Source organism: Aotus nancymaae, unplaced genomic scaffold, assembly GCF_030222135.1.
Source record: "Aotus nancymaae isolate 86718 unplaced genomic scaffold, 86718_ANA_hifiasm-v0.15.2.pri h1tg000059l, whole genome shotgun sequence".
Taxonomy (NCBI): Eukaryota; Metazoa; Chordata; class Mammalia; order Primates; family Aotidae; genus Aotus; species Aotus nancymaae.
This window is the reverse complement of record NW_026988473.1, coordinates 972985-1042517: the sequence shown is the minus strand read 5'-3', so window position 1 is coordinate 1042517 and position 69533 is coordinate 972985. Positions and strand designations below refer to the sequence as shown.

The window sequence follows — 69533 nt, the reverse complement described above, 5'->3', positions numbered from 1 at the left end:
CTAAGGGATGAATTTGTGTGTTTTCCTTTGTTCATTGTGCTCTTGTGGCAAGATGGCTTGCGAGGGTACCCTTCCTGCGGTCCGGGAAGTGAAAATTGCATGGCTAAAAGATCCTCTGTCTCAGTGCTGATTTTTCTTTGCGGCACTGAATGTCTATTTCCAACACTGACAGAACCACCATCTGAGAAAAAAAAAAAAAAAGAGGAAGGGTATGGAGGGTATGGTCATGTTCTTTTGAGGTTTGGGTGAGCGTTCACTGAATCCACAGGTTGCACGTGAAAAGGCGGAGGTAGGGGAAGGATCCAGTATCTGTTCTTCTGGAGCTGAGTAAAACTGCACTTTACATAAGAATAAATGTGGAGAGAAGGAAGTCGAATCTGCATTGAGCTGGGTGGTGATGGGAGGCTGCTCTGGTGTCCTCTTGGGCCTTGCCGGTGAAGATAAGCTGTTAGTTGACATTGCCAGGGTGGCCTCTCTCCTTGCATGGCCTCTTATCTTATTGCTCTGTGTTAGGAACACAAGGAAAGGCAGGTTTGTGTCACTTGGCTTCCCGGCTTAGCCCTTCCCTTTGGCATCGTAGCTTTGGGGTCTCCAAATTTCATTTTCCTTTCACAATTCTGACACCAATTTGGGGAAAATGCACTGTGTTTCTCTACTTCTGACACCAGATGTGGGTGTTTCTTTCCACACCAAGCGCTTCTCCAAATACCAGCCGGGTAGTCCTACAATTTCATCCAGTGCTGACCCTGTCGACCCGGGGTCAGCACAGACCCCACTGGTGAAGCTCAGTCCCACAGACCACGCCTGATTCAAATGCCAATCCCAAGTCCAAGCTCAGGCCTCCAGTACTGCCTGTCAATTGGGGGTTCTCATTACACTCCCCTAATGGTCCATTATTTGCTAGAGCAGCTCACAGAACTCGGAAACACTTCAAGGATTTATGTGGGTAACCCCCCAACGTGAGCACCGAGGAAGGAGAGCTGTGCAAACCCCAGGCACAATGAGTGCCTGAAGAATATCTCAGTTTATAGTGTTATTACTCAGCTATTTCCTTTACATAATCCTTCATATATAATCATATATTAGTTTATAGAGTTAGTGCCTGAAGTATAACTTACTGCTTACATATATCTAGCTTATATAATCATACTTAGTACTTATATCTAGCATACTTAGTTCCATATAATCTTTCTATATAATCATATAGGTATTGTAGTCAGAGCTGTACCGACACATTTAGTGCTGATTTATAGAATCCTTCCACATAACCATATAGTAGTTTGTAGTAGGAGGAATGCCTAGAGCAGTCACAGAACAGAAGCAGTACATGGGAAAACAGCCAGACCAGGACGAGAACCAAAGACCCAGGCGGTGGCGTCCCTGCCTGAAAGGGCGTACGCTGTGTGGCAGGCTTGGAGCAAGTGTCTCTCCTCCCGATAAAGGAGTTGTAGCACTTTGCATCCAGCTCCTGTGGAAAGTCGGCCTCAGGCCTGAGATCCTGGAAGTAACCAAGGGAGAAGAACCCCTCTGGTGCGACCAGTCATGGGGGCTGTACACCCTGTCAGTCTCTTCTCACTTCTGTGCTGGTTCAAATCGTCCTCCCATAAATATCTTAGAAAAGAGCACAAGTCTGTCAGCTCCCACTGCACTGGCTTACAGTATCCTGTTAGAAAACCTTTGAAGTCTCCAGCCCCCAGATAAGAAGCATTGCACGTGACACCTGCTGCACACAGCCCACCTCCTTGCCTCGGTGACCTAGTGGGGGTGGACCCCTTTTCTCTACATGACCCTCCACTACTGCGCACGGCACGGCCCCCTACTGTGCACGGCCCACCTCTCTGCCCAGGGGACATAATGGGGTGGCCCCCTCGCTTGTGACTCACGTGATTACGTATGCCCTATCACTAAGCCTATAGATGATGACCTCACTCACGACCCCGTCCCCTGCTTGTACCTAATAAATACAGACGTTTCTAGACATTCGGGGCCTCAGCTGTCTTTGCTCATAGGTGGCGTGTCCCCTGAGTCCAGCTGCTCTTCTCCAGTTCTTCAGTGTCCTGTCTCTTTACTTCTCGGATCCGGCACCTCAGCACAGCATAAGGGACACCCCATGACCCTGTGGGGCCCATAGCCCTACAGATTTATTATAAAAGATACAAACTCAGGAACAGCAAATAGAATGGATGCACAGGGCAGGGTGTGCTGGGGCAGGGCTAGGATGGCGCTTCCACGCCCTCTCTGGGCATGCCACCTTCCCACCATCTCCACCTGTTTGGCATCCTGGGAGCTCATCTGATCTAGTTGTTCAAGAGTTTTTGTAGTGCTGAGGGCAGTGGCTCATGCCTGTAATCCCAGCACTTTGGAAGCTCAAAGCAGGAAGATCCCTTGAATTCAGGAGTTCCGAACCAGCCTGGGCAACGTATGGAGACTTCTTCTCTATAAAAAAAAAATAAAAAGCCAGGCGAGATTGTGGGCCTCGGTGACAGAAACTAAAAAATAAAAATAAAAAATGAGACAAGTCTCTCTCTGTGGCCCAGGCCAGAGTGCAGTGGCACGGTCTTTGCTCACTGCAACTTCTGCCTCCTGGGTTCAAGCGATTCTCCTGCCTCAGCCTCCCAAGTAGCTGGGATTACAGGCGCCCACTACCACTCCCAGCTAATTTTTTTCTATTATTAGTAGAGAGGAGGTTTCACCATGTTGGTCGGGCTGGTCTCGAACTCCTGACCTCAGATGACCCCCCTCCTTGGCCTCTCAAAGTGCTGGGATTATAGGCATGAGCCACCATGCCCAGCCAGAAAAGTTTTATAGAGTTTAACCTCTTGTTGCCACCTGGGGTCCCTTGGTCTTTCAGGTGACTGCAAACCCTCCCCTATCCATGGCTATTTGGGGGCCCTACCCGAATTTAATCTCATTAGCGTAAACTCAGCGGTGATCGGAAGGGCACAGTATGAATTACAAGAGACAGTTCTATCACTCTGGAAGTTCCAAGGGTTTTAGGTGCTCTATGCCAAGGGCAGGGTCAAAGGCCCAGTACATTTCACATTCCTCCATGGTCGTCGAATGTGCACCAGCTCGTGTGTGTGTGTGAGCAAATGATCAAGTGTTACAGAGTAAAGCCTACAGGTCAGGGCTTATTTGCTACGGTTGCAGAATGTACCCTGTCCTGACAAACACACCAGGGGATTCTAAAGCGCAGTCAGGGACCTGGTGCGGTGGCCAATACCTGTCATCCCAGTACTTTACATGGCCCAGGAGGGAGGACTGCTTGAGGCTAGGAGTTTGAGACAAGGCTGGACAACATAGTGAGACCCCACCTCTATAAAAAAAATACAAAAATTAGCCAGGCCTGCGCAGGAAGTGGGTCAAAGGGCACCCAGATTTCAGGGTGTGCTTCTCTTATCTTTGTGAGCCACGGCAAGCTTGTGGCCTGTCTTGGAAGTGACTGAGGCCCCAGGAGTCTGAGGCCCCCAGGGTGTCGAGATGCTGGGTGACAATCACAAGCAGCTGTTGCACCTGCTGGGCCCCCGATACAGCCCCTTTCTGGATCTTTTAGACAACACTGAGCCCCGCCCGCATTGCAGGACTTAGCTGTGGTCCCAGCTACTAGGGAGGCTGAGGTGAGAGGATCGCTTGAGCCCAGGAGTTGGAGGTTAACGGTGAGCTGTGATTGTGCCACTGTGCTCCAGCCCTGTCACAGGGCGCTTCCTAGGAAGGGGGTGAGGTGAACTGCATAGGTTGTGGCTGGCCCAGTGCTCTGCACACAGAAGTGCTCAGCAATCACTGTGAGCTCCTTCAGCGCTCAGGGGCCTTCCTACTCCCCTGGACCTGGAAGCACTGGACACCATACTCTGTTCCTTTTTTCTTTTCTTTTCCTTTCTTTCTTTTTTTTTTTTTTTTGAGACAGAGTTTTGCTCTTGTTACCCAGGCTGGAGTGCAATGGCGCGATCTCGGCTCACTGCAACCTCTGCCTCCTGGGTTCAGGCAATTCTCCTGCCTCAGTCTCCTGAGTAGCTGGGATTACAGGCACATGCCACTATGCCCAGCTAATTTTTGTATTTTTAGTAGAGACGGGGTTTCTCCATGTTGGCCAGTCTGGTGTGGAACTCCTAACCTCAGGTGATTGGCCCACCTTGGTCTCCCAAAGTGCTGGGATTACAGGCATGAGCCACCACATCCGGCTATTTTTAAAATTTTATTGCACTGTGGTTTGTATTAATTTTTATTTTTGAGACAGAGTTTCATTCTTGTTGCCCAGGCTGGAGTGCAATGGCTTGATCTCGGCTCATCGCAACTTCTACCTCCCGAGTTCAAGCCATTCTCCTGCCTCAGCCTCCCGAGTGGCTGGGATTACAGGCATGCACCACCATGCTCCGCTAATTTTGTATTTTTAGTAGAGATAGGGTTTCTCCATGTTGATCAGGCTGGTCTCTAACTCCTGACCTCAAGTGATCCGCCTGCCTCAGCCTCCCAAAGTGCTGGGATTAAGGGCATGAGCCACCACGCCTGGCTTCCTCTTTTTTGTTTTGAAACAAACAAGGTCTTACTTTGTCACCCAAGCCGGAGTGCAGTGGTGTGAACGCAGCTCACTGCAGCCTTGCTCTCCCTGGCTCAAGCGATCCTCCCTCCTCAGCCTCCCAAGTAGGTGAGACTATAGTCGTGTACCACCATGCCAGGCTAACTTTTATATCTTTTATAGTTAATGAGGTTTCTCCATGTTGCCCAGGCTGGTCTTGAACCCCTGAGCTCAAGCGATCCACCCATCTTGGCCTCCTGCAGTGCTGGGATTGTAGGTGTGAGCTCCTGTGCCCAGCTTTCTGTGTTCCTTTGTCTACTCAGGGCAAGGACTGCATCCTTTCACCCTTTGACTATTTCTTCTTTGTCCTGCTGATTCCATAGCAGGCCTCGAGTCATGTGATTTTATTTTACACAGCTGTGTTCCATCCATCCATCAGCTCCTCCAAGCTTTGGCCTGGATCCCGAGGGAGGACCTCTGAGTCTCCTGGTAGCATCACCTGGAGGAAGGAAAGAAAGAAGCCAGGTGGTGCTTTTCAGGGACACAAGTCAGCCAGGGCTTGTGCACCAACTCTCTCTGCCCCGGGAGCCAGGGCCTCGGCTCTGCAGAGCCGGTCACCGGAAGAGGCATCCACTCAGGAAGTGGGTCGAAGGGCACCCAGCCTTCCGAGTGTGCTTCTCTTATCTCTGTGAGCCACTGCAAGCTTGTGGCCTACCTTGGAAGCGGCTGAGACCCCAGGAGTCTGAGATGCTAGGAGAGGATCACAAGCAGCTGCTGTCCCTGTTGGGCCCCTGATGCAGCCCCTTCCTGGATCTTTTAGACAACACTGAGCCCCGCCCACATTGCAGGACAGTGACATGTTTGATGCCTCCAGAGCTATGCCTGGCCGGTCTAGGACTTAGTCTCTTCTGCAAAGCTTCTGGGGCATCAGTCTTGCTGGACACTGACCTTCCTGAGTTGGCCCAGGATCCCACTGACATCTGCACCTCACTGAAGGGGCAATACCAGCCCGCCTTGGGAACCAACACCTGGCTCATCAGCTGCGTAGCATTAGGGAGTCGGAGAGACCATTCATTCATTCATTCATTCATAGAGTGCTAACTGCATGCCAATGGCGGTAGTTGATGCTGAGTGTACATGAATGAATAAAATAGGTAGATGCCCCCTCCCAGAGCTGACAGCCTACAGGGGCAGGGAGGAAGATGGGAAACCCATGAACATATGAATACACATTTGCTGCCCAGGAAGGGACAGACAGGGAACAGACAGTGACCCAGGGAGACACCTACTGAGATGGAATGGTCTGGGCCCCGTCCAAGCTAGAAGGGAGGAGCTGTAACAGCTACACACTTATTTCAGCAGGGCGCGGTGGCTCACGCCTAAAATCCCAGAACCTTGGGAGGCCGAGGTGGGTGGATCACTTGAGGCCAGGAGTTTGAAACCAGTCTGGGCAATATGGTGAAACCCCATTTTTACTAAAACCACAAAAATTTGCTGAGCATGGCGGCGCATGCCTGTAATCCCAGCTACTTGGGAGGCTAAGGTATGAGAATTGCTTGAACCCAGGAGGCAGATGTTTCAGTGAGCTGAGATCACGCTCCAGCGTGGGCAACAGAGTGAGACTGTGTCAAAAAACAAAACAAAACAAAACAAAAACCAAAAAAACACGTATTTCATATTCAGAAAGATATGCTAACTTAATTAATTAATTATATTTTTTGGGAGATGGAGTCCCACTCTGGAGTGCAGTGGTGCGATCTCAGCTCACTGCAAACTCCACCTCCCAGGTTCAAGCAGTTCTCTTGCCTCAGCCTCCCGAGTAGCTGGGATTACAGCTGCGCATCGCCATTCCCAGCTATTCCTAGCAGTTTTTTTTTTTTTTTTTTTTTTGTATTTTTAGTAGAGACGGGATTTCACCATGTTGGCCAGGCTGGTCTTGAACTCTTGACCTCTGGTGATCCACCCACCTCGGCCTCCCAAAGTGCTGGGATTACAGGCGTGAGCCAACGCACCTGGCCTCTAACTTAATTTAACTTTTTAAATCATTATTATTTTTAGAGACAGGGTCTTGCAGTGTTGCCCCTGCTGTACTCAAAACTCCTGGGCTCAAGGGATCCTCCCGCCTTAGCCTCCTGAGTGGCTTGGAGCACAGGCTGCATCTTATCTCATTAAGACTTGCTATGCTTTGAATGTCCCTTTGGAAGGGGGGAAAAGGCATATAAATGTGTTAATGTGGGTGAAGGAGGCTCACGCCATGATTACCACAACCCCACAATGGGGTACAGAAGCGGATACCCCCTTATTCCAAGGGGAGGGAGGAGGCGGGGAATGCAGACAATTCTTCTGAGGGGCAGCAAATGGTTTATTAGGGAAAAAGAATGGACCCGGGAGGCAGAAATTAACTGATCTTAATTAATGATTAATTAATAAGTAAGGGATTCTCTCCGGAATCTGAACGAGCCTGAGAGGCAGGCACCATCTGGTGGAAAGGCTTTTCAAGCGCGGGCGCATCTTCAGACCTCTTCTCTGTCACAGACAGTGAGGTAACAGGGAGGGGATAGGAGGGCCCTGTTGGAATGTCTAAAAGGTAGTTTGAGGTCAAAACCAGGTGGCATTTAGAATTTGAAATTTGATTTTGGGAAGTTTGTCAAATATAAAAGGTTTAAAACATTTGATATCAAAATAAGAAAGGTTTAAAACACTTGATCAAAATAGAATCACAGGTCACTGTAAAATAATAGCCATTCATTTAGCCAAAAGGACAATGAAAAGATTTCAGAAAGCAAAAGCTTTACTTTTTGATAGAGATTCAGGTTTCTAAACAATCAAAAGACCTAATACAGACAGTAAGAGGCACGTTCTGACCCAGTTTACTGAAAAGGTGAAGAAAAAATTTACTATTTCTTAATTCTAATTCAAAAGAAAACAAGTTCTACCTTTGCATTAGCATATTATTAACATTAAAACTAATTTTATTTTATTTTTTGTTAGGAAGTTTTGCTCTTGTTGCCCAGGCTGGAGTGCAAGGGCGCAATCTCAGCTCACTGCAAGGGCGCAATCTCAGCTCACTGCAAGGGCGCAATCTCAGCTCACTGCAAGGGCGCAATCTCAGCTCACTGCAAGGGCGCAATCTCAGCTCACTGCAAGGGTGCAATCTCAGCTCACTGCAACGGCGCAATCTCAGCTCACTGCAAGGGCGCAATCTCAGCTCACTGCAACGGCACAATCTCAGCTCACTGCAAGGGCGCAATCTCAGCTCACTGCAACGGTGCAATCTCAGCTCACTGCAACGGCGCAATCTCAGCTCACTGCAACCTCCGCCTCCCAGGTTCAAGTGATTCTCCTGCCTCAGCCTTCCGAGTAGCTGGGACTACAGGTGCCTGCCACCATATCTGGCTGTTTTTTGGTTTTGGTAGGTTTTTCCATGTTGGCCAGTCTGTTGTGAACTCCTGACCTTAGGCGATTGGCCCACCTTGGTCTCCCAAAGTGTTGGGATTACAGGCGTGAGCCACTGCTCCTGGCTAAAGCTCATTTTAATAACAGTTTAAAAATGGATCTTAGGCCGGGTGCGGTGGCTCATGCCAGCTCTTTGGGAGGCCGAGGTGGGCGGATCACGAGGTGAAGAGATTGAGACCATCCTGGCCAACACAGTGAAACCCCGTCTCCACTAAAAGTAGAAAAAATTAGCCGGGCATGGTGGCGCGTGCCTGTAGTCCCAGCTACTGGGGAGGCTGAGGCAGAAGCATTGCTTGAAACTGGAAAATGGAAGTTGCAGTGAGCCGGGATTGCGCCAGTGCACTCCAGCCTGGCGACAGAGCGAGACTCTGTCTCAGTAAATAAATAAATAAATAAGTATAAAAAAATAGATCTGTCCAGGCTGGACATGGTGGCTCATGCCTGTAATCCCAGCACTTTGGAAGGCCATGGCAGGTAGATCACTTGAGGTCAGGAGTTTGAGACCAGCCTGGCCAACATGGCAAAACCTTATCTCTCTTAAAAATACAAAAATTAAGCTGGGCATCGTGGCGGGTGCCTGCCTGTAATCCAAACTACTCAGGAGGCTGAGGCAGGAGAATTGCTTGAACCCGGGAGGCGGAGGTTGCAGTGAGCTGAGATTACGCCACCCAGTCCGGACAACAGAGCAAAACTCCCATCTCAAATAGAACAAAACAAAACAAAACAAAAATAGATCCATCCAATCTTAATCAGCTTTGACCACACAAGATTTCCATAAACAGTTTTTTTTTTTTTTTTAAAGAGACAGGGTCTCGCTATGTTGCCCAGGCTGGAGTGCAGTGGCTATTCACAGGCGCGATCCCTCTACTGATCAGCATGGGAGTTTTGACCTGCTCCGTTTCCGACCTAGGCCGGTTTACCCCTCCTTAGGCAACCTGGTGGTCCACCGCTCCCGGGAGGTCCCCATACTGATGCCGAACTTAGTGCAGACACCCGATCAGCATAGTGCACTACAGCCCAGAACTCCTGGGCTCAAGGGATCCTCCAGCCTCAGCCTCCTGAGTAGCTGGGACTACAGGCACGCGCCACCGCACCCAGCCCATAAACCTTTTATAGCCTCTTACAAAAACGTTTTTGATTTGCTTTCTCCAAATTTCTATATCTATTGTCTTATTTACCATTTTTTTCAATTTAAAACAATTTTTAAATAACCTGTAAACTAGACAAAATTACTTTAACGAAACTGCATTCTCGAGTTGTTTTGTAACTCTCCTTATGAAAAACACACCACACCCTACTTTCTCCGTACACTTTGCATAGAGAATTTGTTTTTGTTTTATCTGGTAGGGTTTTTTTTGCTTGTTTGTTTGTTTTGGGAGGCAGGGTTTCACTCTTCTGCCCAGGCTGGAGTGCAGTGGCATAATCACGGCTCACTGCAGCCTCAACCTCCCAAGCTCAAGCCATCCTCTTGCCTAGGCTCTTTACTAGCTAGGACTACAGGTGTGCACCACCATATCCTGCTAAGTTTTGTATTTTTTCTTGTAGAGACGGGATTTTGCCATGTTGCACAGGCTGGTCTTGAACTCCTGGGCTGAAGAAATCCTCCTGACTCAGTCTCCCAAAGTGCTGGGATCACAGGCATGAGCCACTATGCCTGGCCAATAGTGTTTTCTTTTTAATTTTTTTTTTTTTAAAGATGGGGTTTCACCATGATGGCCGGGCTGGTCTTGAACTCCTGACCTTAGGTGATCCACCCACCTCGGCCTCCCAAAGTGCTAGGATTACAGGCATGAGCCACCACGCCCGGCCTTTTATTGTTTTTTTTTTTTTTTTTTAACAGCAGGAGTTACCAATTCAAGGTGAATTTTTTTTTTTTTTTTTTTGAGATGGAGTCTCACTGTCGCCCAGGCTGGAGTGCAGTGGCAGTGGAGTGCACTTGGCTCACTGCAACCTCCGCCTCCTGGGTTCAAGCAATTCTTCTGTCTCAGCCTCCTGAGTAGCTGGGACAACAGGTGAGTGCCACCACACCCAGCTAATTTTTTTTTATTTTTTTTATTTTTTTTATTTTTAGTAGAGACCGGGTTTCACCATGTTGGCCAGGATGGTCTCTATCTATTGACCTCATGATCTGCCCATTTTGGCCTCCCAAAGTGCAGGGATTATAGGTGTGAGCCACTTCACCAGGCCATGCCCGGCCAGTAGTTTTAACTACATGTGTTAACTATAGTTTTAACTCTGAGTAACCCTAATTTCCAGTGAAAAACCTAGGGGGTGAGCAATTTTAATTGTTAGGTACCAGGTTCATAGCCCACAACAGAGGACAGAGCTGTGAGGACAGTGCTTGGAGAGTCCAACCCCTCCCAGCCCGGTCAGGAGGCAGAGCTGGGCCAGGGAGGACGGGACGATACTGGGCTTGGTTCTGCCCTGCAGCTGGTGGCCGAGGCACTGAGGACCACATATGTCCCCAGGACTCACCATGGCCACCTCTCTAAAGCCTAGAATCTAAAAGCTTAAAACCAAAAACATGAGGTCATAGACAAACAAGTATTAAAAGCGTCATAGAAGCAACAGTTTTAGATCTTAAAACATCTAGCAGAGATGGTCTACTGACCTGTAGACCCAGGCAGAAAGGTCTGAAATTCTCCAGACATTTTTATCTTACCAAAAGTTATTCAAAAATTTTTTAATTTGTTTTATTTTTTAGTCTTTTATTTTTCAACTACTTTCTGTGAAGTTGTGAGATTTTATTTTATTTTATTTTTTATTTTTTTTTTTTAAGATGGGGTTTCACCATCATGGCCAGGCTGGTCTTGAACTCCTGACCTCAGGTGATCCACCCACCTTGGACTCCCAAAGTGCTAGGATTACAGGCGTGAGCCACCGCACCTGGCCATGTTGTAAAATTTTAAATAGAGATAGGGTCTTTGTGTTGCCCAGGCTGGTCTCAAACTCCTGGCCTCAAGCAATCCTCCCACTTCAGCCTCCCAAAGTGCTGGGATTACAGGTGTTAGCTACCATGTCTGGCCACCTACAGTTTTGAAACTACTTTCTTTTTTTTATATATTTTTTATTTTTTTGAGATGGAGTCTCGCTCTGTCGCCAGGCTGGAGTGCAGTAGCGCGATCTCGGCTAACTGCAACCTCAGCCTCCCGGGTTCAAGCAATTCTCCTGCCTCAGCCTCCCGAGTAGCTGGGACTACAGGCACACGCCACCACGCCCAGCTAATTTTTGTATTTTTAGTAGAGATGGGGTTTCACTATGTTGGCCAGGATGGGCTCGATCTCTTGACCTCGTGATCCGCCCGCCTCAGCCTCCCAAAGTGCTGGGATTACAGGCGTGAGCCACCAAGCCCAGCCTTGAAACTACTTTCATTTATCAAAGATTACTAAAGTGATGTGAACCTGAAAAGCATTTAGGCTTATTAATTTTTTTTTTTTTTTTTGAGATGGAGTTTCGCTCTTGTTGCCCAGACTGAAGTGCAATGGCACAATCTTGGCTCACCACAACCTCCGCCTCCTGGGTTCAGGCGATTCTCCTGCCTCAGCCTCCTAAGTACCTGGGATGACAGGCATGCGCCATGACACCAGGCTAATTTTTTGTATTTAGTAGAGACGGGGTTTCATCATGTTGGTCAGGCTGGTCACAAACTCTGACCTCAGGTGATCCACCTGCCTCCACCTCCCAACGTGCTGGGATTACAGCCTTGGGTTGATGAATTAACGAGCACTTACTTATTTGTAAGTCAGTTTGGTACCATGTAGACAGTATCCCAACAGGCATGTGTATACACATGTATTAATACAAACACAGAGAAACACAAATCTTACAGCTTTGATTTTTAAAATTTTAACCACAAGACAGGCAAAACTCACTGGTTTAAAACGACAGTTAGACTAAATTATGCCACTCACTGTAAATGGAACAAGTTGTAGCTGAAACTCTTACAGTTATTGAGAAAACAGGATAGCAAATTTATATTTCATTCAAAGCACAAAGAGAAAACGTAAGCTTTTGAAAAGGGGCTTAATGTGTTAGAGGAAGATTAAAAATGAATACCAAAGTAACAAAAATCATAGGCTTTCACTACAGGACTTTATAAAGAGACCAATCGCATTTAGATAGTTAACTTGGGGCCAGGCACGGTGGCTCATGCCTGTAATTCTAGCACTTTCGGAAGCTAAGGTGGGAGGATCACTTAAAGCCAGGAGTTTGAGATCAGCCTGGGCAACATAACGATATCCCATCTCTATTGAAAAAAAAAAAAAAGAGCTGGGAGCAGTGGCTTATGCCTGTAATCCCAGCTACTCAGGATGCTGAGGCAGGAGAATCACTTGAACCCGGGAGGTGGAGGTTGAGGTGAGCTAGGAAGAAAAAAGAATGCTAGGTGCTGCGCCTTGTCCCTGTAATCCCAGCACTTTGGGAGGCTGAGGTGGGCAGATCACTTGAGCCAAGGAGTTTGAGACCAGCCTGGGCAACATGGCCAAACCCCATCTTTACCAAAAAATATACAAAAAATTAGCCGGGTGTGATGGTGCATGTCCGTAGTTCATATTCCTAGCTACTTGGGAGGCTGAGGCGAGAGGATTCCTTGAGCCCAGGAGGTGAAGGTTGCAGTGAGTCAGGATCGGCCACGCACAATATGTATGTGTGTATAAATGTATACATAGTTTCTAGTTTAATCTCTATTTTCCAGCTGGACCACAGGTCAGGGTGGAGTCCATTAACAACCAGGACCAACAAAGCTTTTGCAGTTTCCAGGGCTGGATACTTATGTATGTGAAAAGCAGATGTAGCTGGAGGGCAGAGCATCTAGACCCCTAGAAACGAAGGATTCCATCTTTACACTGAAACTTGGGTCCCCAGTAAGAACAAGTGCTCCAGGACCAGCCTTCACAGAGCTCCCACAAGCACCTCACTGCAAGGGCATTCCCCCAAGGCTGATGTGAGGCCCAGTGCCAATCAGCGCCTTCTGTGATCAGCCCATCACCACGGAAGCCTTATTCCTCTGTGGTGCTTCCATTGTGTCCAAGTGTTCAAACTGTGCCTGCCTTTCTTCCCTTCCTTCCTTCCCTCCCTCCCTTCCATCTTCTCTCTTTCTCTTTATTTTCCCTCCTTCCTTCCTTTTCTTTTCTCTCTCCCTCCCTTCCTCTCTTTTTCTTTCTGTTTTTCCCTCCCTCCATCTCTCCCTCCCTTCTTCCTTCCTTCTTTTCTTCCTCTTTCTTTCTCTCTTTCTCCTTCCCTCTCCCTCCTTCCTTTCTTTCAGGGAGTCTTGCTCTGTCGCTCAGGCTGGAGTGCAGTGGTGCAATCTCGGCTTCCTGCAACCTCCACCTCCCAGGTTCATGTGATTCTCCTGCCTCAGCCTTTCCAGTAGCTGGGATTACAGGCACGCACCACCACATCTGGCTTTTTGTATTTTTAGTAGAGACGGGGTTTCACCATGTTGGCCAGGCTAGTCTCGAACTCCTGACCTAAGGTGATCCGCCTGCCTCAGCGTCCCAAAGTGCTGAGATTACAGACGTGAGCCACCGCACTCGGCCTCAAACAGTGCCCTTCTTACAGAGAGGCACAAAGAAATGAGAAGACCCTGCAGGAAAAACTATTCACTGCAGCCACTGTCAGCCACCTCCAAAGCTGTAGCGCTTGCCAGTGACTTGCCAGCCGCTGCACACACAAGGTGTCGAGCGCTCTCTCACAGTACATAGTAATCCTTGGTATCTCAAAAGCCAAAGAGATCTGGCAACTCAATGCAAGACAGCAGCGCTTTAGACCTGAGGGTCTTGGGAGCTCATGACTCTTGGGGCTCCACTAGGAAAACAGAAGATCCCAAAATAGGGGCTGTGCATGGCACCTTTTTCTATGCTCTTCAAGGGGTCTCAGGGTGGCTAGAAGTCTCCTCTAGGCCAGACGCGGTGGCTCACACCTGTAATCCCAGCACTTTGGGAGGCCGAGGCTGGCAAATCACGAGGTCAGGAGTTCGAGACCAGCCTGGCCAAGATGGTGAAACCCCCATCTCCACTAAAAATACAAAAAATTAGCTGGGCGTGGTGGCGGATGCCTATAATCCCAGCTACTTAGGAGGCTGAGGCAGGAGAATCGCTTGAACCCGGGAGGCAGAGGTTGAAGTGAGCTGAGATCGCACCACTGCACTCCAGCCTGGGTGACAGAGTAAGACTCTGTCTCAGGAAAAAAAAAAGTCTCCTCTAGATTTCTTCATGTGGCATCAAAGATGGCAAAAGGAAAGAGTCTTAGAAAAGCCAATTTGGGGAAATTTTAAGTTTTTAAAAAAGCCAGTGAAGTTCTACATTTTTCTCAGCAAAAAATCACATCAACGTACAAGTGGCTTATGCCTGTAATCCCAGCACTTTGGGAGGCCAAGGCCAGCAGATCACATGAGGTCAGGAGTTCAAGACCATCCTGGCCAACACGGCAAAACCCTGTCTCTACTAAAAATACAAAAACTAGCCAAGCATTATGGCAAGCACCTGTAATTCCAGCTACTCAGGAGGCTGAGGCAGGAGAATCACTTGAACCCAGGAGGTGGACGTTGCCACTGCACTCCAGCCTGGGCGACAGAGCAAAACTCTGTCTCAAAAAAAAAGAAAGGAAGCAAATGGTTGTAGTTAGGGCTTCCCCTTTAGCGATATTTAATAACCATCTGACACTGGCTGCCGGGTGCTGGGCTCCAAGTGCCCAGCAGGCACCGTTTAGTACCTGTGTTAGCTCACGTTAGCCATTACAGCATGCCGCATGGGCACGTGCCTGGAGACATTCAGGATGCATGGCCAGTTAGTGACAAGGGAGGTGGCCTGATAGGAAGTCCTGTGCTCAGTCCTTCGGCTCTCCTGCATCCTGGGTTGTCCCCTGCCATGCTCTCCTCCCATGCCTTACCCCATCTGCCATGGCTGGGAGGTTTTGGAGGTGGGGCAAATGGCCTGGGACTCAGGCCACCCCTGACCCCACAGAGTGAGAAGCAGGCTCTGCAGTGAGAGGACACCTCTGCAGGGACAGAGGTGCAGGGCTGGGTTCGGGCTGAGGCAGCATTCATGGGAGGTGGGCGAGTCTGTGCTTGGAGCCCCCAGGGAAGCGCAGCAGGGGAGTCTGGGTGAAGCCCACCTGGCCTGATTGAGCAGCATATGCTCCTGTGAGAGAGGAAGCTGAGGAAGCTGCCTGGGGAGCCCTGAGCCAGCCGGGGGGCCGTCATGCTGTGGAAGGGCCTCCAGCCACTCGGGGCAGTGCGTCCTGGGGTCTGCATCCCCGGTCCAGCCTGGGGGACCACTCACATTCTGTAAGGCTAGTGATGTGGACCCACTTCTGCTGCTGCTTTCAGTGAAGTCATGCAATTTGTTAACCTAGTACATTTTTTTTTTTTTGAGATGGAGTTTCACTCTTGTTGCCCAGACTGGAGTGCAATGGAGCAATCTCAGCTCAGCAACCTCCGCCTCCTGGGTTCAAGCGATTCTCCTGCCTCAGCCTCCTGAGCAGCTGGGATTACAGGCATGCGCCACCATGCCTGGCTAATTTTGTATTTTTAGTAGAGACATGGTTTCTCCATGTTGGTCAGGCTGGTCTCGAACTCCCGGCCTTAGGTGATCCGCCTGCCTCAGCCTCCCAAAGTTCTGAGATTAGAGGCATGAGCCACCGTGCCGAGCCACCTAGTCCACATTTTAAATTGTGGTAAAATACACACAAAATGTACTATTTCAACCACTGTAAGTGCACAGCTCAGTGGTGTTAAATACACGCACACTGTTGTGCAACCATCACTGCCATCCAGCTCCAGAACGTTTTTCATCCTGGAAAACTGAAAACTCTGTCCCCATTAAATGCTCATTTCCTGCTCCTCCCTCCTCCAGCCCCCCGCACCCACCATCTTACTACTTTCTGTTGCTAGGAATTTGACTATTCTGGGGGCCTCGTGTAAGCGGAAGCATACGGTTCTTCTCTGTGTCTGGTTCTCTCCCTGAGCGTCATGTCTTCATAGTTCATCCATGTTGTGGCCTGTGTCTGAACTGCCTTCCTTTTGATGGTGGAATGATATCCCACTGTGTGGAGAGACCACAGCTTGTTGATCCTTCCATCTGTGGACAGACACGTGGGCTGCTTCCTCCTTTTGGCCACTGTGAACAGTGCTGCTGTGAACATGGGTTTATAAATGTCTCTTCATGACCCTGCTATCAGCAGGGCGCGGTGGCTCACGCTTGTCATCCAGCACTGTGGGAGGCCGAGGCAGGCGGATCTCTTCTCATCTGTCAAATGTTGAGGCACAGGGACTCGCTCAAGGCCACATCCAGCGGACTGGGGTGGGTCTGGGGTTCATACTCAGCTCTCCAGAACGCATACATACACACCACCCGCCACCAAGCTGAACTGCCTGACTACGGCAGGTGTCTCCAGACCCCGTTCTGTACTTCAAGCATAGTAAGAAACGGAGCTGTGTTGATGTTAAAGAATATGATATAGGCCAGTGATTCTTTTTCTTTTTTTTTTTTTTCAATTGAGAGCAGGTACTGTTTATTAACTGACCAGCTTAGAAAAATCATCATGGTAGACACCTCAGTTCATTCCTCTAATAAGCCTGTTGATCTGATCCTCCGTTGCCAGCATCTCCACTTTCTACAAAATGGGTGGTCTTTTTCTTCATTCCGCCCTGTGGAGAAGATAATTTAAAGGGCCACAGGAAGTTATTTGCTTCTTTGAAGCGTTTTCCAACAGTATAGATCTCATGAATCAGATCCTCCATGCAGATGATGCCATATTTTCCAAGAGATTGAGCAATCAGAGCATTATCTGTCAAAGCAACTCTCTTCTTTTTCATTTTGCCATGACCACGTTTGTAGATTAGTTGATTTACTGACTTCAGATTTGGGTTCCCCATGTAACATACAGCTCTACAATCCTCGGCATGGTAATTGAAGGCTTGCTGAGCTTCACAAAGATTCCACTGAAGATTTGACGAAGGCGAAGAAGCTGCAACACTTTTTGGACCTTTGGGCTCACACCATCGATAACTCTGATCCTGATGACAAACGCCAGCTTGGGTTCTGCAGGTACATAGAAGCTGCCAGCTTTCCTTGCCATCCTCGCCATTCGAATTTCAGTTCTGTACAGCTGCCTATATTCCTTGAGATAGTGCTTCAGTTTTTCAAGATAAGCTTCCTCCTTCCCTTTCGAAGCATCTTTTGGGCAAACTTCTTTCTCAGGCGCTTGATCTTCAGTACTGCGAAATTCCTTCACTTTTTCTTAAGGGTTTCTGGCACAGCAGGAACCTTCTTCTTCTTCTCTTCTACACCCTCCATGGTTCCAGCCGGAAAAAGAGGAAGTTCAGGCCAGTGATTCTCAAACACCCTATAACCTGCCCATGGAACGAACAGTGGCCACAGAAGATGCTGCTGGGCTGGCCGGGAGAGAACCCAGAGAGGAGGTGGGTGAGGGGAAGAACACTAGGCCCACGCTTCTGGAGACGGAACTTTCAGATGGAGACAGCACAGCACCAGCTACCACATTTAGAAACTGATTACTCCCAGCTGCGGCTGCATCAAAGCTGCGAGCACACCACAGCCCCACGTCCCTCCCACACTCCCAGCTTCACTGCAAGCAACAGCGGAGCCCTGGGAGGCCTGCCAATGGGTTGTCTCCAAATTCAGGCTGCCGGGGACAGGCAGGGCTGGGAGTGAGTGCTCAGTCCGCTGGGCTGGCAGGCCTGGCGCCCCCTGCTGCACGCAAACGAGATGACAGGGGAGCTGGGCCGGCATCCACCAGGGCGCTGGGCACCTGAGGGTTTTTCTCATCTCCAGATCTCAGGGTGACTCCCGTGGGACTCCTGGGGAAAATACTTAGCACGGTTGGATTACAGGTTTGTTTCTGTCACTTGAAGCCCTAGCTTCTTTTAGAGGATGGCCCCATCTCTGTGAATGAACCAAACCAGGGCCTGGAGTCATCTGAGAGCTCATCCCCATGCCCAGGCCCTTCCCTTTGCTGGTTCCTTCACCACTCTGGCTCGGGGACCTTGTCCCTTCTCACCTGGGTAGCTCCCAGCAGGCCCTGCGGCCCGCCTCACCCACCCCTATAGAACCTGGCAGCCCAAGCCCTCTGGGACTGCCTGCTACTTCCAAGACTGAGTTCAGCACACACTGGGCCTCTGCTCTGTCCCTGCTGTTGTCACGAGTTCCCAGAACATGCTGTGCCCACTCCCTAGCCTTCCCTCCTCCTGTCCTGTCCAGCCCTCTTGGGTCCCTGCTGCGCTCATGAGGCAGAAGGGCCAAGAGCAGGGACCCGAGGCCACCTGCTCTGAACCCCAGACTTACAAAAGCACCGCAGGAGGGAGACAGGTCCACTTGGAGACAGAATTCGCTGTTCTTGTCCATCCTGTGGAACCCAGGTTGCGTCTCCTGATAGCAGCTCCAAGTCCCAGCTGCATCCCTGCCCTGTTCCCTCAGGCCCTCCCAGCCGCCGCGTGGGGTGGAGGGCTGCCAGGAATACTATTTGTCCAGCCCTGGGAGGGTCATGCTTGTCATTCTCCCCGAGTTCCTGTTTTCCCTGGCTTGGGGGTGGGGGGGCTTACAGACATTCTGCTTCAGTTAAACTATCCACAGCAGGCACGCATGCTGTAAATCATAACACAGAAACTCGGTCTCCTTGGCAAGCAAGAGTTTATTTCTATACTTTCGTAAATATTAACTCAGTGATCAGGACAAACACGGAGCAATCTCAATGCTGTTTATCCGGAGGACGGTCTGCGGGGTCACGACAACTGAAAGAAAAGATGTCACAGGCTTGACCACAGACTCTGTTGCCATCAGTTACAGCAGGGGCTGTGCACACAGCTCTCCCCTGCCGCACACGGCCATGTTTATCTCCAGGTGTGTGTGCGCTGACTGCCTCGCTAGCCTGTTCTCTCACTCTGTTGGCAGGTGCAGCGGCCGGGACACCAGACGCCTTGTGGCTCGGAGTGCTCTGTGCTGGCACCTCACCTCTCTTCCCACACTATGTTGCGACCTCTGGAGTTCGTGGGAGGATGGCCCCACCTGGCTTACCCTGAGGCTACCTGAAAGCGTCAGTAGGTACACGAGAGGCTGCCCTACCCAGCTGACTGTAAGGTGACAGCCAATACCAGTATTCTGGGTATATTTAACTATGCCCACTGTTGGTGGTTTAGGCCGGCAACTGCAGCTGTTAACAGGAGCTATGAAGGGCGGAATTCTGCAGCCGCTCAGCTGTGTGGCCCCGTGCCCCATGGCGTTCTGTCTCTCAGGATGCTCACTGTGGGGACTGTCCTCGGTGTGGCCCCGCAAGGACAGCCCCAGGCCTGCTGGTGGATTAACTGCTGCTGTGGGGGCAATGCTAGGCATCATGGGTTGGAACAAAGTGGGGTCACGCGTGGAGGGTCAAGGAGACGGGGAGTGAGGCTGGGCCCTCTGGGTGCCCCCTCCGAGATGAGGGTGGAAAGTGGGCAGTGGCAGCCAGAATGAGACCTGCCTGGGCTTCCCGTCCCAAGACTCACATGCCCACACCCTCCACCCGCACACGCCCGGCAACCTGCACCGTGCAGCAGGGCCCCTCGGTGCTTTCTCGAACTTACTTCTCTTCTTCCTGAAGTTCTTCCTTTTCCTAAATCTCATAATGATTCTTGGCCACGATTCTGTCTTTTCAATGACTGTGGCTTCTACTCGAACAAGATCCTTTCTAGAAGGAAGAAAAATAAACAATGATGTACCTTTTGGATTAGTTTTCAAATGCTTTAGGTAAGAATTTCTAAAATGAAGTTTTACTTTCTCTGTTGTTGATTACCAAATATGCCTGCAATGTAAACATTTTGAAAACCATAAAAAAGAACCACAAAGAACAGCTCTGGAGAGTCTGTGAACAAATGTTTTTTTATTTTTTTTGAGACAGTTTTGCTCTTGTTGCCTAGCCTGGAGTGCAGTGGCGTGATCTCGGCTCACTATAACCTCCACTGCTTGGGTTCAAGCCATTGTCCTGCCTCAGCCTCCCGAGTAGCTGGGATTACAGGCATGCACCACCACGTCCAGCTAATTTTGTATTTTTAGTAGAGACGGGGTTTCTCCATGTTGGTCAGGCTGCTCTCGAACTCCTAACCTAAGGTGATCTGCCCGCCTAGGCCTCCCAAAGTGCTGGCATTATAGGTGTGAGCCATTGTGCCAGGTCCAGCCACCACGCCCAGCCCTGTGAACAAATCTTAAGAGGACCACATTGTAATAAAATAGCAAGGGACCAATAATTTGGCCTGGATGTTCTCACGGGCCCTAAATGTCCACTATTATTAAGTATAAATGTTGTGTTTGGTGTCAACAGAGAATACGATTGCCACTCCCGACCTGGTCTAATTGCACTGTGACCACGTTTGCATGTCCAGCCCTAGAGCCCCACACAAAGCCCCGCACTTCATAGCCATTACCCGAGGAGTGGCTTGCCAAGAAGCGTGAAGTTGTCGGCCCCGACCAGTAGGACCTGAAAAAATTCAACAGGTGCGTTTAATCAGTAGCTCATTACAATGAGTGACATAGTCGCTAATAACAGATAGTGACGTGAGCACAATGCAAAATGAGAAAGACTGACCACGCTGTGGCATCAATTTCATCTGCCAGCTCGTGATCTCTTTAACATTTAACACCTGGGGCTGAGCCAACCGGCACACAGCTGTGGGGCGGCCTGAGGGAAACGCTCGAACCCTCAGAGGCAGGAGGCACACAACTTGATTACTAGATACCATGGATATGCATCTGGATAGCTGCTGTAACCCTCATAGCAACCGTGGCTTCAAAACCCCTATCTATCCAAGCATAACATACAGAAAGAAAATGCACAAATCATACGACTGTGTCTATTGGCACAGCTGGCAATTCTGCTAATATTGCAATGATTTAGGCTCAACTGTATTCTTTTAACGACTGGCAAATTCTGAAGAGCCAGGCAGCCATTCTCAATGCAGGGAAGTCATGACACCAAGCGTGGCTGCAGACGAAGACATCTTCGCCTTCCAAACGCAACGGTGCTTTTTCTTTCCTTTTTTTTTGAGCTGGAGTCTTGCTCTGTCGCCCAGGCTGGAGTGCAGTGGTGTGATCTCAGCTCACTGCAACCTCCACCTCCCAGGTTCATGCGATTCTCCTGCCTCAGCCTTCAGAGTAGCTGGGACTATAGGCTCCCGCCACCACACCTGGCTAATTTTTTTTTTGGTATTTTTATTAGAGACGGGGTTTCATCATGTTGGCCAGGCTGGTCTTGAACTGACCTCAGGTGATCTACCCACCTGGGCCCCCAAAGTGCTGAAATTACAGGCATGAAGCACTGTGCCCAGCCTACAGTGTTTCTATTAGATGTTGGAGATCATCTTAAATTTTACTGATTAGAAAAAATCCAATCATACTAAACTTAAATGTCTGGAGACAAAGTATATTATATAACAAACTCAGCAGACATGCATATTAGATAATGACAAATAATAAAATCAGTATTTTTAGAGTTAGTTTCAGCATGACACGGTCACTCCCAGTGGGTTTCCTGTGATGAAAAACAATCTGCTTAGGAGAAGCTTTCTAGAATTTTTTGTTAATGTGAAATGTTTCAAATAATGCAAAGGTCTACCTTCAGAGGAGGAATTTTAGAAAATCACATTATCGTGTGTGTGTGTGTGTGATGGAGTCTTGCTCTTGTTATCCAGGCTGGAGTGCAGTGCTGTGATCTCGGCTCACTGCATCCTTCGCCTCCTGTGTTCAAGCGATTCTCCTGCATCAGCCTCAGGAGTAGCTGGGACTACAGGTGCGTGCCACCATGCCCGGCCAAGTTTTTGTATTTTTAGTAGAGACAGGGTTTCACTATGTTGGCCAGGATGGTCTCAATCTCCTGACCTTGAGATCCACCCACCTCAGCCGCCCAAAGTGCTGGGATTACAGGCATGAGCCACTGTGCCCATCATGTATCTTATATTGTGATAATTAAGCATCCCAGAAAAGTTACCTGTTGCAGAGGTAATTATAATTTTATAAACAGAATAGGCAAAAATCAAATAGACCCCCTGCCCACCCAGCAAACAGAATTAGAGCTAAAGGCTAGAACTGCTTAGCTAAATAGACCATGCAGTTTTTTTTGAGATGGGGTCTCACTCTGTTGCCCAGGCTGGAGTGCAGTGGGCAATCACAGCTCACTGCAGCCTCAACTTCCCAGGCTCAAGTGATCCTCCTACTTCAGCCTCACAAAGAGCTGGGAGTACATGTGTGTGCCACCACGCCCAGCTAATTGCTTGGAATTTTAGTAGAGACGAGGTATTTGAGGTCTTGCTATGTTGCCCAGGCTGCTTTGGAACTCCTGAGTTCAAGCAGTCCCTGCCTTGGCCTCCCAGTGTGGGGTGGGTCATGGCTGGCCTGGACCATGCAGTTCTGAATGGTGCAGAAGACACGTGAGCACCCAGGGAAATGCCTGTCAGCCAGTCTTCACTATTTAAAAACAGCAGCTGCTGTCAAAGCTAATGGCAGAGTAGTGTCTTAGTAGAAACTGTGCAGTTTTTCCTCATAGACGTGGGCTAGAAAGTGCACCACCTCCTTAGCTGGGATTTTTATGATCTCTGCACTCAAGCATTTTTCCATGGGAACACATTAGTAAGACTGGAAGGTAGCATGACAGAGACATGTGTCTGCCCTCAGCTCTGTGTGATGTGCGGTCTCCCTTCCTCCAAGAAGAGACCTACTGGGCCAGTGCTGCCCTCAGAGCAGCGAACCCCAGCCCCGCCACGGGCATCCCCCACAGTCCCTTCTGAGCCTCAGCTTTGTTGGCCTCCGCCTGAGACTGGGGGGACCCTCCTCAGTGTGAGCTGGGGCGTGGGGATTGCATATTTGGTGGTTGAGCCCCTGAATGTCCAGAGAAGCTTGGTGGTCTCACCTTCTCCAGTCGAATTCTCTCTCCACACTGGAGGTCTAGATCATTTCCAATTAAGATCAGGTCTTCGGAGGTCACCTTCCACTGGTGGCTGGCAAAATGTACCACAGCAAACAGCCTGCCGTACTGCCCTGTGGCGATCAGCTCATTCACCTTCCTCACGACCTCTGCGGGGAAGGCGGGTGGGCAGGCAGTCACCCTCCACTGCTCCCCCATTACTGCACTGTGCGTGCAGCTCCTGGAGGATGTGACACCAGCACCCCTCGTGAGCACCTCACTGCGGGTGGCCCAGCCCTGTTCCACCCCCTGCAGGCACAAGTGTGGGCACAGGGCCAGTCTGCTGCTCCAGGAGCACTGGCACCGTGGCACGTGGGGCTTTCACAGACGGACGCTCTGCAAAACTGCAGAGAACGCCCAAACCACCTCCTGCAACTTTCTCGCCTAAGCACTCGGCAGGCCTGGCTACGTTTCTACAACTCTAAGGCGGGTGAAGTGTTACTAATGAGGAGCCAGCAGGCCGGGAGTGTAAAAACCCTGAGAAGCGAAAGGAGAGGGCTTTGCCATGAGGAACCCCCCGCATCCCATCCCCACATCCCAGCCCCGGGGCAGGATGGGTTCTCCCTGCATGCCTGCGCCCACAGGGGCTCCATGCTCCGTTCCTGTCATCGCTGCTCTGACACAGGTCACAGTCCCCTCTCTCCTGTACCGTTTACTCTGAACAAGCATTTAATGTGCACCAACCCCTGGCCCGACTGCGGGCTGGACACACAGAAGGGACGACAGAGTGCCTGCCCCTGAAACACTGTCAACACCAGAGCGCCAGCTTCGAGGGTGAAACTGTCAGTGGCCTTGCTTCACTTGCACAGTATCTGAAACCGCATTTAAAATGTAAGAAGATAAAATGTGAGAAGATTCCACTCAAGAATCTTGATTTCGGCTGGGCGCGGTGGCTCACGCCTGTAATCCCAGCACTTTGGGAGGCCAAGGCGAGTGGATCACGAGGTCAAGAGATCGAGACCATCCTGGTCAACATGGTGAAACCCTGTCTCTACTAAAAATACAAAAATTAGCTGGGCGTGGTGGCACATGCCTGTAGTCCCAGCTACTTGGGAGGCTGAGGCAGGAGAATTGCCTGAACCCAGGAGGCGGAGGTTGCAGTGAGCTGAGATCGCGCCATTGCACTCTAGCCTGGGTAAGAAGCAAAACTCCATCTCAAAAAAAAAAAAGAATCTTGATTTCCAGTGTTTTGGAAAGCGAGGATGATGGGTCCCTTTTGACATGGGCTCCAGGTCCACATGAGTACTGACGCCCATACGTGTTTCTCCAACAGCCAGGGTGGCACCGGCTTCCGTTAACTGTGCTCAACTGTGCCAGCTGGGAAGAGCTGTCCCTGAGCCCACCAGGAGCGGGAGACAAGAGATGAAGCAGACCCCCTGCCTCACGTATGCCAGCTGCCTGCAGTGTGCCAGGTGTTCAAGGAGTAGTTAAATGAGTGACACTTGAAATACTGATACTAACTGGCAGAAATGAACATGAGTGCTTGCCCTGCGCTGTGTCTGGGAGCACCAGAAACATGGAGCCCTCGCCCTGTGGCCTGGGGACCACCTCTGTGGTGACGGGAGCAGGGTCTGGGTGGTGCCCTCCAGTTTCTGTCTCCCAGGGAGGTCTTACCTGCATGGTGTCTGGTCTCCTCAGCTGGGTCTGGCAGGACGATTTCTGGCCATGGAGGTGAACTCAGGGAGGTTTTAGGAACGTATCTGTAAAACACATTTCGTACACAAATGTCACACGCACTTGAAAAGGCAGCTCAAAGCCTCCAAGAAATGGCCATACACAAATGTTAGGAAGGGACCCCAGGCCACAAAAAGGCTGGCTCTTTAGGACAGGCCCCGCCCCTCTGCGGTAACCAGAGGACAGGCTCCCGGTATCCTCTTACAGCCACAGGGAGCAATGGCTCATCACTCACTCATTAAAGCAGGAACTCTCAGCGCTCTGCTCCAAAAGCCCCTGCTTGGGCACCTCTCAATGCTGCAAGGGTGCCCATCCAAGGAAGCTGGGCTCGTGGTGTCTTGGGACACATTTATCTTGGAGGCACAGGCTGAAATGCCCAGCCCTCCACTTTCCCCACAACCCGGGATACAGGGCCAGCAGCTCTCCTGCCTCGCCTGGCATCCAGTGGCCCTGGAATGGCAGCTCCAATGACCCTTCACCACATCCTGCTCAAACAGGACCATGTTCCCTGCCCCTGCCCACCTCCAACTCCTCCCAGGTTAGTGCCTGCTCTTCCTTCACACCCATAGACTGACAGGCAGAACCGGCTCTGACCCCTGACAATTAGTCCTGGTGTCTAAAATTGAGCAGATGGGAAAACAAGAACCCGCCGGAAAGGGCTGTGTTGGGATTAGATGATACTGTTCCCAGCCGGCCCCAGCACCACCATGCTCTCAGTCCCAGCAGCTATATAGCACCACGGTCCCCAGCCGCCTCCCCTCCCCACCCTGAGGATGCCAAGCTTGGTGCAGGCCACACCTTTTTTTTTTTTGAGATGGGGTCTCGCTCTGTCACCCAGGCTAGAGCGCAGTGGCACAATCTTGGCTCACTGCAACCTCTGCCTCCAGGGTTCCAGCGATTCTCCTGCCTCAGCCTCCTGAGTAGCTGGGATTACAGGCAAATGCCACCATGCCTGGCTAATTTTTATATTTTTAGTAGAGACAAGGTTTCGCCACGTTGGCCAGGCTGGTCTCAAACTCCTGGCCTCAAGTGATCCGCCCACCTCAGCCTCCCGAAGTGCCGGGATTACAGGCGTTGAGGCACCGTGCCTGGTCCACCGACTTCTTCCTTTCCTGACTCTCCCCAGCCTGCTCAGCCTCAGGCAGGTCGACGGATAAGAGGGGACGAAAGAAAGGGAGGGCCTAGATTCAAAAGGAGGTGGGATCTTTCTGACTTTCTGCTGTCTACAAAGAGGGAGGGTAGGCAGATTCCAAACTGAATTACTCAGAACTCTTTTTAAGCTTTTATTGCTGCTGCCACTGCAAAGTAAAATTTCAGTCTTTCTACTCCAGGGTCGCATTAGGAAGAAGAAAACTACCTGCTCCATATGCAAAATGCGCGGCCCCCACACCAAGGACCAGGTCCGTCCGTGCTGTCGGCTGGCGCGCAGGAGGGGCCCCACACAATCTGGGAGAGGAATGAATGCTTTCCCAGCGGGAAAGGGCCTGGAGCTCCTAGAAACATGAACTCCGTGGTCTGTGGCCAGTCAATGAGCTGAGGGACAAGGATGACAAGGAAGGTGCTGCTCTCTACAAAACGCCTTTGACGTGCTTGATGGCTGTCTCCCCAGATGGGCCCAGCCGTGCTCTGTGAGAAGAACACACTGGCAGGAGGTGCTAACATCTCACACAGGACAGACAAAGCAAGCACAACCTGGCCACATGCTAACTTACAACCGCTTCCTACGCTCAGATTTGCAGCTTCTCTGAGAAGCAGGAAAGCTTCCGCACCTCCCCACTGCGGAGGAGCCCCGGAGTTCCAGCAGCAATAAGAGCAGGCAACGTTTTGTGAGCGCTTGCTGTATGCCAGGCACTGTTCTAAGCGCTTTAAATGTATACACTCACACAATCCTCTCCAGTGCTCAGGGATACAGAAACAAACACTGCCTCCATCTGGGAGAAGCCTGGCATCCCGGGCGCTGAGGGGCAGCCGGACTGCACCCCGGGGCTCCCCTGCGGTCACTGCTCCTGTGTCTCCTACCAGTGAGTGCACTCTGTCAAATGTTTTCTGCAGCTTATAATACCTTAAAATTGTTTTTCTCAAGTACAAAATATCAACACTGAACGTGCTTTGTCAAATAATGAGTTTCTCTGAGAGACCCTGATACAACCTTCCTCATCAGAAATCTTGATTGAGGACTTCAAGCTTGTCCATAATAAAAGAGAGCAAACACATTCGGTCTTTCTCTTTGGTTTCTTGCAGTTACGTCTTTATTTATTTTAAGGGTCTGAGAAAAATACCATCAAAAAAGTTAAAGCCACAAGTGGTGGTGCATGCCTGTAATCCCAGCTATTCAGGAGGCTGTGGCGGGATCACTTTAGGCCAGGAGTTCAATACCAGTTGGGAAACATAGTGAAACTGTCTTTAAAAAAAAAAAAAAAAAAAAGGAAATTTAAACATTACTGAGAACCAAAAGGTAGGAAGTTTTGACTTTAAAAAGATGGTTCTACAAATGAAAAGAGGCACCAAAACCCACATGTTGATATTACCCTGGTGGAAATGAAGTGCTCTGCGAATTGAACCTTTGAGCGGCAGACCACATGGAAGCTGAGGGAAGAAGAGAGACACGGATCATTACTATTAATACTACGAATGCAAACTGCTCTTCATGACGCTAAATGCACAACTGCTCCTCCTGGTATGCGGTGTAAACCACTGCGTGTCAAACTGCCTACAGAAACACCTAGGTGAGCAAAGTTAAAAGGATGTCACTTACAGCTACTGGCTATGTGTGCTGAGCTCAGTTTGCCACGCCATCTACAAGCGCCTGAGACCAGAAGCACCTGCCCACTAACTCATGCCTTCACCAAGTGCCCAGTAGGTTCAGACCCTATTCTGTGCCCAAGCGTGGAAGCAGCCTCCAAGATGGCCCTGCTGAGCCCCGCCTCCTGCTATTCTGGCCCCCGTCACCCCATCATCCCCCAAGGAGTGGTCTGTGTGTCCGACAGCTTGTGACAGATGTGCCGGCTCATCACTTCTGGGATTAGGTGATAACCAACTGGGCCTTGCATCTTGGATGCCTGCGCTCAGTCTCTCCATTCTCGGCCTTATGGCAGCCCTGCTGTGAGCAGCCCTAGGTAGAGGTCCACGTGGCGGGGAACTGGGCCTATCGCCAACACCCATAGGAACGACCTTGCAAGTGGATTCTCCAGCTGCTGGCGCAGCGGAGTCTTGAGAGAACTACAGTCCATGTGAGCTAACGAGACCGAGCCAGAACCAGTCACCTAAGCTGCTCCTGTGTTCTTGACCCTCAGAATTGGTGTGAGGTTATAAATGTTTTCAGCTGCTAAGTTTTGGGGCAATTTCTGATGTAACTGTAGCTATCGAATAGACCAGGGAACAAAGGCATTCAGCCTACTGAGAAGAGAGGGGCTCAAAATAAGTGCTTACGTGCAAAAAGCGGAGAACAATAAGCACTTTTATTTTTTATTTTTATTTATTTATTTATTTATTTTAAAGACAAAGTTTCACCATGTTGGCCAGGCTGGTCTTGAACTCCTGACCTCAGGTGATCTGCCCGCCTCAGCTTCCCAAAGTGCTGAGATTACAGGCGTGAGCCACCACGCCCGGCCAATAACCACTTTTAAAGAAATTAAGCTATAATCTACACACCATAAGTCACCCTTTTAAAGTTCACCCATTAGCACTGGCTCCCTGTTTGTGTCTCCTCGGCTGCCTTCTCTCCTCTCCCATTCGGGTGCCTGGGGTCCAACCCTGGGCCTTTAGCTGTCCTCCATCCACGGGCATTCCTCTAGTGACTGCATCCAGTCTGATGGATTTAAATGCCCCGGATGTGCTGGTGACTCCCAGGTTGACACCTCCAGCCAGGGCTTCTCCCCTGGACTCGCATACCCACCTCCCACTGTGTCTGATGAGCCCCTCACACCTCCAGAGGCTCCTCATTCCTCCCCATGCCTGCGTCTCTCACACTCCTCCCTCTCACGAGGGCAACTTCATCTTCCCAGTTGCTCAGGCCGCAAACCTCCAACAGTTTTGACCCTCCTTCTCTTGCACACTACTCAGCCAACCCATCGGCAAATCCTACTGGCTCTCCCTTCAAGTGATTCAGGATCTAACCACTTACATCCTGCAAGCCACCACCTTCTCTTGCCTGGATTACTCCTAACACTCCACCGTCACTCTTGCCTTTCTTTCCTGAATGGCAGCTAGAGGAATTCTGTTAACATGTAGGTCAGAAGATGTCTCCATTTTGCGGAAACTCTCCAAGAGCTTCCCATTTCCTTCAGAGAAAAAGCCAACGTTCTCACAGCAGTGGGCAGGGTGCCTGGAAAGGCAGGGCAATGCGACCTCCTCCTGCCTCTCGGAATCTACCTCTCTGGCTCTTCCCCCATTAACTCTTCATCCACACTGCTTCCCTGCAGTTCCTGGAATGTACCAGGCTCAAGCCTGCATCCACGTCCTTGCGTGAGCTGTGCCCTCACTTCCTTCATGTTTCCATGCAAACACCATCTCAGGAGAGAGGGTCTCTTTCCTTAGAAGAGAGGATCACCCCTTTGCCGGGTGTGGTGGTGTGAGAGTGTAGTTCCAGCTACTTGGGACGCTGAGGCACGAGAATCACTTGAACCCAGGAGGCAGAGGTTGCAGTAAGCTGAGATCGTGACATTGCACTCCAGCCTGGGCAACAGAGTGAGACTCTGCCTCAAAAAATAAAAGAAAAAAAGAAAAAAAGAAAAAACTTATTCTAAGCCATCTGATGATGCCGCTATAAATATTCCAGTGATTCTGAACTCAGCACCTCTCTTGGAAGCCATCCCATTGTGAAAAACTCAGCAAGCTTCTGTACCTAATTTGTTTTTAGCTTTGGCCTTGGGTCCACAGGGAACAAACATTCTGCTTCCTCTCCCACAGTATTTCCTTTAGATCGTCCTGGAGACTGACTGTGCACTTCCATCCTGTCTGCTTTGCTCACTCTTCAGGGACCCAGCTGCTCACTGTTTTGGTCACCTTCTCTGCACTCACTTCACTGTGTCTTTCTCTTTTAAAGTGTGAGTCTGTATTTGAACACAGCATTGGAGGGGTGGTTTCATGTAGGTAGGCAGAATGGAATAAGTCCCATTGCTTTTGTAAAAACTTTCCCGCCTACTTAAACCCAAGTTTTATTATGGAAAATGCCAAGCATACAAAAGTAAAGAGAACTCTAGTGAACTCTCTCTTAATTATCCCTTCCCAGGTTCAACAGTTACCAACTCGTGGTTAATTTTGGCATCTGCATTGCTTCTCGCCCAACTCTGTGATTATTATTATTTTCTTAAATTAATACTTTCTTAATACAGACTTTATTTTCTAGTGCAGTTTTAGTTTCACACCAAAATTGAGTGGAAGGTACAGAGAGTTCCCATATGTCCCCTGCCCACGTTCCCACAGCCTCCTATCAATATCCCCCACCAGGCTGGCACACTCCTTACAATCAATGAACCTACACTGACACATCATTGTTATCCTCAGTCCATAGTTTACATTAAGGTTCACCCTTGGTGGTGTACATTCTACGGATTTGGACAAACTTAAAATGACATGTATCTACCATTGTATTATATATACAGAATAGTTTCACTGCCTCCAAAAAGTCCTCTGAGCTCCACCTATTCATCCTTTCCTCCCAAATCCCATTATCTCTCATCTATCTTTTTACTGTCTCCATAGATTTGCCTTTTCCAGAATGTCAAAGTGGGAAACATACAAGATGTAGCCTTTTCTGGTTGGCTTCTTTTACTTAGTAACATGTATGTAAGTTTCCTCCATGTCTCTTCATGACTCATTTCTTTCTATTGTATGGATGTGCTACAGTTCATGTAACCATTCATACCCTGAAGGACATCGGGGTTGCTTCCAAGTTTTGGCAATTATGGAAAAATTCTTTTTTTGAGACGGAGTTTCGCTCTTGTTACCCAGGCTGCAGTGCAATGGCGCGATCTCGGCTCACCGCAACCTCCGCCACCTGGGTTCAAGCAATTCTCCTGTCTCAGCTTCCCGAGTAGCTGGGACTACAGGCGCGCGCCACCATGCCCAGCTAATTTTTGCATTTTTAGTAGAGACGGGGTTTCACCATGTTGACCAGGATGGTCTCGATCTCTTGATCTCGTGATCCACCCGTCTCGGCCTCCCAAAGTGCTGGGATTGTAGGCGTGAGCCACCGCGCCCGGCCGGAACAATTATTTAAATAGAGTTAGATCCAGTTTTTCTTTTTTGGGGTCATGGTGAGACATGAGACCCAGGTTTAAAACACACATCAACACTCGTACACACAAATATACACTTCAACCATTTTCAGGCAGAGATTTACAGAGTTTTTGACGAACATAAACTTTTTGGAGCCTCACATCAGCCCAGCGCCTTAAATACGGCTGTTTCTTTTATTGAGTTCAGATTAGGCGAGGATATCCATCATAATTTTTCAGAGCTGCTCGCAGCCTGGGGCAATGGTTCAAGCATAGGCTTTGGAGCCGAACTGAGCTGCGCCTGACGCACTCTTCTTCCCCTTCCCCAATGCGTGACCCTGGACACGTTACCTAGCTCCTCTGAGCCTCAGGCTGGTCCCCCATAATATAGGGGCTATACCGAAGTTCAAGGGCTATCGTCAGAATTCAGGCTACTAACTGAAGGAATCAGAATCTGAACCTGGGTTCCCCCGCCTCCAAAACCCGTGCTATATTCATTCAGTACAAACGCGATCAACACACAAGGCACCAGGTCGGACCCCCGCACATACGTGGCGAGACTGCAGGGAGCAGCGCTCGCTCCGCGTCCTCCCTTCACTCCATATCCCGGGTCTCACCCGCTCCGGGCCCAGAAGGTCTCAGGATGCTGCGGCTGCACGCGGACACCAGCCGCCCGAAGTTGACTGTCAGGGCGGTTGCCGCCATGGCCGCCGCCATCTTCCCGCAGCCTCGGCCGGAAGTGGAAGCGACGCGAACCTCGTGCGTAACGCACGGGCCCGGTGGGGAACGCGGGTCCGGCTGTAACACCGTCCCGGCGCGGAAGCGGGACACTGCCGCTCTGGGCCTAAGCCGGCGGCGATGGCCTCGGCGTCTGTGGAAAGCTTCGTGACCAAGCAGCTGGAGCTGCTGGAGCTCGAGAGAGACGCGGAGGTGGAGGAGCGAAGGTACAGGCGACTGCCGGCGCCGCTCCCTCGCGGTCGGTCCCCCGGTGTCCCGGGCAGAGTCTCCGAGGGGCTCGGCCTCACAGCCTGGGGCGGGAATTTCGTCTCCGACCCCCGAGTCCGGGCCAGGGACCGTCCGTCCCCTGCTTGGCCACCTCCCGAATTGTCAGTCTCGTCACCTCCCAGGCAGCGCGTTCCGTTTTGGGAACCTTAAGAAGCCCTTTTATTTCTCGACCCGAGACCCCCCAACGCTTACACTCTGGGCTCCGGCCTCGACCCGACCCCAGTTCCGCCCTCAGCGGGTTAGCAGCCCTTTCCCTTATTCATCCAGTAAACATGGTTTGCGCCCGTTCCGTGCCAGGCCCCGGCAGCGTGAGTCAGGTGCAGTGGCTGCCTCGGATCCAGCCAGCTGCGGGCTGGGCCTGAGCAGAGTCCCTTCCTCTCCAGCGCCTCCAGGGCCGGCTGCGCGCTTGTTTGGGGGAACGAGCCTGGGGGAGGAACGCCCTTCCCCGGGGAGGGTCAAGGTGGCTTCAAGGAGGAGGTGGTGCCTGAAGGAAAATTGGAGTTAAGCCGGTGGATGCGGGATGGTTTGGGGAGCCACGTGAGAGCTGGCCTTGCTTCCGAATGGGATTATTTATTTGTCCAAAACGATCAGAGCTAACACACGTATACTTTCCATGCATTAATTCCTATACACTTCTGCCAACCCTACAAGGTAGGTTTCTATTACTGTCATTTTCTGTCTAAGGAGATGGAGACAGAGGGGTAAGTAACTTGCCCAGGGTGATACGCTATAGCCCGATTTGCCATCAGGCAGTCTGCTTCCAGAGTTTGCAGGCAGCCATAGGTGGGCAGAATTTGCCCAAGAGGCTTTTGATCATGGCGATTGAGAGCTTTTGCAGTTACTTGACTTTATCAGAATCCCAGCTCCTTATATGGCTGTGTGACTTCGCAGGTTCTGTCTCGGAGCCTTACTTAACTTCATCTGTGAAAGTGGGATGATTCCTACCTGACAGGTTTGCTCTGAAGGAAACGGTCCCGTCAGTCAGGTGCTCAGAACCGTGCCAAGGACAGAGTCAGCCCTCATGGCAGTGGCTCTTCCTGAGAATGCTGAGCAGACTGGCAGGGCGAACCGGAAAGGGCCTGGCTAAGGAGCCAGCCTTCTGTTCTGTGTGTGCAAGATTGGCCATCATCAGGGTTAAGCAGGAGAGGGAGGCGAATAGATTTGCATTATTAGGAGGGTGTCTGGGTCTCCTGTATTTGATTGGACTAGGAGAGGCCAGAAATAAGGTAGTTGAGAGGCTCTTTTTAGCCCAGGTGAGCAGTGATGTGGATTTGAACCAGGGCTGTGGCAGCCAGGATAAGAGGCAGAGAAGTCCAGGTAGAAATAGGGGGAGCCTGAGAGGACTGAGTGACAGATGGGAGTAGAGCAGGTAGCGTCTGTCTCAGGTAACTGGGAGAAGGGTTGTGGCATTAACTGCCCTAGGGAGATGTAGAAGGAGCGGGTTTGGGAGTGGAGCAGATTCAGAGTTCCATGGAGATGTATTTAGTGCCCATGAGTAAATGGGCATCTTTATCTGTGTTTCTTTCCCTTTTACTTTTCCTGCATGGGTGGAAGTAGAAACTGGTAAAAATCCTGAAGCATCAATATCAGGTGTCTTCCAGGTCCTGGCAGGAGAACATCTCTCTGAAAGAGCTCCAGAGCCGAGGCGTGTGTTTGCTGAAGCTGCAGGTATCCAGCCAGCGCACGGGGCTGTACGGACGGCTGCTGGTGACCTTGGAGCCCAGGCGATACGGTTCTGCGGCAGCGCTTCCCAGTAACAGCTTCACTTCCGGTGTGTGCGTATTAGATGCTGAAATTGACTGGCATTCAGACTGCCTTGTACCCTCATAGAGACTGGATTACAATGACCAGTTGGAGAATAAAGCATTGCGGTGAAGAACTCTTAATCAGAAGTCCAACAATTGATGTGGGTTTTGGTTGTCTAGATTAGCATTGTCCAAAATAGTAGCCATTAGCCATGCGTGGTCATCAAGCGGTTGAAGTATGGCTTGTGATTGACGCAGATAAAGATTACACAACAGATTTGGAAGATTATGTTGAGAACAGTTGGGAATATCTCGAGTGATTTTTTTGGAATACCGATGATATGTTGAAATAGTTTTCATATATTGGGTTAAATATGTTATATTAAAATAATTTACCCATTTCTTTTAATTTTTTTTTTTTTTCTGAGCCGGAGTCTCACTCTGTAACCAGGCTGGAGTGCAGTGGCATGATCTTGGCTCACTGCAACCTCTGCCTCCTGGGTTCAAGCGATTCTCCTGCCTCAGCCTCTTGAGTAGCTGGGACTACAGGCGTGTGCCACAACGCCCAGCTACTTTTTTTTTTTTTTGTATTTTTAGTAGAGACGAGGTTTCACCATATTGGCCAGGATGGTCTTGAACTCCTGACCTCAGGTGATCCACCCACCTCAGCCTCCCAGAGTCCTGGGATTATAGGCGTGAGCCACCGCGCCTGACTTCTTTTAATTTTTTTAATATAGCTACTAGAAAACTTAAAACTACACATGACTAGGTGCCTGTAATCCTAGCATTTTGGGAGGCCGAGGTGGGTGGATCGCTTGAGCTCAGGAGTTCAAGAGCAGCCTGGGCAACATGGCAAAACCCCATCTCTACAAAAAATAGAAAAATTGGCCAGATGTGGTGGTGTGTGCCTGTAGTCCCTGCTACTTGAGGGGCTGAGGCAGGAGGATGACTTGAACCTGGGAAGCTGAGGCTGCAGTGAGCCGAGATCATGCCACTGCACTCCAGCCTGGGGGCAAAGTGAGATCCTGTCTCAAAACAAACAAAAAAACAAAACAAAAACTGCATGTGACTCTCGTTAACGTTTCTGTGTAACAGATGGCCTTGGTCCCAGTTGTTGAACATGCAGTCTGTATCCTTCTGTATTCCCAACCCTTTCTTGTGCCAAGCATTTTTTGGCTAAGCTTGTGCCAGCCTGGTTGGAAAGGAGGGGCGGTTAGGAGAAGCTTCTTAACCACACGCCTGGGACGCTTATGTTAGACGGCCACCGCCCCGGAAGCCTGGAGGAAGCAGCATTGCCAGGGCTGTCCTTTTTACTATAAAAGTGTCTCTGCCTCGTTTTGGTGGTCATGGAGTTTTGAATTTCTTATTTTGATTTCATAGACTTTTGCCCAGCAATTAGGAATACTGGCTGGATTTGGAGAAGATGAGATGAGGGTGTTGAGAGAGGAGAGGCCGGGAGGGGAACCTGCAGATTGGAGCCCGACCTGAGCGGAGTTTGAGATCTTACACTTGCTTCTTATGTGGTCTAGAGTCAGTTACTCACCCTCTGAAGGCTGGGAACAGCAGTACCTCGTGGCTTTGCCACCAGGATGGAAAGCGTGTGCAGGCGGGTTGAAAACTGAAATGCAAAGGTCAAAATGTGTATTTATGGCCGAGCGCAGTGGCTCACACCTGTGATCCCAGCACTTCGGAAGGCCGAGGTGGGTGGATCATGAGTTCAAGATATCGAGACCATCCTGGCAAACATGGTAAAACCCCACCTCTACTAAAAATACAAAAATTAGCCAGGCATAGTGGCAGGCGCCTGTGGTCCCAGCTGCTTGGGCGGCTGAGGCAGGAGAATCGCTAACACCCAGGAGGTGGAGGTTGCAGTGGGCTGAGATCACACCACTGCACTCTAGCCTGGTGACTGAGCGAGACTCTGTCACAAAAAACAAGAGTGTGTATATATATTCAGTAAGTGTTGTGGAGTGCATGACCTAAGAGATTAATAATAGCTGATAAACAGGAAGTCAGAAGAAGTGGCATTGATGCAGAAAAGTAGCAAGCTGACATTTTGGTTGTTGATATAGCTGTTGATCAGATTCAGGTAGAGTGGTTATCTGTTCCTTTTCTGAGGAGCAGTCTTAAGTCTCAGTAGCTCAGAGATACACATCTGGAAATGTGGGCTTCTACACAAGGCAGCTCGTGGAAAGGCTGCAGAGGGATGGGATGCTCTAGCCCCGTGGCAGTCCCGTGCACGGAGCCAACGCTCTGCCCCACGAGCTTGTTGCCACCTATGCTTTGTCTTCATAAAGTTAGGAAACGTGATTCAAGGTGCAGATGAAACTCGGTGTCTAGAAGATTTCAGACATGGGGAGTAAATGGAGTGTAAACAGGTCTGGGTTACCTGCGCTTTTATCTCACAGTGGGTTGTGTCAGTCCTAACTGCCTGTGTTCTGAGTGACGAAAACCTGAGTCAGACTGGCTTTTTTTTTTTTTTTTTGGATTCCCCCCTGCACTCCACTGGCTTAAGCAAGAGGGACCATGTCAGTTGTTGTGACTGGAAGGCTGGCTTCAGGACCCAGAGGAGCATGCCAGGACTTAAGTTTCTCTCCATTTCTTGGCTCTGCCCTCTTCTGAGGTGGTTTTTTTTTTTATCCGTCTTAGAGTTTAAGTCTTTCACTGCTGCTCAGGCTGCACTGCAGTGACACAATCATGGCTCACTGCAGCCTCGAACTCCTGGGCACAAGTGATCCTCCTGCCTCAGCGTCCTGAATAGCTGGGATTACAGGTGTGAGCCTTTGTGCCTGACTGGGGTGGATCTTCATCTCAGGTGCCACATGGTAGCAGTTCTAGCCCCTAATCCTCTCAGGTTTCCCGTCTAGCTGGAGAGAGGGAGTGTCTCTATCCAGATGCCCAAGCACAAGTCTTCACGCATCTCAGGCCTTTGACTTGGTCTCATGCCCATCCCTGAAGCAATCACGGTGGCCAGGGGCATGTGAAGCACTGAATGGCTTAAGCCTGGACTGGGGGGAACCCCTTGGACTCACCTGACAGGTGGGAGACACAAGACAGTTGTCCCAGGCAGTAGAAAGGGCTGTGCTGTGTGGGTGTTTCTGCATGGAGTGTTCTTTTCCAGATGTGCTGTGGCGCTTGCTTCTTTCCACGTCCTCCCTATTCCCCATGGGGCCCTTCCTGCACACTGTAACTGGAACAGTGTCCTCATCCCCCCATCCCCTTCCTGTGCTTTATTTTTCCTAGAGCACTTAGCGCTGATGGAGATGCTTGTGTTTGTCGTTTCTCTCCTCCCTGACGTGAGGGCAGGGACTATCCTTACTTGAAGGGCTGACTAGAGCCAAAACAGTGCTTGGTACAGAGTCGGCACTTTCGATATTTTACTGAGTCTCATGCTTGCTTTGAATAGTTCATTGATCTCAAGTCGATTTTCTTATATGACTTAGGTGTTAAACTTTTTTTTTTTTTTTTACTGTTACTGATTGCATTTACTAAAGAAATAACAAAGATAAACTCTTTGAAGTATACTGGATTTTATTATATAAAACAATATTGAACCTTTCCCCAGTGTCTTGTGTAACTGAGTTTTCACTTTTTGCAGGTGATATAGTGGGCCTGTATGATGCTGCTAATGAGGGCAGTCAGCTGGCCACCGGGATCCTGACCCGAGTCACCCAGAAGTCGGTCACGGTGGCCTTTGATGAGTCCCACGATTTCCAGTTGAGCTTGGACCGAGAGAATTCCTATAGACTGTTAAAACTTGCCAATGATGTCACTTACAAGCGACTGAAAAAGTAAGTGGATGTGGCTGGAAATAGTAAGCATCATCTTCCTTAAACATAGCTAGCCCATTCCTCCCACGCCTGCCTCACGAAAGAGAGCAGGTCATTGTGTGGCTCTCCAGTGAGTTGGTGGCAGCATTGGGGCCGAGGCTCGGGCACTGAACTGCTGGTGTTTGCTGAGTTTCTAATTGTAGTTTTCTCCCTTGGCAGAGCTCTGATTGCATTAAAGAAGTATCATTCTGGCCCAGCCTCCTCACTCATAGAAGTGCTCTTTGGCAGATCTGCTCCCAGTCCTGCCAGTGAAATACGTAAGAACTTTTGAGTGTTCTTTTTTGGTTGAAATCGCTGCTGAAAGTATCGAGAACAATGTGACCGTGGGCCGTTTGAGTAAGAGTTTGAGAAAGTGTGACTGAAAGCAGTCTACCTGAACATCTTTGGAGAAATGTCTCTGAATGGCTTGCATGCACTAGACTGTCCTCCTTGTTCTCAGTCCTAATGAAGTAGCTCATTCCATTGAGGTTTTTATTTTAAATTCTTTTCTGGGCAGAGGATGGAGTCTTGCTCTGTCACCCAGACTGGAGTGCAGTGGTGCGATCTTTGCTCAGTACAACCTCCACCTCCCAGGCTCAAGTGATTCTCATGCCTTAGCCTCCCAGATAGCTGAGATTACAGGCACACACCACCATGCCTGGCTAACTTTTGTATTTTTAGTGGAGACAGGGTTTTGCCTCATTGGCCAGGCTGATCTCGAACTCCTGACCTCAAGTGATCTCACCTTGGCCTCCCAAAGTGTTGGGATTATAGGTGTGAGCTACCACGCTTGGCCTCCATTGAGTTTTAAAATGATGTTCTTTTAATATACATAAATCTTTTATTTTGAAATGTAAAGATATTTCTTTTAGCTTAGTACTTTGTGAAAATAGAGGAGAGCAGATCATTTTTTATGCTCGATAGCAATTTTAGGTTGAAAAAAATCTCAATTCTTTTTTTGTTGTTAGGGACCCTGGAATGGCTTGGTTATAGCATGGGAACGTGGGATTCAGTGGCCTGTTACTAGCTCCACACCTGCCTGTCTTCCATGTTGGCTTCAGTCTCACCAGTCAGGGTCAGCAAGCACCCTTTGCTTATGAGCTGCTCCTCCTCCAACAGGCGTCTCTGTGTGGTGGGCACCATGGAGCGAATGCCGTGGTTGCAGGGCAGAGCCCAACGGCACCTGCTCTTAAGAGTACAGCAGAAGAAGCAGGTCTTTAATCTTGGTCATGGAAGATTCAGAACAGAAACATGATCCTAGAGTTTGTTAGTCATTTTTTTTTATCATTTGTCTTTATCATTTTATGGGTACTTAAAAGATGGACAATATGGTAGGAACAAATACGCTCCAGGAATCATTTCCTTCATTCCTGTTACTCCAGAGCAGGGATTGGCAAACTTTTCCCGTAAAGGGGTGGACTGTGAATGTTTAGACTTTATGGCCCATGTCATAGCAGCAAGCAGCTGTAGATGGTATATAAATGAACAGGCGTGGCTGTGCTCCAGTGAAACTGACCAGAACAGGCAGCACACTGGATGTGGCCCACACTTTGCTGATTCCTGTTCAAAGAGAAGCCTTTTGAAAATAAAGCAGACTGACTTTTGTGTTGATTGATTACTCCTGGGGAGGTCCAGCGTGTTCTCCTGACAGGCCTCACTTATCCCCGTGGGCGCATGCTCTGTGAGGACCGGCAGAGTGCCAGAGTCTTGCTCTGCTGCTGCTTCCACAGACCCGCTGACGTTCTTCAACACCTGCCTGGACGCCTCCCAGAAAGAAGCGGTTTCATTTGCGCTGTCGCAGAAAGAACTTGCCATCATCCATGGACCTCCTGGCACTGGGAAAACCACGACTGTGGTTGAGATAATTCTTCAAGCTGTGAAACAAGGCTTAAAGGTGGGCAGTGCACGCTACTTCCCTGGCAGAGCCCGTCAGCTCCTGGTCTGTCATGTTCAGCAGGTGCTCAGCCAGGTTCAGCCTCAGTTCTGGGGGCATGAGTCAGGAGCATTGCTCAGCATTTACTCATTGAGCATTGGACTGGCCTTGTTTGATTTCCGGCAGCCCCATGAGTCTTGGGGAACATGCGCAGGAACCGCAGCCTGCATTGTTGAAAAAGGCTCCTGGAGCCCTCTGTGGCGTGGCAGCCTTAGTGTGGGCCAGGCCCTGGCCCAGTCTTCCTTTGCTCACCATGCTGGCTGTGCTCACATTCCCCCCTGTGCAGGCCCATGTAGGGGCCTGGAGTTGGCCCGGGCCTGGTTTGTGCCCGTTGGGAGCTCAGCGTCTGGTTGAAGGACACGGTATTATTACGGCTCATCAGATAGTCTGCTTAACGGCTATGATGTACATGTCCAGTGGACGGCTGACTGATTTTCTGAGATGTGGAATATAAGATTGTACATTATTATTCACTTACATTTTAATTTAATTTTTATATTTTGAGACGGAGTCTCACTCTGTCACTCAGGCTGCAATGTGGAGTGCAGTGGTGGGATCTTGGCTCACTGCAACCTCTGCCTCCTGGTTCAAGTTCAGTTCTCCTACCTGAGCCTCCCAAGTAGCTGGGATTACAGGTGCCCGCCACCATGCCTGGCTAATTTTTGTATTTTTAGTAGAGGTGGCATTTCACCATGTTGGCCAGGCTGGTCTCGAACTCCTGACCTTAGGTGATCTGCCCACCTCAGCCTTCCAAAGTGCTTTGATTACATGCATGAGCCACCGCGCCTGCCCCAGTTACATTTTTAATGGTTGAAAAAGGATCTTTTATCATCATCTGCATCACCTTGAGTCATTATGGGTCTTAGCACATGGAGAGCTTTTTGAAAAGCCTTTCTGGTTTATAAAAATGTTGGATAATGATGAGAATTGGAATAATGGCAAGTTTTGTAGGGTGACATTTACTGGGTGCTGCCTACCACCAGGCATCCTTCTGAACACCCATTTAATCCTCACAGAAACCCTGTGCCAAGGCAAGTGGTTAGTGGCCCCAGTTTATAGATGAGGAAGCAGGATGTGGTGGCTCATACCTGTGATTTTGGCACTTTGGGAGGCCGAGGCGGGTGGATCACCTGAGGTCAGGAGTTCGAGACCAGCCTGGCCAACATGGTGAAATGCCACCTCTACTAAAAATACAAAAATTAGCCAGGCATGGTGGCGGGCACCTGTAATCTCAGCTACATAGGAGGCTGAGGCAGGAGAATCTCTTGAACCCAGGAGGTGGAGGTTGCAGTAAGTAGATCACGCCATTGCACTCCAGCCTGGGCAACAAGAGCAAGACTCCATCTCACAAAAAAAAAAAAAAAAAAAATAGACGAGAAAACTGAGAAACAGGGTCAAGTGCCTAGCACTCAGAATGGTAGAGCCAGAAATGGAACTGGAACTCAGGCAGAGCTGCAGGGTTTTCCTGTGAGTGTCTTTGCACATGTTTGAAGACTGGTAAGAAAGATGACTTAGGCTGGGCACGGTGGCTCACACCTATAATCCCAGCACTTTGGGAGGCCGAGACGGGTGGATCACGAGGTCAAGAGATCGAGACCATCCTGGTCAACATGGTGAAACCCCGTCTCTACTAAAAATACAAAAATTAGCTGGGCATGCTGGCACGTGCCTGTAGTCCCAGCTACTCTGGAGGCTGAGGCAGGAGAATTGCCTGAACCCAGGAGGCGGAGGTTGCAGTGAGCCGAGATCACGCCATTGCACTCCAGCCTGGGTAACAAGAGCGAAACTCTGTCTCAAAAAAAAAAAAAAGAAAGATGACTTACTGGCAGGAAGCAGATTGGTGGCTTTAGTTGGGTGCCTACTATTCACCAAAAATGTGCCAAGATACACCTGTGTGCGCTCTTTTGTGGAGATGTGCCTTGGGACATGGCAGTGGGGTTGGCGGCGATGCCAGGTGTGGAGAGTGGGTGGCCGAGCCTCCTTCCTGAGCTGCTGTTTGTTTTGAGGTTAAGGGCCTGTAAAGACTTTCTTCTCTGCCTCCTCTGCTGGTTGCCACCTACTTTTTTTTTTTTCCCCCCCAGAGATGGGATCTCACTATGTTGTTGAGGGTGGTCTCGATCTTCTGACCCCAAGCAATCCTCGCACCTTGGCCTCCCAGAGTGCTAGGATTATAGGCATGAGCCACCGCACCTGGCCAGTGTCTCACTTTTTTTTTCTTTCTGCCCAGAGAAGATGCAATGTCTCATTTTTAATAGTGGAGCTGTGACTGGGTGCAGTGACTTATGTCTGTTATCCTAGCACTTTGGGAGCCTGAGGTGGGAGGATCTGGCTGCCAGTGTGTCTGCCTGCCCAGGAGTTTGAGATCAGCTTGGGCAACATAGCAAGACCCAGGCTTTACAAAAATAGAAAAAATCAGCTGGGTGTGGTGATGCATGCCTGCAGCCCCAGCTACTTGGGAGGCTGAGTAAGGAAGATAGCTTGGGCCCAGGAAGTGATGACACACCAGGGGCGTGGTCTAGATCTTGCCGTTTGCCACACAGAAAGCCAATCACTGAGGACGAGTATTGCCCAGGAAGAAGCTGTCATCAGATGCTGCAGCAGAGGAGATGGGAACACATCCTCAAATCCATTTCCCTAACTTACTGAAACTAGGTTTACATAGCAGGGAGGAAATGCAACAATGTATAAGAAAACAGGAACTGGGGTGGGGGCGCGGCAAAGAGGCCCCTGGTACAGTGGTCTGATGAGTTTTAGATCTTTGATACTTTTTTGAGAGACCTGAAGGTCCTTTTCTGAGAAAGGAACTCACATAAAACAAATACAAATTTGTCAGATGGTAAGATGATTTGATGGGTAGTATGATGGATGCCTCACCCCTGATTATTTCAGGGTACACTTCAATCTTGTCAGTCTTTTTCCTTCCAGCTACAAGTTAGTTCACATGTTTTGGTGCTGTGGTGACATACATTGGTGATCCATTCATCGAATCTGTTTGCAGTGTCCCTCCGGCTTCCCTCACCCATGCAGAAGCTGCCTACTCACTGGGCGCGTGTACCTGCCCTGCCCTTCTCTCTGCCTTTAAGGCTTTTTATTGTTTTAGTGTCCTCTTCAGTGGTCTGATTACAAAGTAAATGACCAAATCTAAACTTGCGGTTCCCAGGTTCTGTGCTGCGCCCCCTCCAACATCGCAGTGGACAACCTGGTGGAGCGCCTGGCTCTGTGTAAGCAGCGGATTCTGCGCCTGGGGCACCCCGCCCGCCTCCTGGAGTCCATTCAGCAGCACTCCCTGGATGCGGTTTTAGCACGGAACGACAGTGCCCAGATTGTTGCCGATATCAGGAAGGACATCGACCAGGTCTTTGTAAGTGTCGTGGTTAGTGTCCACGTGGGGTGTGGGTTTCTGATCTGCAGTCTTTTTAAGGAGCGAATATTTTATCTGTCTGCATTCCTCTTGCTCTTCTCTTCCGTCGATTCCTTTAATAATTTAAAAAATTGGGCTGCCCTCCCCAACCCCCTTTTTTTTTTTTTTTTTTTTGAGACAGAGTTTCGCTCTTGTTACCCAGGCTGGAGTGCAATGGTGCGATCTCGGCTCACCGCAACCTCCGCCTCCTGGGTTCAGGCAATTCTCCTGCCTCAGCCTCCTGGGTAGCTGGGATTACAGGCATGCGCCACCATGCCCAGCTAATTTTTTGTATTAGTAGAGACGGGTTTCACCATGTTGACCAGGATGGTCTCGATCTCTTGACCTTGTGATCCATCCGCCTCGGCCTCCCAACCTTTTTCTTTTTGAGATGGAGTCTTGCTTTGTCACCCGGGCTGGAGTGCAGTGGTGCTATCTTGGCTCACTGCAGCCTCCGCCTCCCGGGTTCAAGTGATTTTCGTGCCTCACCCTCCCAAGTAGCTGCAACTACAGGCATGCACCACCACACCCAGCTGTTTTTTTTTATTTTTAGTAGAGATTAGGTTTCGCAATGTTGGTCAGGCTGGTTTCGGACTCCTGACCTCAAGTGATCCACCCACCTCGGCCTCCCAGAGTGCTGGGATTACAGGTGTGAGCCTGACCAGGGCTGCCCATTTTTGATAGAGAGCTATACCTAGCATTTAACAGAGACTCAGCTGTTTTCAAAGTGCTTGGTAAGTAGGTGAGAAATTGTAAAGAAAACATTTTCTGGCCAGGTGCGGTGGTTCATGCCTGCAATCCCAGCACTTGGGGAGGCTGAGGTGGGCCGATCAGTTGAGGTCAGGAGTTCGAGACCAGCCTGGCCCAAATGGTCGAACCTGTTTCTACTAAAAATACAAAAATTAGCAGTCATGGTGGCAGGTGCTTATAATCCCAGCTACCGGGAGGCTGAGGCAGGAAAATCACTTGAACCCAGGAGGTGGAGATTGTAGTGAACCAAGATTGCTCCACTGCACTCTATAGGCAACAAAGCAAGACTCTGTCTCAGAAAACAGAACATTTCCTGGGTGTCTCTCTGTCTGGTCCTGTTGTGTTGCTAATGGTGGCAATGGGAGAAAAGCAGCCTGAAGACAAACATTCAAAAAACAGGTGTCCTCCTAGTGCTTTCTTTTATTTTACCTTCTTGTGAAAGAGGATGCCAGTCGCCTAGGAAGTAGGGTGGTGATGGCTTCATTCCATTTGAGAGGGCCTTTTCCTCCCAGCTGACACTTTACAGCTCTTTGGTTTTCCTGTGCCACTTTGCTCTAGTGTCCGTGCTCACATCCTGTCCTGTGTGGTCACCATTGGCACCTGCACTCCTCCGTGTCCTAGCCTCAGAGGAGTGACGGCAGCAGGGAGGGTGCGGGGAGCCAGTCTTTGCCGTGGGCCCATGGCGCAGGGGCTGCCTGGGTGGCAGTGTGGGGACGGGTTGCCTGCTGGGAGGTGGAAGAAGGAAAGATGCCTGCCACGCAGGTTAAAGTGGTGTGGGAATATGCGTGCTGTTTGCTCACCACAAATGTGAGTCATCTCATTTCCTGTTGAAATTGGTGCTTTTGGGGATTTTCTTTCTTTGTAAATTATACACAATAAAACACCTCCTGTCACCCCTGCTAAAATTCCATCCTCCAAAGTAGAAATCACAAATAAGGAAAGCTTACATCTTTTTGAGATATTAAAGTAAGTTGAGGTTTTGATTATGGGTTGAAAATTTTTTTTAATCTCTTGAAAAATGTAGAATAATATGTGAAGCTCTGTCTCTCAGTTCACAAGCTCCCACATCCCAAATCCTGAGGTGGGCAGGTGCTTTTTCTTCCCCAAGATCAAATGCCTCTGTGCAGGGCAGGGCTGATCCCATTTCTGGTCTCATCAGAGTTAAAAGCATGGTCTCTTTCCAGGACTTAAAATGTCCCTGTGACTTGAGGCAAGTGAGGATGGAAGGTGCTTAGTTGCGTGTGTATATTTGTGTCTCCTTTAAGAAAGGTTTCTGAGTGTTTTTTAAGGAGCTTATTGAACTGGACCAAATGTTATAAATAGAAGCACTTCATAAATAGAGTTGAAGTAGGAGGCTGGATTGAAATAAGTGTATCTTCTTTGTTTCTCTTTATAGGTGAAAAACAAAAAGACCCAGGATAAGAGAGAGAAAAGTAATTTTCGCAATGAAATTAAGCTGTTAAGAAAAGAACTGAAGGAGAGGGAAGAAGCAGCTATGCTGGAGAGCCTCACTTCGGCAAACGTGGTCCTTGCAACAAACACGGGTGAGGGGCGTCTCCATCCTGCCTCTGTGGCCTCGAAGAAGGCGTTGGGGTCTGTTCCTGCTTCTGTTTTCTGGAAGAGTTTGTTTAGAATTGGTATTTCTTTCTTAAAAGTTGGATAGAGTTCACTAGTGAAGACTTCCGCTGTAATTTTCTTCATATAGAGATTTTTAACTACAAATTCAACTTCTTCAATAGATAAAGGACTATTCAGGTTGTCTTTTCTTCCATGAGCTCACATCTTTCTTTGTCCATTTCATCTAAGTTGTGGAATTTAGAGGCATGGAGTGGTTCCTAACATGCCCTTATTCTTCTTTTAATATCTGCAGAATCGGTCATGGTGGAATCTGTATTCCTCTTGATACTGGTTTGTGTGTTCTTTTTTTTTCCTGATCTTCTGGCTGGATGGATTTTTTTTTCCTTTTATGTAAATTTGTGTGTGTGTATATATATATTTTTTTTAAGAAACAGGGTCTGCCAGATGTGGTGGCTCACACCTGTAATCCCAGCACTTTGGGAGGCCAACACGGGCAGATCACCTGAGGTCAGGAGTTTGAGGCCAGTCTGGCCAACATGACAAAACCCCATCTCTGCTAAAAGTACAAAAATTAGCCAGGAGCTGTGGTGTGTGCCTGTAATTCCAGCTACTCAGGAGGCTGAGGCAGGAGAATTGCTTGAACCCAGGAGGCGGCGGTTGCGGTAAACCAAGATCGCGCCATTGCATTCCAGCCTGGGTGACAGAGCGAGACCCCGCCTTAAAGCCCCATAAAACAAAAAAAAAGTGACAGGGTCTCACAGTGTTGCCCAGGCTGGTCTCAACTCCTGGGCTTCAGGGATCCTCCTGCCTTAGTCTCCTAAAGTGCTGGGATTACAGGCGTGAGCCACCGCACCCAGCCTGGCTGGAGGTTTCAATTGATCTCCCCAAAGAACCAGCTTTTGCTTTTTCTCTATTTTTCTGTTCCATTTATTTCCACATTGATCTTTATTGTTTTCTGTTTTCTTGGGCTTGTTCTTTTTCAAACTTCTTAATGTAGAAGCTGAGATCATTGATTTGAGACTTGACTTTTTTTCTAATATAGGCATTTAGCTCCATAAATGTCTCCCTATGTACTGCCTTTGTGGCATCCCACAAATTCTGATACGTTTCATTCATTTCAAAATGCTATCTCATTTGCCTTTTGATTTTTTTAGAAGTGTTACATAGTTTCCAAATAGTTGGGAATTTTCCAGATATCTTTCTGTTGTTAATTTCTTTTTCTCTCTTCCCTTCTCTCCCGTCCCTCCCTGCCTGTCCCTGTCCCTGTTGCGTAAGGGATCTCATTATGTTCCCGAGGCTGGACTCGAACTTCTGGGCTCAAGTGATCCTTCCAACTCAGCCTTCTGAGGAGCTGGGGCTACTGGCATGTGCCACTGCACCTGGCTTACTTTCTGTTGTTGATTTCTAATTTAATTCCCTGTGGTCAGAGGACATGCCCTCATGACTTGGATCAGTTCATTGAGACTTTCTTTATCGTCCAGAATCTGGTCTCTGTCTTGGTGGGTGTTCCATGCACACTTGAAAGAATGTATGTTCTGATGTTGTCGGGTGTTCTGTAAGTAATCAGATCACGATGGTTTGTAGTGTGGTTCAGGTCTGCTCTATTGAGAGAGGGATGTTGAAACCTGTGATTCTAACTGGACATGTTTGTTTTTCCCTACAGTCCTATTGGTTTTTGCTTCGTATCTTTGGAAACTCTTTTGTTAGGGTCATAAATGTGGACTGGGCTGTTTTCTTGATTAGTTAACCAGTTTATCATTATGAAATGACCTTCTTTATCTCTGGTAATATTCTTTTTTTGAAATCTACTTTGATATTAATCATTTTAGCATTTCAGCTGAAAAACAATAAAATTTGTTTTCATTATGGTCAAAAACATGTAACATGATATTTACCACCGTAACTGTTTTTAAGTCTGTAGTATGGCAGCATTAATTGCATGCCTGTTGTTGTGCAGCACGTCTCTAGGACATTTGCATCTCGCCAACCTGAAACTCTGTATCCGTTGAACATCGATTCCCTTTTTCCCTGTCCCCAGGTCCTGGCAGTCCCCAGTCCACTTTCTGCTTCTAAGAGTTTAATTATTTTAGATACCTCAAGTAAGTGGAACCATGCAGCATTTGTCTTTTTGTGACTAGCTGGTTTTATTGACCATTATGCCCTCAAGGTTCAGCCATGTTGTTCAGCCTTCTTTTTAGTTTTAAGAGACAAAGTCCCATTCTCTCACCTAGGCTGGAGTATAGTGGTACAGTCAGAGTTCACTGTAACCTTAAATTTGTGGCCTCAAGGAGTCCTCCCATGTTGACCTCCTGAGTTGCTGGGATTACAGGTGTGGGCCATTGCACCCGTATTTCCATGCAGTATCATTTCCTTCTACCTGAAAGATGTCCGTTATCATTTCTTGTAGTGTGGGTCAGCTGGTGATGAATTCTAATAGCTTTTGTATGTCTGAAAATAACTTGATTTCACCTGCAGTTTTGAAAGATATTTTTGCTGGGTGAGAATTCTAGATTAACACTTTTTTTCCTCGCAGTATTTTAAAAATGTTGTTCTGCTGTCATCTGCATATTTCTGAAGAGAAATCTATCATTCTTATCTTTGTTCCTTTGTATCTAATGTGTCTTTTTTCTAATGTTTTAAGATTTTTTTTTGGCCAGGTGCGGTGGCTCACGCCTGTAATCTCAGCACTTTGGGAGGCTGAGGTGAGCAGATCCCCTGAGGTCAGGAGTCCAAGACTAGTCTGGCCAACATGGTGAAACCCCTCTCTACTAAAAATACAAAAAAATTAGCTGGGCATGGTGGAGGGTACCTGTAATCCCAGGCTCTTCTGGAGGCTGAGGCAGGAGTAATCACTTGAACCTGGGAGGTGGAGATTGCAGTGAACTGAGATCACACCACTGCACTCCAGCCTGGGCAACAGAGCCAGACTCTGTCATAAAAAGAAAAAGAAAAAAAAACCCCACATTTTTTTCTTTATCACTGGTTTTAAGCAATTTGATCAGGATTTGCCCTGGTGCAGTTTGCTTCATGTTTTTTAGAATCGTGGTGAGGACACAGTATGAGATCTACCCTCTGAAATGTTTAAGTGTACAATACAATATTGTTAACTAATGACACCTTGCTGCACAGCGGATCTGTGGAATTCATCTTGCACAGCTGAACCTTTATACGTGCTGGCTGCTGTTTCCGAGTTCACTAATTTCCTTCCTTCATGCCTTATCTAACATCTGTCCCATCCAGTATAACTTTCATCTGACATCCGGAAATAAGATTTGAGTCTTTTTATATCTTTGATGTCCTTATTTAATTTTTTGAACATTTGGAATACAACTGTAACTCTTTTTAATGTTCTGGACTATTCTTTCTATCATCTATGTCATTTGTGGTCTCGACGAACTGTTCCCCGCGTGTGGTTGTGTTTTCCTACTTCTTTGTGCGCCTGCTGATGTTTGTTTGGATACCAGACATTGGGGGTTTTATGTTGTTGCATGCTGAATATTGAATAGTTTTGTATTCCTGTAATTTTTTTTTTTTTTTTTTTTTTTTGAGACAGGGTCTTGCTCTGTCACCCAGACTGGAGTGCAGTGGTGTGATCTTGGCTCACGGCAACCTCTGCCTCCTGGATTCAAGCGATTCTCTTGACTCAGTCTCCTGAGTAGCTGGGACTGCAGGCACTCACCACCATGCCCGGCTAATTTTTTTTTTTTTTTTTTTTTTTTCTTAAGACAGAGTCTTGCTCTGTCGCCAGCCACCAGACTGGAGTGCAGTGGCGCAAGCTCCGCTCACTTCAATCTCCGCCTCCTGGGTTCAAACAATTCTCCTGCCTCAGCCTCCTGAGTAGCTGGGACTACAGGCGCACGCCACCATGCCCAGCTAATTTTTGTATTTTTTAGTAGAGGCAGGGTTTCAGTATGTTGGCCAGGGTGGTCTTGACCTCATGATCCGCCCGCCTCGGCCTCCCAAAGTGCTGGAATTACAGGTGTGAGCCACTGCGCCCGGCCAATTTTTGTATTTTTACTAGAGACGGAGTTTCACCATGTTGACCAGGCTGGTCTCCACTTCCTGACCTCAAGTGATCTGCCTGCCTCAGTCTCCCAAAGTGCTGGGGTTACAGGCGTAAGCCACTGCACCCAGCCTCCTATAATATTCTTGCATTTGGTTCTGGGAAGCAGTAAATTTACCTCTAAACAGTTTAATCCTTTTGAGTCTCACTTTTGAGATTTGTTAGGGTCTGGATCAGTGCTGAGTCTAGGGTTAATATTACCCCGTACTGAGGTAAGACCCTTTGAGCTTTCTACCCAGTGCGCCTTGCATCATGAGGTTTTCTAGTTTGACTGATGGGATTGGGTACTATTCCCGGTATTGTGTGAGCACTGGGCACTTTTCTCTAATTGCTTTGGATGGTTATTTCCCAGGCCTGGAGTAGTGTTCTCATAAGCGTGTGCTGATCACAGGCCTGGAGTAGAGTTCTCATGAGCGTGTGCTGATCACAGGCCAGGAGTAGTGTTCTCATAAGCGTGTGCTGATCACAGGCCTGGAGTAGAGTTCTCATGAGTGTGTGCTGATCACAGGCCTCAGTAGTATTCTCATAAGCGTGTGCTGATCACAGACCTCAGTAGTGTTCTCATGAGCGTGTGCTGATCACAGGCCTGGAGTAGTGTCCTCATGAGCGTGTGCTGATCACAGGCCTGGAGTAGAGTTCTCATGAGCGTGTGCTGATCACAGGCCTGGAGTAGAGTTCTCATGAGCGTGTGCTGATCACAGGCCTGGAGTAGTGTTCTCATGAGCGTGTGCTGATCACAGGCCTGGAGTAGAGTTCTCATGAGCGTGTGCTGATCACAGGCCTGGAGTAGAGTTCTCATGAGCGTGTGCTGATCACAGGCCTGGAGTAGAGTTCTCATGAGCGTGTGCTGATCACAGGCCTGGAGTAGTGTTCTCATGAGCGTGTGCTGATCACAGGCCTGGAGTAGTGTTCTCATGAGCGTGTGCTGATCACAGGCCTGGAGTAGTGTTCTCATGAGCGTGTGCTGATCACAGGCCTGGAGTAGTGTTCTCATGAGCGTGTGCTGATCACAGGCCTGGAGTAGAGTTCTCATGAGTGTGTGCTGATCACAGGCCTGGAGTAGAGTTCTCATGAGCGTGTGCTGATCACAGGCCTGGAGTAGAGTTCTCATGAGCGGGTGCTGATCACAGGCCTGGAGTATTGTTCTCATGAGCGGGTGCTGATCACAGGCCTGGAGTATTGTTCTCATGAGCGTGTGCTGATCACAGGCCTGGAGTAGAGTTCTCATGAGTGTGTGCTGATCACAGGCCTCAGTAGTATTCTCATAAGCGTGTGCTGATCACAGGCCTCAGTAGTGTTCTCATGAGCGTGTGCTGATCACAGGCCTGGAGTAGTGTTCTCATGAGCGTGTGCTGATCACAGACCTGGAGTAGAGTTCTCATGAGCGTGTGCTGATCACAGGCCTGGAGTATTGTTCTCATGAGCGGGTGCTGATCACAGGCCTGGAGTATTGTTCTCATAAGCGTGTGCTGATCACAGGCCTGGAGTAGTGTTCTCATGAGCGTGTGCTGATCACAGGCCTGGAGTAGTGTTCTCATGAGCGTGTGCTGATCACAGGCCTGGAGTATTGTTCTCATAAGCGTGTGCTGATCACAGGCCTGGAGTAGTGTTCTCATGAGCGTGTGCTGATCACAGGCCTGGAGTAGTGTTCTCATGAGCGTGTGCTGATCACAGGCCTGGAGTAGAGTTCTCATGAGCGTGTGCTGATCACAGGCCTGGAGTAGAGTTCTCATGAGCCTGTGCTGATCACAGGCCTGGAGTAGAGTTCTCATGAGCGTGTGCTAATTACAGGCCTGGAGTAGAGTTCTCATGAGCGTGTGCTAATTACAGGCCTGGAGTAGAGTTCTCATGAGCGTGTGCTGATCACAGGCCTGGAGTAGAGTTCTCATGAGCGTGTGCTAATCATGTACTCACGGGCCTCCTCTACAGATCTGTAGGGTTTTCTCTCTGTGTAGCAGTCTCTTTGGCCTTTCATCCTGGAAATGCTGCCTGCATTGAACTCCAGGGATTCTTAGCCTTGTCTTCTCAAATCAGGGAGGCTTCTAGGCTCCACCTGGCTGCCCCTTCTCTGTACTCCCTCCTGGAAACTCTCAAGGCTGAAAGCTCGGGCAACCCCAGGGCTTACCTCCTTTGTCTCTCATTACTCAAGAGTTACTTTTCTTTTTTTTTTTTTTTTTTTTTTTTTTTGAGACGGAGTTTCGCTCGTTACCCAGGCTGGAGTGCAATGGCGCGATCTCGGCTCACCGCAACCTCCGCCTCCCGGGGTCAGGCAATTCTCCTGCCTCAGCCTCCTGAGTAGCTGGGATTACAGGCACGCGCCACCATGCCCAGCTAATTTTTTGTATTAGTAGAGACGGGGTTTCACCATGTTGACCAGGATGGTCTCGATCTCTTGACCTAGTGATCCACCCGCCTCGGCCTCCCAAAGTGCTGGGATTACAGGCTTGAGCCACCGCGCCCGGCCAAGAGTTACTTTTCTTTGTTACCTGTTGTCTACAGTCCTGAAAAATGTGGTTTCAGTTATTTTAAAAAAATCTTAAATAACTGGATCGGTGGGTGTTATTTCCGATGGGAGAATAAATGCAGTCCCTGCTATTCTATCTTGGGCGTAGGTGGAGGATGCCCGTTCTCTCTTGTAGCTGTGAGAGAGTGCTCCTGGTAACAGAGCTGCTTACCCGGTGACTGTTGTGGGAATCTTGTCAACCTCCATTTTGGGGTTTAGGAATTCTGTTGTGTTTGTGAGACCTCTGTGTTGTTGCTGCATGATAACAGTACCACAAGTTTCACAGCTGAAAGCAACCCACGTTTATTATTCTACAGTTTCTCATGTGGTTGTTGGCAGCTTTCAGTTCACTGTGGGTTCTTGCTGGGTGTTGGGTGGGGCTGCTCTTAGCTGCCTTGCCGACATGGCTGCTTCCTTCCTGAAAGCTAGCAAGAGACACAGTCTCCTAACATATTGGTTTATCATTTTATGTAATGTTATCGAGGATGTCACATCTCATCACCTTTGCCCTATTCTGTGGGTTAGAAGCAAGTCTCAGGCCCCACCCACAATCGAGGGGAAGGGATTATTTAAGATGTGGACACCAGTGGCCAGGATCCTGGGGCGTACCTTAGAGCAAGCTTGTCCAACCCAGGGCCTGCAGGCTGCCTGTAGCGCAGGATGCTTTGAATGTGCCCCAACACAAATTTGTAAACTTTCTTAAGGTGTGTCTGTGTGTAAGCTCATCAGCTATTTTTAATGTTAGTGTATTTTATGTGTGATCCAAGACAGTTCTTCTAATGTGGCCTTTAGAGGCCAAAAGATTGGACACCCTTGCCTTCAAGTCTGTCTGTCATAACCTTTCAGCTGGTGGGCTGCTCTAAGAAACAGAATCCAAGTTCTTTTTTATTTTTTTTATTTTTTTGAGACAGTGTCTCACTGTGTTGCCCAGGCTGGAGTGCAGTGGCACAATCTTGGTTCACTGCAGCCTCTGCCTCCCAGGTTCAAGTGATTCTCAGGCCTCAGCCTCCTGAGTAGCTGATTGCAGGCACATGCCACCATGCCCAGGTAATTGTTTTTGTGTTTTTAGTAGAGACAGGATTTTACCATGTTGGCCAGGCTGGTCTCGAACTCCTGACCTCAAGTAATCCACCCACCTTGGCCTCCCAAAGTGCTGGGATTATAGGAGTGAGCCACCACGCCTGGCTAGGTTCTGATTGGCTTTATAGTTATTGCTTTATCCTGTTCTGTTTTAAATCAGATGGGAGAAAAAAAAAGAATCACAAGCAGAAAATACGTTTATGGTGTCTTTTATATTTACCCAGGTAGTTGCCTGTATTTCTTCATGTAGTTTTGAGTTACTGTTTCCAAAGGACTCTGTTTGGTATTTTTTGAAGAGCAGGTTTGCTAGTGACATATTCTCTAAGCTCATCTTTATCTGGACAGGTCTTAGTTTCTCCTTCATTTTTAAAGGATAGTCTTGCAGGGTGTAGAATTCTTGGTTGACAGTCTTTCAGCTCTTTGAATGTGTCATTACACTGCCTGCATGGTTTCTGATGAGAAAGCAGATACTGATCTCATTGAGGGCTCCTTATATGTGACAAGTTGCTACGCTATTGCTGCTTTCGAGCATTTCTCTTTTGTCTTTTGAGTGTGTGATTATGATGTTTAGGTGTTAATCTCTGTGAGTAAATTACATGGAGTTTGTGGAGCTTCTTGGATGTTTAAATCCATGTTTTTCTTCAAATTTGGGGAGTTTTCAGCCACTATTTTTTCAGGTATTTCTGCCCTTACTCTACTGTCCCCTCCTAGAACTCCCGTTATGAATCAGTTATCCACTTGATGGTGCCCTGTAGGTCTCTGAAGCTCTGTTCCTTTTCCTGCGTTTTTTTCTTTCTAATCCTTAGACTGGATCTTCTCAATGGACCTTTCTTCAAGTTTGCTGATCATTCTCTGCTATTGAGTCCTTCTAGTGAATTTCAGTTATTGTACTTTTCAACTCCAGAATTTCTGTGTGGTAGTTTTGTTTTTTGAGATGGAGTCTCGCTCTGCTACCAGGCTGGAGTGCAGTGGCGCAATCTTGGCTCACTACAACCTCTGCTTCCCAGCTTCAAGAGATCATCCTGCCTTACCTCCCAAATAGCTGGGACTACAGGTGCGTGCCACCATGCCCAGCTAATTTTTGTATTTTTAGTAGAGATGGGGTTTCACCCTATTGGCCAGAATGGTCTTGATCTCTTGACCTCGTGATCTGCCTGCCTCAGCCTCCCAAAGTGCTGGGATTACAGGCATGAGCCACCACGCTGACCTCTGTGTGGCGGTTTGTAAAAAATTATTTCGTTTCTTTGTTGATGTTCTCTTATTTGGGGAGACATTCTCACACTTCATTTCTTTAGACTTGGTTTCCTTTTGCTGTTTGACCATACTTAGAATCGCTGATATTTCAAGTCTTTGTCTAGTAAGATCAGCATCTAGGCTTTCTCAAATATCTTGTTTATTTATTTATTTATTTATTTTTGGAGTTGGAGTCTTGCTCTGCTGCTCAGGCTGGAGTGCAATGGCGCAATCTCAGCCTGCTACAACCTCTGCCTCCCAGGTTCAAGTGATTCTCCTGCCTTAGCCTCCTGAGTAGCTGGGATTACCAGTGCCCACCACCACACACAGCTAATTTTTGTATTTTTAGTAGAGACCTGGTTTCACCATGTTGGCCAGGCTGGTCTCGAACTCCTGACTCAGGTGATCCACCCACCTTGGCTTCCAGAGTGCTGGGATTACAGGCATTAGCCACTGCTCCTGGCCTCAAGTATCTGTTGATTGCCTTTTTTCCCTTGTATGTTGGCCATATTTTCATGACTCTCCACGTGCCTTGTAGTTTTTTGTTGAAAATGGATCATTTTAAATGATAGACTGTGGCAACTCTGGAAGTCAGGTTCTCTTCCCACTCCAGAGTTCGTTGTTGCTTCCACTTGTTGTTTGTTTAGTGATTTTTCTGGACTCATTCTGTAAAGTCTGTATTTTTTGTCTTCTGTGGCCACTAAAGTCTAATATAGCTTAGTGGCCAGCTAGTGATTAGACAGAAATCTCCCTGAACTCCTGGAACCATAAATGCCCCATTCTTTGCAGCTCTGTGTGTGTGCTTGGACACACCTTCAACACAGAGCCAGGCTGTTTGTGACTCTCATCTTTCACTTCCTGTGTGGGCAGTGCCTTGAGCTGAGCCACAGGTGAGAACTGATGACGTCCCCAGGTCTTTTCTGGGCCCTGTGCATGTGTGTGGCCTTCTAGATTCCCAGGAATATGTTGGATTTTTTCAAAGCCGCCTGAGGCATCTCATTCTCCAGCTTAAAGCTTTGTTTGATTATCCTGTCATTTGCTCCAACCATTATTCCCTGTCTTACAAAGCTGTGATGTTCGACAGTTACTTCTGATTGTTTTTGACAACCACCACCAGGGAAAAGGCTGTTTGCACTGTGTGAGCTCAGAGAAAGTCTTTTGAGAGTGGTCTACCAGAGGACTCCCAGGGACAGATGAGATAAGCACAATGTCTGAATTGGGGCTTTGTGGAATGCCAGGCCTGTTCTGCATCCCGGGGCTGCCAGGTGCTGGTTTCCACCCTAACTTCAGGCTGAGGGTTTCAGGGCTGCCATAGGATGGGGAGGGATGGCTGGGAATACAGCAGGTTTGAGTGCTACAGAGCTCCCATGCTGATGGGGATTCAGACGCTTTTCTGGAATGAACACTTTCCCTGATTGCTGCAAGCCTTTGGCGAGTTTCCAGAGTTCTGAGAAAGTTGATTCTGACCATTTGCCAGTGTCTTGCTTTCGTGGAGGAGAGAATTCTCAGAGTTGGTGAGAGTCTCTTTGCTGACATCCTTCTCTGGCTTCAAGGAGAGCACTCGCTGGAATCAGGAGGCACCCCCCGACCCCCGCAAGGTCAGCTTATGGCCTTTGTGTTCTTTCTCTTCCCTCCTGGTTGTTGGGGAACTAGAGTGAGTTCCTGGAAGTGCTTGCCCATCACGAAGTCTGGTTTCTCTCTGTACTGTGAAGTCACATCTGTGACTAAACGTGTCTCTTAATTATCCAAAGCCCGGCCAAGTTCTGTCTCCTCTCTTGGTCCTTTTTCTAGCCATCTCTGAAGAGTCAATCCTGGGAAATTTCTCAATGTATGTCTTCATCATGACTTTATGAACATATCATTAGCATAATTCACTCACGGAAGGCAGAAAGCATGGGAACTAACACTGATCACAGTTATGGAAACCTGCCTTCTTACGCCAGGCACTTTGTGTATGGTATCACCTGCCGTCGTAGCAGTCGAACGAGATGTAGGTGTTGTCTGTGTTTGTGGATAAGGAAACTGGCTCGGGAGTGAGAGGCTCGCCTGAGGCCCCTGCTGTTTGCTGGAATTGGTGTGGGGCCCGAGTCTTGCTCAGAGCCTCAACTGTGCACTCTGCTGCTCCGTGTCCCAGGAAGGAAAAGCTGCTGTAGTGGGTTTGTATTGCCAAATACATGGAGGTTTTGTTCTGAGTGAGTGCTCTGCAGTTGATTGTTCTATATGTCCAAGAAAGTCACTTTCTACATTTAGAAAATAAAATTGAGTTGCAATATTTAGAACTAAGACAGCATCCCTTGGGCTTGGGGTCACAGCCCCAAAGGGGTGATTAATTTTGCCGATTGAAAGTCATCGAGTGGCCTGTGGCCAGAGGACTCACTGCTTACAATGCAGGTGAGCTGGAACTGTGAGTTTTAAAATGTCCTGGCCAAGTTTTTATTATAAGATACAAATTCATCCCACATAGTTGTAATGCAAGCCTAGATTATGAAGCCCCCGGCTTGGTGGTGTGTCCTCCAGCGTGGCTGCGGCCGTTGGGAAGCAGCCATGCCCCTGGAGACCTGAGGCTCCCTGTTTCCACCAGGTGCATCTGCCGACGGCCCCCTGAAGCTGCTGCCCGAGGGCCACTTCGACATGGTGGTCATTGACGAGTGCGCGCAGGCCCTGGAGGCCGGCTGCTGGATCCCCCTGCTGCAGGCCGGAAAGTGCATCCTGGCGGGCGACCACAAGCAGCTGCCCCCGACCACCGTCTCTCACAGGTCAGCCCCCTTTGCCGGAGGTGCCTTTCTCTGCCCCGCCTGCCACCCTTGATGTCGACCTTCTGGGCTCACCAGGAGCCCCTGCGGTGCCTCCTCCAAACATTTCTCGCACAGCTCCCACCCCACCTTGCTGCATCTATTCATCTGTGAGATCGTGCGCTCCCTGAGGGTGGGGTCACATCCCCTTTACCTCCATAGCCTCAGACCTGGACACAGGGCCTGGCACGTTTCTGGTGCTGTGTCCCTGCTTGTTGAGTTGAATGTCCCCTCATGAACCAGGCAGGTTTGATGGTAGAGTTGCGTGAGAGCCATGGGTTCTCCGTGGGCTGGGCTAACTGGCCTCTGGGTGGATTAGGTCACAGTGCAGGTGGGTTCTTAAGTCTTCAATCTGTAGACACATCCCTGGATGTGGGCACTGGGCAGAGACGCAGCAAACCACGATTCTGCCCTGCGGAGACACCTGAGCCCTGATGCAGTGGCCTGGCCTGGGCTGTCCTGCTGGAGGAAGTGCCGCCCACCCCCGGTCCCTCCCTCACCTCTTCCCTACTACCCTGCGCTCACTGCTCCAGCCACACAGGCCTCGCTGGCCCCTCTGCCTGGACCGCTCCTGCCTGGGTGTGGTGGGTGTGCCCTCCCTCCCCATGAACCTCTGCGGGGTATTCCTTGATTGTCCTTACACGAGGCCTGTGAACAGGGCCTGGCACGTGGGCTGTCTTTGAACAAGTCGCTGTTCAGAAAGTTATCCCTGAGGAGTGAAACGCTTCGAGATGCCTGCATTCTGGCCCTCACTTCCACCAGGAGATTGGTTTCTTCTGATTTCTGTTGCCATTTGAAACACTTCTCTATTTCAGCGTGAGTGTGTAGAAGCTACAAACTCTCGTTTTCTGAGGACCAGAAAAAGATACACAGAAAGCCTGTTGAGTAGAATCTCATCAAAGGCGAGTGGGCAGCCCAGGAGTCAGGGGTATGTAGGCCAGGGTGCCTCAGAGAGAGAGGTGTCAAAACAGTACTTGAGAGGGCGCTTTGGGAGGAAGATGTGGGAGACGAAGACGGCGGGACAAAGGGGAGTGCTGGGGAAGGCGCTCTGAAAGGATGTCCTGGGGGAGAAACATCAGGATCTGGAGTGGAAATCTTGCGGGATCTCGGGTGTCGATTTTTCTGGCTAGAAACCTCTGTGGCTGCAGCACCTTTGTCCCAGTTCTTGTCTTGCATCCAGGAAAAATGAGGTCCGCAGACAAGTGAAGGGTGAAGAGAGTTATTTAGTGTTAGAACGGCGGCTACTCTCTGTAGGCAAGTCATCTAGACGTCTCTGCAGGTCTCTGAAGCTCTCATGTCTCTGCCTTCTCCATCCTTGGACCGTCTTCTCGCCTTCTCTGGCTAAGCCCTGGGCTTTTATAGATCTCAGAGTGAAGGAAGTGTGTGCCAGTTGGCCCATGGGTGGCCATGGGTGGGTGGCCATGGGCAGGCCTGGAAGAGGCACCAGGAGTCCCCACTCTGGTCTGCAGGACTGGCAGCCCGGCCCCCATCCTTCAGGCCCTCCTGGCCTTCCACCGCCTGCTTCTACCCGAGACTCCATCTGTCTCCTGCTGCCATTTATGGTCTCAGGGCTTGGCAGCAACCCAGCTCTGAGATCGGAATGGGTGCTGGGAGCCAAGAGAGGCCAGGTAGTGGGAGCAGACACCCCTCAGCCTGCAGGGACGGTGGGGAGGTCCTTCCTGGGGAGCCTGAGGGTGCAAGCTGCAGAGTGGGAGGGCAGCCATGGCTGCACCCAGGAGCTCCTGCCCCCACAGCTCGGAGGAGGCAGGGCTCCCTCATGTTCCTGGCTCCTGCCTGCTTCATGGAGCTGGAGGCCCAGGTCTGCAGCCACAGGTCTGGCGGCTGCCGCTACACCCGGGAGGGCAGATCCTGGCTGTTCCTGGCTCACCCCAGAGTACAGGAAGGCTTGGATCTACAGCTGCAGTTTGGGCGGCGTAGCCCCACCCTCCTGGGGCAGGGGCCTGGGTTGCAGCTGCAATTTCTGCTGGGAGAGCTCCTGCCCAAACTCAGAAGGGGCAGGGCTCCCACTGTCTCCATGGAGTGTGCAGCCACAGCCGCGTTTCCCTGCTGCAGCTGGCAGGATGACAGCACCCTCTGCCATCAGAACCTGCCTAGGAGCAGGGAGGACAGGCGTGGGAGTATGCTTCCTCAGTGGGGCTTCCAGGGAGAGGTTCTCGAGATGTCCCTAAAGGAGGGCTTGGTCCTCTGGAAAGCCTTTGGGTGGAGGAAGTTTGGAACTGTGCCCTGGGGCAGGGACCCCATTGTGTCCCTGGAGAGAGTAGGATGGTTTCGGGGGAACGTTGGGTGGCGTTGTGCTGGGTTTTGGGTTTGGTTTGCAGTTGGTGCTGATCATCACTTCCTGTCCTCGCTCTGTTGGCATTAATTATATTTAGTAGAGATCTTTATGAAAAATGGGTTGATCACAGAGGTCTTGTAAGTTTCCAGAGGGAGGGTCTCTGGACTGGAGCTGGGCACTGCCCTAGGGTTTTGGTGGGGTTGGTGAGCCGTAGTGGTGCAGATGGTGGGCTCTGGCACCAGGCGGCCCGGGCAGGTCCCGGCTCTACAGCTCGCTAGTGGGGCAGCTATGGGCTGGCGGCTTCCCTCTCTGTCACGCCCTACTTGCATGTAACATGGGAATCGTAACAGTAGCCACCTCATGAGGTTGTTACCAGGATGAAGGGATTGAGTCCACACCTGGTGCACCCAGCAGTGCCTGGCGCCTGGGCAGTGCCAGCGGGGGCAGCCGTTCTTGGTGGGAGTGGACTGCTCACAGCTGGAGCACGTTGGAGTGTCCATTCTCTATTGTGGCTGTGACAAATGAGCACAGGCTTAGTGGCTGAAAACAGCAGACTGAGCAAACAACAGTTCTGGAGGTCAGTGTCCAAAATCAGTCTCACACGGTCGCAGTCGAGGTGTCGGTAGGGTCGGTTCTTCTGGAACCAGGGTCCAGGGGAAAATCCATGTCCTGGTGTTTTCCAGTCCTGGAGGCTGTTTCTTCACTTGTCCTTTCCTCCGTCCACAAAGCCAGCCACGTAGTGTCTTCACGTCTCTCCCAGGAGTGCCTTCTCTGACTCTGACCCTCCTGTGCCCCTCTTATAAGAGCCTTGGGTTCTCACCCAGGTCATCTAGGTCTCCTCCCCATCCCAGCGTCCTTAGCTTCTTCTCAGCTGCAGCGTCCCTGTTGTCAGGAAACATTCACAGGTCTTGGCGACTGGATGTTAAGTACCGTTGGGGCCGTAATTCAGCCGACCCCACCCACTGGTGACTTCTGGGTCAGAACCCAGGGGAGAGTCGGGTCCTGAGATTTGGGGCCTGGACTCTGGGACTCAGGCTTGCCTTCCCTGTTTCTCCCTCTTGGGCGCAGGGCTGCGCTAGAGGGACTGTCGCTCAGCCTGATGGAGCGCCTGGCCGATGAGTACGGCGTGAGGGTAGTGCGGACACTGACTGTGCAGTACCGTATGCACCAGGCCATCATGCGCTGGGCCTCGGAGGCCATGTACCTCGGGCAGCTCACAGCCCACCCTTCCGTGGCGGGGCACCTCTTGAGGTGAGTAGCTCGGCCCCAACCCCTGCCCCATCCTTCTCCCCTGGCTAATCCTGTGCGTCACCTGTTTCTACGCAGCAAGCTAAAGTGAAGCTTTCCGCATGAAAGTTGACTCTGAGGCTAGCTTTTTGGAAGAGAGCATGGCCTTGCCCTGGAGAGCTGGGTCGGGCCCACTCCCTCCCACCTGATGCCCTGATGTGCTCATCGTCCTCCCCTGCCTTAGCCTTTTCCTCATGGGAGGGTCGGTTCTGCCAGGTGGAGCCTCAGTGCTGTGCTGTGGTTCCCCTGATGTGCTCCCTCTGCCTGTGTGCCAGGGACCTCCCAGGTGTGGCTGCCACGGAGGAGACGGGTGTGCCCCTGCTCCTGGTGGACACCGCAGGCTGCGGGCTGTTCGAGCTGGAAGAGGAGGACGAACAGTCCAAAGGGAACCCTGGTGAGCTTGCTCGGAGATGGCCAGCTTTTTTGTTTAAACATACCTCAAGCTCTTTAAAAATAAAAGGCGCTTAAATTGCCCAATTCTGGAGGAGCTGAGAGAGTTACTGATGACATGAAAGGTTTGGAGCTCTACGCTCCAAGAGACTGAGCAGCAGCATGTTCTCAGGGTGAGCAGGCCGCTACTGGGCGAGGTGCGCCTGAGAGCATTTCATGGCCCTCCCTGAATGGTGTCCCAGCTCCACCTGGCTGGCCTGGCGATGGGAAAATGCCTTGCTCAGCCGACACCACTATCTCCCCAGTTCCAAGTTGAACAGGATTCGCAGCCATAGACTCAAAAGGCCTTCATTGTTGATGTGAAGTTCGTTAGCTGGGCATGGCTGGTCCTGGGGCCTGGCACACAGATGATTAGCTTCCAGGAAGTTAGCCACTTGGGGCACAGTGTAGGACCAGCTGGCCACGATAGAAAGGTGCCCAAAACACACGTTAGCAGTGGATGCCAGCCCAGGGTGCCCTGCACTGCCCACCAGCCCTTTGTTTCCCTCCAGGCGAAGTCCGCCTCGTCAGTTTGCACATCCAGGCTCTGGTGGACGCCGGTGTTCCAGCCCGTGACATTGCCGTGGTCTCACCGTACAACCTCCAGGTGCGAGGGGCCCCTTTTCTCCCTCTACAGAGCAGCAGGGGCTCACACACCGAGAGGCTAAAAGAAAAAGAGGATTTGTTAGCTATGGTGACCGAAAAGTTCAGGGCTAGGGCTGACCTCATTGTGACTGGATCCAGGGCCCAAATGACGTGGGCAGAGGCTCCTCTGTGTTCATCTGCCTGCCTTGCCCCACCTGCCCTGCCCAGTGCCCCGTCTTCTGCACTGGCTTCGTGTTCTGGCCAGATTTCCCGGGTGGACCCGGCAGCCTCGGGCGGACCCAGCTCTTCCACAGGCAGCCCTGGCGGAACAGCCTGGCCTTTTCTGGCATTTCCCGCAGGAGCCTCAGCCTTGAACCTTGTTGGTCTGGCTCAGGTCGTGTTCCCATCTATTTCTTGTTTTGTAGAAAAACGTACCTGCTGAAGTATGGGGAGGGTCTCTGGAAGTGGCCGCCACCCCTTCCTGGTGTGTGGGCGTCACACATAGGGCTGTCATGAGCCCACAGAAATGCTGAAATGCCAGAGACGGGGTGTCGTGTTGGCATGCATGCCTGTGAGGAGGCTGGGCGGGAAGGCTTTCCCCACAGGGCCCCTGCAGGCTCCCTTCCTGGGTCCTGGCTGTTGAGCAGCACAAGGCCCTGTGCTGAGCTAGGGCAGGGTCTTGGCACACTGGCATTGGGGGTGAGGAGGCCATAATCTGGCTGGTGTTTCAGGTGGACCTGCTCAGACAGAGCCTTGCACACAGGCACCCTGAGCTTGAAATCAAGTCTGTCGATGGCTTCCAAGGCCGAGAGAAGGAGGCTGTGATACTCTCCTTCGTCAGGTCCAACAGGAAAGGTATGGACCCTTGTCAGAGTCCTTTGGGGCCAGCACAGAAGTGAATTTATTGATTCAGGGGCATATTGGGTATCTGCTGGTGCCACACCGGTTGCTGGTGGTGTGGGCATGGAGCAGCTTCTGTCCTCAGTAATCTCACATCAGGCAAAGCAGAGGGAACAGACTGCAGAGACTCAGAGGCACGGGCATGCGGTCAGGGAGCAAGTGGCAGGGGTGGCAGCTGGGGGTGCAAGGTGGGCTGGGAATGGCCAGGATGCCCTGCTGAGGAGGCGGAGCCCCGTCCCGCCTGAGCTGTCTTTTAGCCTCAGCGCGCGGCGCTGCAGGGTGTGGCGGTCGTGCTGTGGTTTCTGTGCCGCTGTGGTTTGTGGGCTTTCCATTTGGGATGAGAGTTGTTCCCAGAAACAGGTTTAGTTAACGGGTTTTGTGAGACGTTCTCAGAAGGCAGAATGCAGATGAGTCCTGGCTGTAAGCTGTGGGGAAAAGACAGGAAGGTGCTGGAAGGTTTCTTGTGCTTTCTCCCAGGTACCAGCTGTAGCCACACCCCAGGCGGCCTCTGAGGCTGGGCTTAGGCAGAAGGAAAGGAGCAACAGAACCCAGTTGGGTTCCCCAGAGCCCCACTTGGTCAGCTGCTGCAGTCAGATGCCAGGGCAGATGTGGGATCATGGGGCCATGTGTGGCTGGGCAGCTGCATGGAGGGTGGGCCACGGCACAGGGGGCCACACTTTTGGTGGTGGTTACTGAAAAGGGCATAGGAGCCTGACTCTGTTTCTTATTCTGAGACCTGCCCCTCACTCCCCTCTGGCCCTTTGTAGGTGAGGTCGGTTTTCTTGCTGAGGACCGGAGGATCAACGTGGCTGTCACCCGTGCCCGGCGCCACGTGGCGGTCATCTGTGACTCCCGTACCGTCAACAACCATGCATTTTTGAAGACCCTGGTGGAGTATTTCACCCAGCATGGGGAAGTACGCACGGCCTTTGAGTATCTTGACGATATCGTTCCGGAAAACTATTCCCATGAGAGCTCCCAGGGTCCCAGCCACGCTGCCACCAAGACCCAGGGTTCTGCTGCGTCCACCAGGAACGGAAGCCAGCGGCAGGAGGGAGGCCAGGAAGCTGCAGCAGCTGCCAGACGCGGCCGAAAGAAACCGGCCGGGAAGCCTCTGGGCTCGGAAGCCCCATCTCAGCCCAGTCTCACTGGAGGCAGTCCGGAGGGAGTGGAGAGCCAATACGGCATGGACCACTTCCAGGCCTTGATAGCGGAGTTCATGGCCAGTGAGAAGATGCAGTTGGAGTTTCCTCCTTCCCTCAATTCCCACGACAGGCTGCGGGTCCACCAAATAGCCGAGGAGCACGGGCTGAGGCACGACAGCTCTGGGGAAGGGAAGAGGAGGTTCATCACCGTGAGCAAGAGGGCCCTGCCAGCCCAACAACCCCCAGCAGTTCCGGGACCCCCAGCAGCCCTGGGATTCCTGGCAGGGACTGGCAGCCCAGCCCCTCTCCAGCCGGTGCCCCCTAGCCCTGTGCAGACGAAGCAGCCTCCCAGGGAGCAGCATGGCCCAGAGCAGCCAGACCTGAGGACGCTGCACCTGGAGAGACTGCAGAGGGTCAGGGGCTCGCAGAGGCAGCCCTCCAGCAAGGAGCAGCAGACCTCGGGGCAGCAGAAACTTCCAGAAAAGAAAAAGAAAAAAGCCAAAGGTAAGTCAACTAATGAGAACATGGGGCAGCGTCCCTTCACTGGGGTGCTGGCCCCACTTGGAACTCACCTGCCACCATCAACGGAAGGGCTTCCTCCCGGCGGGGCCACACCTGTGTCATTTTAGCTTTATTTTCAGTCGTGCGACTACCAGCTCGGTCTGGGCTCCCTTGGGTCTGGGATCAGGTCACAGGCACCTTCTCGTCCCAGAGCCTATGCAGGGCTCAGCAAGTAGGCAGCACAAGGGGCCTGGGAGAGCAAAGGTGGACGGTCCCTGGAGCCCCTCGGAACGGGGCGATCACGGGTTCCCGAACCACAGGTGGCCCTGGAGGGTGGGGTCTTGCACAGCAACAGGGTACACTCTGTCTGGAAGTTGTCCTGGGCAAAATGCTCAGAACCACAGGGGCCGGCTCAGACAAAACCACTCTCGCCCCTGGGCCGTGCAGAGTCCAGGGTGGGCTCTGCTCTGTTTGCTGCATCCTGCGTGGTGCCCACCCTGCTGGAGCTGGCCAGCCGTGCACTAGGAGTTGGCCAGGCGTATGCTGGCAGAGCTTGTAGACCTGGTCAGTCGGGGGAGCTCCTGCTACTGCCGTTTTTTTCCTCAGCAAGACCAGGCAGGAATTCCTGCTCCCACTGATCCATTTAGTTCCTGCAGATGAAGCTGCACAAGAACAGCGCCTGGCTTTGAAAGGGGCCTCCCAGAGCCTGGGGCTCAGAGGGATTCACTCCGCAGACCTTTCCTGAGCCCTGCTTTGTGCTAGAGGATAGCCCCCAGGCACTGACACAGTAGCAGAGGGAAGAGACAGGAACTGCCTTTTAATTTTTCTTTTTTAGAATTAATAGAGACAGGGTCTCACTATGTTGCCCAGGCCAGTTTTGAACTCTCAGCCTCAAGCAGTCCTCCCACCTCAGCCTCCCAAAAAGTTCGAATTACAGGTGTGAGCCACCACACTCAGCCATGAATTGCTTTTAAAACCTTAAATGAAGGCCCGCTTCAGTGGCTCATGCCTGTAATTCCAGCCCTTTGGGAGGCCGAGGCAGGCGGATCACGAGGTCAGGAGTTCGAGACCATCCTGGCCAACATGGTGCAACCCCATCTCTACTAAAAATACAAAATTAGCCAGGCGTGGTGGTGTGCGCCTGTAGTACCAGTTGCTCGGGAGGCTGAGACAGGAGAATTGCTTGAACCTGGGAGTAAGAGGTTGTAGTGAGCTGAAATTGTGCCACTGGACTCCAGCCTGGGCGACAGAGCGAGACTGTCTCAAAAAAAAAAAAATAAATAAAAATCACCTTAAATGAGGGGCCAGGTGTGGCACTGCTGTCTTTCCATTTGCCTGAGTGACACGGGTCTTCTCCAGGACATCCAGCCATAGAGCTGCCCACAGAGGAGGACTTCGAAGCCCTGGTTTCAGCTGCCATTAAGGCTGATAACACTTGTGGCTTTGCCAAGTGCACAGCCAGTGTCACGACCCTGGGCCAGTTCTGCCATCTCTGTGGCCGCCGCTACTGCCTCAGCCACCACCTGCCCGAGGTATGTCGGCCTCCCCTCCTGGGGGTCAGACAGTGGGAAGGGGTGGTGGGTTCTGTCTCCAGGGAGCAGACCCTGGGCAGACTTGATTCAGATGGAAAAGTTAGCTCATCGCGAGCTCCAGATACCTTAAGAAACGGAAAGCAGATGCTGACGCATGGTCTGTTCCGAGCACCTCAGGGCATAAGCAGACAAGATGCCTTACCTGCCGAGCTGCGGCCTCGTCAGTGGGGGTTCTGGGGAGATGGAATTGTCCCAGTGTCTCTGGGTTCTGTCCGTGGCCTAATCTGGTCCGTGTGGCATAGGGGAGGTGCAGACAGAGCTCCAGCATGTGGTCTGAGCTGGCTGTGGCCTGGCTGCTGTGTCATTTACTCCTTGAGCCTGGGTTGGTGACAACCCTCTGGGCCTGGTGTGGGGGTGTCTGTGGGAAGCTGGGGTCTGAGCCAGCCTCGTCTCTGCCCTGGAGGATGCTAGGCCTGGTGGGGGATATGAGCAAGAGACCAACATACAGTACCAGGTGCTGAGTGCTCTGAGGAAGGAAACTCAGGGCCAGAGTGGCAGCAGGGACACCCACCCAGATGCAGCAGTCAGGGTGGGCTTCCTGGAGAAAGTAACACGGGGGCTGAGACCTATGGGACAGAAGGTGGGAGCTGGGCTGGGGAGGACAGGGCGATGGCGGGTAGGCGGGCGGACTGTTCACCCTTAGAACATGCCGAAGGCCCCGGGCACAGTCAGGGAGTTGGGAGAAGTGTGAGGCAGGATGGCTAGAGTCGAGGCTGGGCAAGGCCTAGTGAGCTGCCTGGAGGAGTCAGGCTTGTCCTGAAGGCAGTGGGGCAACCTGGAGGGTGTTGACAGGGCTGTGATGTCACCAGTCTTAGCTGTAATGTGGGTTAAACGGAGGCTGGGCGGCAGCAGGAAGTGACTGCAGAGCTGTGTGGTCAGTCAGGGTGGTGCCATTTCCTGAGTACACTCAGGGGGCTTCTGCCACCCATCCCCCTTCCTGCCAAGCAGCTTGCAGGGTGAAGGATCGACATGGCGGGGAGGAGTGGTCCTCTCTGTTGGGGCGCTGGTGGCCCTCCAGCTCTTTGACAGGCAGAGCTGCAGGGTCTGCTTCCCTGCCCCTGTGAGCCCAGCACTGATTCTTGTGTCCTCCCCAGATCCATGGCTGCGGTGAGAGGGCTCGTGCCCACGCCCGGCAGAGGATCAGCCGGGAAGGGGTCCTCTATGCTGGCAGTGGGACCAAGGACAGGTCCCTGGACCCAGCCAAGAGGGCCCAGCTACAGAGGAGGCTGGATAAGAAGCTGGGCGAGCTCAGCAGCCAGAGGACCAGCCGGAGGAAGGAGAGGGGGACGTGACCGGCCGCATCCTCACCTGCCCCGTGGAGCTCTCTCCGTGCCAGCCCAGGGCACCATCAGACCACGCTCCGCCTCCAGCAGGGCCATGGAGGAGCAGAGGGGCTTGTGGGGGAAGGTTGGGTTTTGGACCCCAGGGGTGAGCTTTTCCGATGTCACAATGTGGAGAAAAGCACGTGGGGGCAACAGTGCTTGTGTAGGTGAGGCTCGGGAAGGGCGTATCCCTTCCCCTCACTCCCGGTCAAATCCCACATCTCAGCATCTGGATCCTGGGGATGGTTCCAGTCTCTTGGGGAATATCCAGGGCCTGAGGACTTGCCGGCTCAGGCCATCAGGATATGAGTGCTGGGAGGAAAGAAGAAAGCAGCCTCTGCCAGTGGTGCTCAGGCGGGTTCTGGGGTGGGCGCGGGGAGCGGAGTTTGGCTTGCACGTTCCCATGAGGCCAGCTGCTAGGGCCACTTTCCTTCTGTCTGCTGTTCACCGGTGACTGCAGCGTTCCCTTCCCCCTCCCCCCAGGGCTTCTGTGAGTCTGGGGGCACCTCTTTCTGGCCTCTGCACCTCCTTCTGGCCTGTGTTAGCCCCTCCTCGCTGTGCCTCGCCACGGGGACCAGGCGAGAAGGCCATCCCCATGGCTGTCCTGGGAACGCCCCCGACGGCATCAGCGCCGTCAGCACTCAACCAACCCAGAGCCTCTGGTCTCCCCCAGTGCCCTTTGCCAACTTTCCTGTTTCCGAGAACTTCAGGCAGATGTACCTTAGCCTCAGGGTTTTGTTTCAGGAGGATATAAATTAAAAATTAAATGAAAACATTGTACGTGGTCCCAGTGTGTCTGCAGGCCTAAGGGGCACCCTTGGCCTGTTCTGCTCAGCAGCTGTGCCCTCCCTGTGGACTCTCTCAAGTCCCCTCTCCCTCTGACCTCCCCATGGCAGACTCTCCGGGTGGAGGCTCTGCCCTCTCTCCTCAAATCCCTGTCGTGTCCTTTTATGTCCCGGGTGGCCTTCAGAGTGAGGTTCAGCCCCCACAACCTGCACCAGGGTGGCTGTCCCCCAGAGGCCACTTACGCAGCAAATTCAGCTAGTGTATGCTCGGGCCAGGCCTGTGTGCTTTGACAGCCCTGTTCTTGCTGGTGCTGGGCCAGTCTCCCCACCTACCCGGGCTGATGCCTCACCCTGGGCCACTAGGGCCCCTCCTTCTCCCCCTGTCCTGGACGCCTTCCTTGTCCGCGCCTGTCAAATGGCTTTTGGACGGAATTGCTTGGGAAGGGGACCAGGACTCTGCTGCATTTTGCATCAAGTGCGGCAGAGGTCATCCGGTTAATTCTGTCAGTGCAGAGCACAGCGCCAGAGGGTTGCCTTTCTCACGCTCCTTGAGGACCCGTCGCTGTGGGAGGCGTGTATGTAAATGGATGCTCTGGGTGGGGGTGAGAGCACTGCTGGAAGCTCTCACCGGTTGACACAGTACGCAGGGAGGTATTCTTCCTGCTGCGGCAGGTGTAGGGGTGCCTGCTTCAGCTCCCTGACTTTTTGGTTCTGAGCTTCAACCCCGGGCCACAGGGAGGCTGAGTTCAGGGATGGGCCAGAATCCAGACAGCCAACCACAGTCCTGCCCCAGGGTTGACACGAATGCTGAAAGATGTTGGCTTTTCAAGGGAGACAGCGACAGCCACACTCCCTGCCTCCCAGGTAGCCTGTCTGCAGGAGAGAAGGAGGCCAAAGAGAAACAGACCTAAAAATGGACGTGGGAGAGTGACCTGATGACAGTGTTTGAGCACCTGGATGTAGCCATGCCTGACCTCCACCCCATTCTTCCTGCTGTCCTGAACTAGTAAATCCCCTTTTTTAGCTGAAGAAATCTGCCTTGGGTTTTTGTCACTTGCTACCAAAGAATCTGATGACCCAGTCATGCCCACATCTGTGTATCTCACTGGGCATACCTCTCCCAGCATGGAGGCAGTGTAGAATTCATGTCGCCCTGCTCATTAGAGAAGGCAGGATTGCGCGCGCTTTCCCCTGGTAAATAAATAAAAATAAAAATTAAAAAATTAAAAAAGAAAGAGAAGGCAGGATTGGAATCCAAGCCCTGTACCTTTATCCAGATGCTCTTCTGTGGGCTGTCCCACCAGGAGGAACTTGAAGTAGAGGAAGGCAGCCAGTGCCAGCTGTAGTATGGAAGCTCTGGAATCGGAGGGACCTGAGTCTGAACACCTGCTGGCACCACCATCCACTGAGGTGTGGCCTCAGCAAGTCACCTCCCCTCTCTGAGCCTGTTTGTGCATCTGTGAAGCAGGACGGGAATGTTTGCTGCGGCACCAGCTGTGCTGGGAAGCGGAAGAAGTGAAGTGTGCGGCTTCACGCCCTTGCAGGGCCTGGGTCCGGGTTTGTGGTCTCCCAGCTGTGCCCCACAGCCCCCTGCACGGAGCGCTCTCCCTTCCACCACTGACCACTGCAGCCGTGGGTAGTGCATTGGTAAAATGCCAGGGCCGAAGGTTGCAACACAAAAAGTTTCCATTTCTCATCCCAGAAGACCTTGTTAGGAAAATGTTTGTAGCTGGTTGTCTGAAAAATACCCTACAGTTTGGCCTAGATGGGGTAGTCCAAAAAAAGGAAAAAAAAAAGGGAAAAAATATCTTAAGCCAAATGTCTCCCTGGCCAGTGGGTATGGTCTTGCTGACAGTAGCTGCAGACCATAGCCCATCTGGACCAGAACCTCGAGGAGCTGAGGACTCCCTTCCAGGGAGAACTGCCCACCTCCCCCTGTGGGCCCCCCGAGGCAGCCCCGGAGTGTGCTCCTTTCCGGGGATGCTGGGCAGGG

General features: G+C 50.7%; 2 protein-coding genes and 1 pseudogene across 4 annotated transcripts; 1 reads left to right on the top strand and 2 right to left on the bottom strand.

Annotated features, from left to right (window-relative positions):
• Window positions 1-15566: 15566 nt before the first annotated feature.
• On the bottom strand, window positions 15567-17272 carry LOC105717642 (large ribosomal subunit protein uL30-like; annotated as a pseudogene).
• A 1329-nt stretch (window positions 17273-18601) lies between these two features.
• On the bottom strand, window positions 18602-31546 carry MRPL21 (mitochondrial ribosomal protein L21). Of its 3 annotated transcripts, none has more exons than XM_012452977.2 (7): window positions 31425-31546; window positions 27118-27175; window positions 24530-24615; window positions 22862-23025; window positions 20385-20437; window positions 19548-19651; window positions 18602-18719 (listed from the first exon to the last, which is right to left on the bottom strand). In XM_012452977.2, exons 1-7 carry the CDS (start codon window positions 31522-31524, stop codon window positions 18655-18657), a joined length of 630 nt encoding a protein of 209 aa, XP_012308400.2. In that variant the 5' UTR covers window positions 31525-31546; the 3' UTR covers window positions 18602-18654. The 3 variants fall into 3 exon arrangements, with proteins under 3 accessions (XP_012308400.2, XP_064220727.1, XP_064220726.1); XM_064364657.1 differs by having other exon boundaries at window positions 31359-31439; XM_064364656.1 differs by lacking the exons at window positions 27118-27175; window positions 31425-31546 and adding an exon at window positions 25947-27090.
• A 58-nt stretch (window positions 31547-31604) lies between these two features.
• On the top strand, window positions 31605-67535 carry IGHMBP2 (immunoglobulin mu DNA binding protein 2). Its single transcript, XM_012452978.3, has 15 exons — window positions 31605-31751; window positions 33414-33583; window positions 37156-37348; window positions 37547-37644; window positions 39097-39260; window positions 42460-42660; window positions 44846-44993; window positions 56488-56662; window positions 60063-60245; window positions 60557-60675; window positions 61223-61317; window positions 62027-62150; window positions 62963-63844; window positions 65201-65373; window positions 66528-67535. The coding sequence occupies exons 1-15, from the start codon at window positions 31666-31668 to the stop codon at window positions 66723-66725; spliced, it is 3009 nt and encodes a 1002-aa protein (XP_012308401.1). The 5' UTR covers window positions 31605-31665; the 3' UTR covers window positions 66726-67535.
• The last annotated feature ends 1998 nt before the right edge of the window (window positions 67536-69533 follow it).

Coding starts and splice junctions, on each gene's coding strand:
- MRPL21 (XM_064364656.1), bottom strand. CDS start 26,251: ATGTTAGCACCTCCTGCCAGTGTGTTCTTCTCACAGAGCACGGCTGGG. Junction 19,652..20,384: donor CTTGGCAAGCCACTCCTCGG/GTAATGGCTATG, acceptor TCTTCCTTCTAG/AAAGGATCTTGTTCGAGTAG. Junction 18,720..19,547: donor GAACTTCAGGAAGAAGAGAA/GTAAGTTCGAGA, acceptor CTTTTCTTTCAG/TTGTCGTGACCCCGCAGACC.
- IGHMBP2 (XM_012452978.3), top strand. CDS start 31,666: ATGGCCTCGGCGTCTGTGGAAAGCTTCGTGACCAAGCAGCTGGAGCTG. Junction 33,584..37,155: donor CAGTAACAGCTTCACTTCCG/GTGTGTGCGTAT, acceptor CACTTTTTGCAG/GTGATATAGTGGGCCTGTAT. Junction 37,349..37,546: donor ACTTACAAGCGACTGAAAAA/GTAAGTGGATGT, acceptor CTCCCTTGGCAG/AGCTCTGATTGCATTAAAGA.